The sequence below is a fragment of the Dermacentor andersoni genome, chromosome 11 (assembly GCF_023375885.2).
Source record: "Dermacentor andersoni chromosome 11, qqDerAnde1_hic_scaffold, whole genome shotgun sequence".
NCBI classification, from domain to species: Eukaryota; Metazoa; Arthropoda; class Arachnida; order Ixodida; family Ixodidae; genus Dermacentor; species Dermacentor andersoni.
This window is the reverse complement of record NC_092824.1, coordinates 96,668,835-96,740,923: the sequence shown is the minus strand read 5'-3', so window position 1 is coordinate 96,740,923 and position 72,089 is coordinate 96,668,835.

The window sequence follows — 72,089 nt, the reverse complement described above, 5'->3', positions numbered from 1 at the left end:
TGCTGATCCATCTCCGTTCATAGTTCCTCCCATTGTCGTGTTTGTAGCAGTTGCGCATATTGTTTTTTTTTTGTTTAGTAAGGCTATCTTGCTTAATATCGTGTTATGTTTCTGCGTTTTGCATCGTTCCTGCAGGCTTGGTTTGGCTTCCCACATGAGGGAGAGCCTGCTGTCTATCGCTTCTAGCTGAGCCTCTTGCTGGATCACCTGCGTTGATTTGGAGATGTCTTCCTTTAGCTTTGCTGTTTAATGGTCTATGTGTGCAATAGTTTCTAAGTGCCTCTCTTCCCTTATTTTCCTGAATTACACCAAATCAACTAATTTGAGTTGATTACCCGTCCGTTTGTCACGACCTTCATTTGACTGGATTTCGATTACGGAGTGGTCCATCCTCAGGCTTTCGTTTGTATTTCGCCATCTTATTGATTGTGTATTTTCAGCAAAGGTGAGGTCTGGTGTGGAGTCATCACAGGCGGCTATTGCGTTGCCGTGTGGGCGTTGCTGTGTCCGTGACGAGGGTTAGACGTTCGTGTTGGTAGCCGCGCCATAGATTTATTCCTTTGGTGTTGAAGTACTTGTGCCCCCACGTGGTGTGGGCCGCGTTAAAGTCTCCACCTATTATCACCTTTCGGTCAACTGCTATGTTGAGCGTGCGTTTGAATAGTGTAAAGAATCTGTCTCTTGAACTTTGGACTGCTGTATACGTTCAGAATATATTTGTCTTTTTTGATGGCATCATTTCAATTAGAATGTCTCCTATGTCGGTGATTCGTCTGTCATGTTGTACACCGTGCAGTCTCTTGTGAGTAGGGTAGTAAGGGTGTAGGTTTCACCTATGGCATTGCCTATGGTTTGGTACCCTGATAGTCTGCCGGAATTCATTTCTTGTAGCATTATTACGTCTGGCTTGTCCTTTGTTTTTAGGTATTGATAGAGATTCGCTTTTTGATTTCGGTAGCTTCTGCAATTCCATTGCCACATAGTATATCTACTTTTACTTTGTCTAGCCATGACTATTGTTATTTTTTAAGGCCGTCGGGTCTACTGTCGACGGCTTGAGCAGTAAGGAAGACTTGGGAGCTTCCTGGACTTTTTCCATTTCCTTTGCAAGAGCTACAGCGTCGATTATTTCTTCTAACCTCGTTACTCTTGCGTTTATATTCTCAAGATGTTGCTGTACGGGTTGCAGTTGTGCCACTGTTTTGACCATGGCCGCCTTGATTGATTCTTCCATCTGGCTCATGCGTTCTTCTATATTTTTCTCAAGTCCGGGGTCAAACATTTATAGACGTTTCTTTCTTATACTTGCATTTTAAGTTTTCTTGGGTGTGTTTCCGTTTCCCTCAATAATCTCTGCGGTCTTGCGTTTAAGTTGTATAGTATCGGTGTTTTCTTCCATGTTCATATTGTCGATATCCATTGTGGTTGTGGTACCTGCGCTGTGTTCTCGTTTTTCAACTTGGTGTTTGTGAACGTGTTCTCTTAATCTGTTATTCTCCTCACTCAATACTACAATTTCTTTTATCGTTTCGGTAACTTCTGCAATTCCATTGCCATATGCTAAAGCTTTTTTTTCTTTACCTGGCGATGATTATGTCGTTATTTTTCAGGCCGTTCGGTCGACTGTCGACGGCTTGAGCAGTAAGAAAGATTTGGGAGTTCCCCGGACTGCTTCCATTTCCGTTGCAAATGCTACAACGTTGATTCATTGTTCTAACCTCCTTACACTTGATTTTGTATTCTCATAATGTTGCTGCACGTGTTGCAGCTGTGCGCCTTTTCTGACCATGTCCGCCTTGATTCCTCCATCTGGCTCATGCGTGTTGGTTCAACTTCTTCTAGACGTTCCTTTCTTATGCTTGCAGTCTTAGTTTTCTTGGGTTTGGTTCTGTGGTCCTTAATATTCTCTGCGATCTTGCGTTTAAGTTGTATAGTATCGCTGTTTTGTTCCATGTTGATATTCTTAACATCCATTGTGCTTGTTGTACCTGCGCTCCGTTATTGTTTATCAACTTGGTGTTTGTGAACGTCTTCTTTTAATCTGTTATTCTCCTCACTCAATATTACCATTTGTTGTTTCATTGCTGCAACGACTTGTTTTAGCTGTGCCAGCTGTTCCTCTAATTTATGATTAGCTACGGCCTGCAGGTCCGCACGCTTCTCATTGACGGCGCTTGCCCAGCTCACCGTTGGTGTTGGCGTGGTAACTCCAGAAATCTGGAGTTTCTTGGTTTTGGACCTGGCTGTGCTCGTGGTCGTGGACCTGAATCTGGTGCACCCTTCTTTCGATGGTTTCGAAGGGGTTCTTGCCGATTCCTCAGGATGCTTATCCGATGCGGATCAAGTTGCGTCATATAGTTTTCTTCTTCTTTGTCTCTTTCTTGTTTAATTTTTTCCCAGTGACGTTTCTCCACCGGGAAGGGATCTTGTACTTTGCCTTGCATTCTGGATCTGCTGTAGGGTGATCCATGTAGCATAACTGACACTTAGCCTTTAATTAATATTTTTCATGTTTGTCATCCCGCGTTTTCGCCAAATCTTGTCGGAATTTGGACACAAGACCGCTCTGTTCTAATCGTCCACATTGGTAGCACCATGTCGAGTTTCTTTTATAGTCGACACCTCAACAAGTCCGCAACACTATCTCGCATAGCTTGGGACCTTGCACCCGTCGAACACCGCAATCATGTTTGTTGCGTTGCCATCTTCTTTGCGGTGATTGCATAAGGATTTCTTGGAGATTACTTTTCTCACCATGTCTTGGGCGCTGTCTTCCAGTCGTATGCCTCGGATCAGTTCTTTGGATGTATTGTCTAGGGCCTCTTCGGAAGCGCTGGCTTCATGTTCATGTGCATTCGTCCTGATGCTGTCGATCTTCTTGTACTTGTAGGCCTGTTCTTCTGTGGTAGTTCTGATCACTATTCTGTTCTGTTGATAGTTGATAGATAAGGTGTGTTGCTCTTGAGGCTCTTCTGGTAGGCATGTCGCATTGATTATGCTTTGGGCAAGGTGGGTGCTCGTGTAGTCGGAGACTCGAAAACCGCTTCTTGGTTGTACTATTATCTTGTATTTGCCATTGGGTAGGTACGGCATTCTGGTGGCCTTGTTGATCCATCCTATACGCCATTATATCTTCTTTCCTTCTCTTGTCGACTGGGGGGACATGTGTTGTCACTGTTTCGTTGATGCCTTGGCTTTACGTTTTATAACCTGACGCCAGCCTGTGCTATCCTCGTAGTCTTCCTGCGTAACGTCTTCTCCTTCGACCGATGCTTTCATCTTGCTAGAATTCCTGCCCGAATTCCTGTGTGCTACAAACGCGGGAAGCCACGTTGACAGAGTAGCGGCGATATCGCGGACGGATTCCGTCCACGCGTAATGTGCTCGAAAATCGGCCCTACCAGCGGAAGTTCGTGTCAGGACGATCGCTGTGACTTGCTGTGTTATCTGTGGTATGCCGCCACATATGTGATCTGACTTATGACGAACACCTGGATGATTCTCATGACGAGTTCTTCTTTCATTCCCTCGTACCTGTTGGGGATTCTCTTTACCAATTTCATCGTCTGATAATCTTTGGCTTCGATCTTGCGAATAGCGTCCGAGTATGTGCACTTGGCTTCTATGGTCACTCCGAACACCGTTATCTTCTCGACTTTGGGTACTGGTTTTCCATCTTGGGTCATGAGTTGTATGTCTGTAGGTTTGTGTGTTGTGGTACTGGGGAGGCCTTCCTTTAGCGTTGGTCTGTACAGCAACAGGTCAGATATGTCGACGGAGCATGTTAGACCAGTGGCTTCTAGGTATTTGCCGACTGTTTCAACTGCTTCTTGTTGTCTCTGTTCATTCCCCAAATCAATGCCATCGTTTATCCATAGCGGTATGTCATCTGCCTAGATTGTGTATTGAAGGCCTTCGATTCATTGTAGTTTTCGAGGAAGATCAATCAGAGCCAGGTTAAAGAGGATAGGAGATATACTCGGTCCCTGCGGTGGGCCTGCACTGCCAATACGTACTTTCTCGAACATCATCTCTCCAACCGTGATTTTTGGTTCTCTATCGATTAAGAAGGTTTGTATATAGTTGTACGTCCGCTAGACCGATTTGGTGCAGTATGGCTTGGTGTGCCACATTGTCGTGTGCCTTCTTGAGATCTAGCGCAAGGATGGCTCGAGTTGATCTCCCTGGTTCGCCTATTGGTGTTTCAGTGGCAGCTAGGCGTCTTGTGTGGACAGGCTTCTTCGGAAACCTATCATATTGTTTGGGAGCAACTGATTGTCTTCTATGTTGTTGGTGAATGGCGAGGAAGGCATGCTCTATTATGTTGCCCACGTAGGAAGTTAACGATTTGGGTCTTAGAATCCAGATATTCGGTTGTTTGCCAGGCTTTGGAATTAGGATGACTTGTGCCGTCTTCCATTGCTGAGGTTTCTGCTTGTTTCCAGCACTCGTTGATATATTCTGTTAATTTGCCAGCGGACGCGTCGTCCAAGTGTCTGAGTGTCTTGTATCTAAGGGCGTCTGGTGACGGTGCCGATTTGATTTTGAGGTTGTGCTTGACAGCTGTTTTTTCTGCTTCGCTAAACTCTTCGTCCAGGTCGAAGTTCTGCCCCTTCGTATTCGGAATGAATACCCGGCGATGCCTGTGATATGTATTTGAGCTTGTCGTCTTTCAATATTTCTGGCGCTGTTCTTCTATACGCGTATAGGATCTTGGGAATGTTTCGCCTGTGCACTGTTTTTGTTTCCTCTGGGTTAAGGAGATATTTGAATAACCTCGACGTCTGGCTCGTCCTCATTTGCTGATCTATCTGCTTTCTTATTCTCTTATGTTTCTGCGTTTCCCATCGTTTTTGCAGCCCTGGTTTGGCCTCCCACATGTGTGAGAGCCTCCTGTCTATCGCTTCTAGGTGAGCCTATTGCGGCATCATCTGCGTTGACTTGCAGATATCTTCCTTTAGGTTTGCTGTCCAATGGCCAATGGCTGCAATTGGTTCTAATTTCCTCTCTTCCCTTATTTTCCTGAATTGCACCCAAACCACTTATTTGAGTTGATTACCCGTGCGTTTTTCAGGACCTTCATTGAACTGAATTTCCATTATGGAATGGTTGATCCTTGGACCTTCGTGTGGGTTTAGTCATCTTATTGATTGTACATATTTAGTGAAGGTGAGGTGGGGTGTGGAGACGTCACAGACGCTATTGCGTGGCCGTGTGGGCGTTGCCGGGTCCGTGACGAGGGTTAGACCTTGCTGTTGGGAACCGAGCCATTGATTGTTGCCTTTGTAGTGGACGCACCCACGTTGTGATTTAAGAAGTCGTCGGGTCTAGTGTCGACGGCTTGAGCAGTAAGGAAGACTTGGGAGTTTCCTGGACTGTTTCCGTTTCCTTTGCGAGGGCTACAGCATCGATTCTTTCTTTTAATCTCGTTACTCTTGATGTTATATTCTGAAGATGTTGCTGTACGGGTTGCAGTTGTGCGACTGTTCTGACCATAGCCGCCTGCACTGATTATTCCATCTGTCTCGTGCCTTCTTCTATCTTTTTGTCAAGGCTGGGTTCAATTTCTTCTAGACGTCCCTTTCTTATGCTCGCAGTTTTAGTTTTCTTGAGTTTGGTTCCGTTGTCCATAATAATCTCTGTGGTTTTGCGTTTAAGTTGTGTAGTATCGCTGTTTTGTTCCATGTTCGCATTCTCGCTGTCCACTGTGTTTGTTGTACCTGCGCTCATTTCCGCGTTTTTCATCTGGGTGTTTATGAACTTCTTCTTTTAATCTCCTATTCTCCTCACGCAATATTGCCATTCGTTGTTTCATTGCTACAACGCCTTGTTTTAGCTGCGGCAGTGTTTCCTCTAATTTTTGATTAGCTACAGCCTCCGCCTCCGCGCGCTTCCACTTGACGGCGTTTGCCCAGCTCACCGTTGGTGTTGGCGTGGTGCCTCCAAAAGTGAGGGGTTCCTTGGTCTTGGACCTGGCTCTGCTCCTACACCTGGATCTGCTACGCCTCGAAGGTTTCGAAGGGGTGTCCGGCCGATTCTTCAGGATGCTTGGGCGATGCGACTCATCTTACGTCGTGTACTTTTCTTGTTCTTTCTCTCTTTCTTGTTTAATTCTTTCCCAGCGACGTTTCTTCACCAGGAAGGGTATCTTGTACCTTGCCTTGCATTCTAGATCGACTGTAGGGTGATCCATATAGCATAACTGACACTTAGCCTTGCATTCATGGTTTTCGGGAGGGTCCGCCAACCCGCATCTTTGGCTAATCTTGTCGTCGGTGTTAAGACACACGTCCGGTCTGTGTCCTAATTGTCCACACTGGTAGCACATGTTCATTTTCTTGTATAGTGCACACTTTAACAAGGCTGCCCTGTATATCACGTAGCTTCGGACCTTGTATTCGTCGAACACCGCAATCATATTAGTTGTGTTGCCTAGTTTCTTAGCGGCAACTGATGCAGGGTTTCTTGGAGATATTATTTTCTCACGATGTCTTTTGCGCTATCTTCCAGTCGTATGCCTCGAATCACTCCTTTGTATGTATTGTGCAGGGCGCCTTCGTAAGCGCTGGTTTCATATTCTTGTCGAATTGTCCCGATGCAGACGATCTTGTAGTTGTCGGCGCGTTCTTCTGTGGTAGTATTGGTCACTGTTATGTTCACTTGATAGTGATACATATGGTGTCATGCTGTTGAGCCTCTTCAGGAAGGCTGATCGCATTGATGATGCCTTGTACAAGGTCGGTGCTCGTGTAGTCAGATATTCGAAAAACCCCTCTTGGTCGTACTATTATATTGTATTGCCCGTTGGGCAGGCACGGCATTCTGCTGGCCTTGGTGGTCTGTCGTATAAGGCATTATATCTTCTTGCCTTCTCCTGTCGACTGCGGTGACACATGTTGTCACTCTGGCGTTCATTCCCTGGCTTTACGTTGTATAGCGGGACGACAGCCTGTGCTGTCCTCGTAGTCTTCCTGCGTAACGTCTTCTCCTTCGACCGACGCTTTCATCTTGATACAATTCCTGCCCGAATTCCTGTCTGCTACGCACGCGGGAAGCCACGTTGACAGAGTAGCGGCGAAGTCGCCGACTGTTGCAACCCACGCGTAATGTGGTCGGAAATCATTCCTACCAGCGGAAGTTGGTGTCAGGACGATCGCTGATACTTGCTGCGTAATCTGGTATGCCGCCACACATGTGATCTGACTTATGACGAACACCTGGATGATTCTCATGAGATTTCTTCTTTCATTCCCTCGTACCTGTTGGGCATTCTCTTTATCAATTGCATCGTCTGATAATTCTGGGCTTCCATTTTGCGAATAGCGTCCGAGTTGGTGCACTTGGCTTCTATGGTCACTCCGAACACCGTTATCTTCTCGACTTTGGGTATGGGTTTTCTATCTTGGGTCATGAGTTGTATGTCTTTGTAGGTTTGTGTGTTGTGGTACTTGGGAGGCCTCGCTTTAGCGTTGGTCTGTACAGCAACAGCTCAGATATGTCGACCGAGCAGGTTAGACCGGTGGCTTTTAGGTATTTGCCGACTGTTTCAACTGCTTCTTGTAGTCTCTGTTCAGTCCATAAATCAATGCCATCGTTTATCCATTGCAGTATGTCGTCTGCATAGATCGTGTGTTTAAGGCCTTGGATTCATTGTTGTTTGCTAGGAAGACCAATCAAAGCCAGGTTAAAGAGGATAGGAGATATACTCGGTCCCTGCGGTGTGCCTGCACTGCCAATAGGCACTTTCTCTGACTTGAGATCCCCTACCGGGATTCTTGCTTCCCTGTCCGTTAAGAGGTTTCGGACATAGCTGTACGTCCGCTCCTCCAAGCCGAGGTAGCTGATTTGGTGCAGTATGGTTTGGTGTGCCACATTGTCCAATGCCTTCTTGAGATCTAGCCCGAAGATGGCTCGAGTCGATCTCCCTGGTTCGTCTATTACTTGGTGTTTCTGTTGCAGCATGGCGGCTTGTGTAGGCAGGTTTCTTCGGAATCTTATCATTGTGTTTGGGAGGAACTCATTGTCTTCTATACCGTTGCTGAGTGGTGAGGAAGGCAAGCTCCATTATTTTGCCCACGCAGGAAATTAACGGTATGTGACTTAGATCCCAAATTTGCAGTTATTTGCCAGGCTTTGGAGTTAGGATGTGTTGTGCCGTCTTGCACTGCTGCGGTATCTTTGGTTGTTTCCAGCACTGATCGATATAGTATCTTACTTTGCCAATGGACGCGTCGTTCAGGTTTCTGAGTGTCGTGTTTTAACGGCGTCTGGTTACGGTGCCGATTAGGTCTTGAGTTTGTGCAGGTCTGCTGTTTTTTCTGCATCGATGAACTCTTCGTTGATGTTGGAGTTTTGTTGTCCTTGTATTCGGGATGAATCCAGTGCGATGCCCGTCATATGTACTTGAGTTCGACCTCTTCCAAGAATTCCTGCTGTGTTCCTTTATACGCGCGTAGTATCTTGTGCATGTTTTGCCTTTGCGCCGCTTTTGTTTCCTCTGGACTGAGAAGATATTTGGGTAACCTCCACGTCTTGCTCGTGCTCAGATGCTAATCCATCTCCGTACATAGTTCCTGCCATTGTCGTGCTTGGAGCTGTTGCGCATATTGTTCTATTTGTTTAGTAAGGCTATCTTCTTGCTTAATATCGTGTTATGTTTTAGCGTTTTGCATCGTTTCTAGAGCCATGGTTCCGCCTCCCAAATGTGCGGGAGCCTGCTGTCTATAACATTTAGCTGAGCGTCTTGCGGGATCGCCTGCGTTGATTTGGATATTTGCTCTGTTAAGTAGTCTGTATAATGGTCAATGGCTGTAATGGTTTCTATGCGCCTCTCTTCCTTCCTTTTCCTGAATTTCAGCTATTCAAGTAATTCAGTTGATTACCCGTGCGTTTGTCTGGATCTGCATTGAGCAGGATTTTGATTGTGGAGTGGTGGATCCTAGGTCTTCCTGTGTATTTAGTCAAATTATTGATTTTAAATTCTTCGCGTAGGTGATGTCTGTTGTGGAGTCGTCACAGACGCTATTGCGTTGCCGTATAATTGTTTTGGGTCCGTGACGAGGGTTAGGCCTTCCTTTTGGTAGGCGAGGCATAGATTGTTGTCTTTGGTGTGGACGTACTTGTAACCCCACGTGGTGAGGGCAGCGTTAAAGTCTCCACCTATTATCACCTTCCCGTCACCTGCTATGTCTGGCGTGCGTTTGAATAGTGTTTAGAATCTGTGCTTCTTGAACTTCGCACTGCTGTATACGTTTAGAATATATTTGTCTTCTTTGATGGTATAATTTCAATAAATATGTTGTCTATGTGTGTGACTTTCGTATAATGCTGTACAAGCGTACGGTCTCTTCTGACTAGGGTGGTAAGTGCCTAGGTTTCTGTTGCGGCATTACCTATGGTTTGGTACCCTGATATTCTGCCGTGCCATTCGTTTTTTGTAAAATTATTACGGCGGTCTTCTCCTTCGTTTATAGGTATTGATAATGATTCGCCTTTTTATTTCAGTATCTTCTGCAATTCCATTGCCATATGGTATATCTTCTTTTTCTTTGCCTGGCCATGAGTATGTTGTGTTTTTGGAGGCAAGCGGGTCTAGTATCGACGGCTTGAGCAGCGAGGAAGACTTGGAAGTTGCCCGAACTGTTTCCATTTCCTTTGCAAGGGCTTGAGTGTCGATTCTGTGTTCAAACCTCGTTACTGTTGCTTTTATATTCTCAAGATAGTGCTGTAGGGGATGTAGTTTTCGTACGATTGGGCTGAGCATGGCCGCCTTGATTTATTCTTCCATCTGGCTGATGTTTGCTTCTATTTTTTCTCAAGTCTGGGTTCAAATTTTGCTAGACGTTCCTTTCTTATGCTTGCAGTTTCTTTTTTCTTGGGTTTGGTTCCGTTGCCCTCAATATTCCTTTCGGACTTGCATTTAAAATGTGGAGTATCGGTCTTTTCTTACATGTTCATATTCCCTCTATCCAATGCAATTGTTGTACTGTGCTCTGTTATGGTTTTTCAACTTGGTGTTTGTGAACTTGTTTTAATCGGTCAGTTTCGTCGCTCAATACTAACATTTGTGGTTTCATTTCTGCAACGACTTGTCTTAGCTGTGCCAGCTGTTCCTCTAATTCCTGATTAGCTACAGCCTCCGCCTCCGCGAGCTTCCCCTTAACGGCGCTTGCCCAGCTCATCGTTGATGTTGGCGTCGTGCCTTCGGAAATCTGGGGTTCCTTAGTCTTGGACCTGGCTTTGCTCCTGAACCTGCAACTGCTACGTCCTTCTTTCTAAGGTTTCGAAGGAAGTTCTGGACGATTCTTCAGAATGCCTAGGCAATGCGGGTCATCTTTCGTCGTGTAGTTTTCTTTGTCTGTTTAATTCTTTCCCAGCGGCGTTTCTTCACCAGGAAGGGGATGTTGTACCTCACCTTGCATTGTTGATCTGCTGTAGGGTGATCCATACATCATAACTGACCCTTTCCTTACCATTCATGGTTTTCGGGAGTGTCCGCCAACCCGCATATTCAGCAAATATTTTCTTCGGAATTGGGACACACGTCCGTTCTGTGTTCTAATCGTCCATATTGGTAGCACATGTCGAGTTTCGTGTATAGTGCACACCTCAACAAAACCGTACCGGACCTCACGTAGCTTGGGACCTTGTATGCGTCGAACATAACAATCATGTTTGTGGCGTTTTCCATTGTCTTGGCGGTGATTGCTGCATGATTTCTTGGAGTTATTTTCTCACGATATCTTGTTCGCTGTCTTCCAGTCGTACGCCTCGGATCACCCCTTTGTATGTATTGTCCTTGGCCGCTTCGTAAGCACCGGCTTCATTATCCTGTGTATTCCACCTGATGCAGTGGATCTTGTTCTTGTGCGCGTATTCTCTTGTGGGAGTGCGGGTCATTATTATGTTCTGTGTATAGTTGATACATATCGTGTCTTACCCTTGAGCTTATTCAGGAAGGCTGGCCGCATTGACGATGGTTTGAGAATATGTGGGTGCTTGTGTAATCGGAGACTCGAAAACACCCTCTTGTGTTGACGATAATCTTGTATTGCTGCTTCGGTAGGCACGGCATTCTGCTTGCCTTGGTGATCTTTCGTACACACCGTTATATCTCCTTCTTGCCTTCTCCCGTAGACAGGGGTTCCACGTGTTGTAGCTGTGGCGTTGATTCTTTGGTTTTACGTCGTGTCACCGGACGTCAGCCTGTTATTTTCTTGTGGGGTTCCTGCGCAACGTATTTTCCTTCGTCCGATACTTCCATATTGCCAAAATTTCTTCCAGCTACGCGCGCGGGAAGCGATGCCGACGGTGATTCGGCGAAGCCGCCGACGGCTGCCGTGCAGGCGTAACGTCGTCAGAAATCGGTCCTCCCACCTGAATTAGCCTACAGGACGATCGCGGTGACTTGCTGCATTGATCCGTAGTGGTTTTTCAGATGAATGTGGTGCCGACGTGTGGTGCGTCCGCTCACCGTTGTCTTCTTCCCTCCCAATAACTGAAGGCAAGTAGACATTCAATACCACAGTATCGACAATGCGCAGTAGTGCACGATTCGGCCTCAGGTTGCGTATGACCATAACGACTAGAGGTCTTGTCAGTGACGGAAACGTGATGAGCTACGTTATGTATTAGTTTTAGGCTTACAGCACCTTGGGAAGACCTAGCAGATAGGCTTCTCACCTTACGTTTGTGTTAAGGACATCGGCCTGTCCTGAATGCAAATGTAACCAAGTCCTTTTATCGTGTCAAGCAACGCCCGTGCGCGAAATGCGCTCTTGATCGATACATTGATCCTAGTGGCAAATGGACTCGGAATTCTCGCCCACCACATCTAGCAACTGCGAAGAAAGGACGTTGCCTACGGTCTGCGACACATCGCACTTCCGTTGCAGCAAAGGTACTGCGACAGACAATTTATCGACAAATGCTGTAATTATGAGTAACAACGGGGATTCCGGCTCATGGACTGTTTACTTGGTGTCAATCTCTCTGGGATGTAAGACATTTGTGCTCACTTTATTAACAAGTATTTGGAGCCTCATAGTTTTGCAGATTGGCCTCCTTATTCCGAAGAAAGTTCCAGTGAGGGCATTGCAGTGCTCTGCTATTTTGGGATTCAACCGTTCCTGGTCCGTGGTTGGGCTTCAATCGTCAGTGGCCCCTGCCACCGCCATTCTGTTGGCTGGCAACTCTCAGGTAATCACCTCAATGACCGTGTTTACTTTTCAATAAGGTGTCTCCGAATTTTTGGTAATCGACTCAACATTGAATTTTGCATGTTTGAATGTCAGCTGCAGATTTCCGACAGCTTGGAACCATGAAATGACCGGCCACTGTGGGCGGACCACAAAAGCTATCTGAAAACATCGTCACCGTGCAGAGCAGTGTACGTATGCGGGACAATCACTAGTTATCAGCGCCGTGTTTGTCTCCCCCTCTTTCTGGTCCTGAGGTCTAGCGCTGTTTGAATTTTATTGTTACAATGCAACACCAAATCGCCCAATCCGCTGCCCTTCTACAATCACTATTGCTGAAGTTCAGTTTTATCCAGTGTGGATAAGTTAGGGTGGTCGCTCTGTTTTTACTAAGCTTCTTTCCGGGATGTATCCAGATGTAGTTCCAGGAGCGTGGAATCGTATGAAGTATTCGAAAGTTATCGTATGGTCCAGCCTTGGCGTGTCGCAATGGACTCATGACGAGAGCAATGGAGTTGCTACACACTTTCTTTGGTGCTGCTTGACAGGTAAACGATATCAGTTAATTTAATTTCCATGGACTAAGTTTCTCTTGACGTTGAATATATGCAGATTCGGTCTGAAGTATACCATTGCCAGGACGGTTGTACTATGACCATCGCAAGACCCAGTCGTGCAGTGCTTTGATTCACTCGTGAAGAGGGCGGTAACCACCATATTGCCTCGTTCCTTCGGCTAAGGTGAGCATCGTTACTTATTGTTCTCTGCTTTCACTAAGCTGTTGTTTTCTTTTAAACCTGTAGATCACCTACCTAGAGCTTGTGTTTGTCTGCATGGTTTCATCGAGATCACGGAAATTAAGATTGGTGGAGTTAAAAAGTGTTCTGGTGATAAACATCTGCTGTTGGAGCCCACGCCCCTGCAACTGCTGCTCAGGTGAAAAACTTCGAATGCTTTCATTCCGTTTTAAGAAGCTACTCCCACCTTTATATACAAGCAGATTAGGTCTAAAATATACCCTTTTCTCGAGCTTTTCACAGTGGCCATTGAACAGTGCAGTCGTACAGTAATTCTCTCTTGATGATGAATTGCTATTTCCACCGTTGTTGCTTGCTGGTTATTCTATAATCAATATCTTTGGTTGCTCATTTTGCTTTTACAAAGCTGTTTCGTTATATTTGCAGATCAACTACCACAGGTTTGCTTTTATGTTGGTGTTTTCATTGTGGCCGTGCAATGTGCGAGTCGTAGACTATAAAAGAGCTTTGGTGATGATAAAGCGGTAATCGCAGAGATTGACTTGCTATTGCTGGTAAAGTGAACAATATGAGTTACCTTATTTCCTTTTAATAAAGTAGGCATGCCTTTTCATGTCTGCAGGATCGGCCTGGGCTCTTTCATTCTCTGAACGGTACTAACAAGATCATTTCACCATCCAGTGGAGGCATTTAGTATGAGGTTTCTCGAGATAACAGCTGTTGCCACCGGAATGCCTTGTTGCTGCTTCTCAGGTGAGCATTTCTTAGAATTATATTGCTTTTACTAAGCTGTCATTTGTTTGTATTTCGAAATCTGCTACCAGGAAATTGTATTGATGGCACTATCGTGATCACGGAATATAGCAATCGTGGTGTGTTGAACGTCTCTTTTGATGAAAGCGTGGATGTGGCACTAATTTGACTTGCAGTTGCACTAAGCTCAGGCGAAAAACTTGAGTTGTTCTTTTTCTTTTTACAGAAGTGGGCATGGCCTTCTACATCTGCAAGTTTGATCGGCACTTTACCCTTCTCTGAGGGATTCCAGGATGATTATTTCACGGTCGAGTGGCAGCATTTAGTATCAGGTTTCTCGACGAAAGTGCCGTTGCCGCCATACTGACTTGTTCCTGCTTCCAAGGTGAGCCTTCGTTTAAAAAAAATATTTTGCGTTTACTAAACTGTCCTTTGTGTTTATTTGCAGATGCGCTACGTCATGTTTGTGTCATGGTTCCATCTTGATCAAGCAATACGCCATTCGTGGAGTGCAGAAGAGCTCTGCTGATGAAGACGTGGTATTGGCACCACACGTACTTGCAGCTCTAGGTCAGGTGAGCAAATGACTGTACTCACAATAATTGTATTTTAGCAAGCTTATGGTGCCCTTGGCCTTTGAGAGTATTCTGCGTGGAGTTGAATTCCTTGTGGAACGCGCTAGTAATGGCCGAAGCTCGTTTGTTAGCACTGAATGGACAAGTGCTCAGCTGTCGCACCGTTGCGGTTTTCAGGAGACTCAATACACGACATCCGTGTGTGGTAGGTGCGTGTGTGGGGAACGCGTACATTGGTTTGCTGCTTAGTTATGGATGTGTTTTTCTCTGCCTATTTCGGCACACCACTAAATATGCGATCCCAAACTTTTCAGTGGCAACTGGAGGTGATTGGGCTACTTCAAGGTGCAGTTTGACTGACCAAGGCCGACAAAGAAATGGCTTCAAGCTTCCAGCTTCGAGCATCATAGCATCCCATCTCAGAGTGAGTGTACGAGGCCAATAGCCTCGTGGTGAGGGTGGCATGTGTCCAAGGAACCGCTTGAATACCGATTGGTAATTTTTATTTCCTGAAGCTTCATATGGCCAATAACTGAAAGCAGCTAGACATTCCATACCACAGTATGGACAGTGCACAGTAGTGCACAATTTGGCCCACAGGTTCCTTAGACCATATCCACTAGAGGTCTTGTCAGTGACGGAAACGTGAGGAGCGACGTTGCGTATTAGTTGTAGGTTTAGCGCACCGTGGGCAGAACTAGCAGATAAGGTTTGCACCTTACGTTTGCGTTACGGACATTGACCTGTTCCGAATGCGATTGCAACCACCAAGTCCATTTATCGTGTCAAGGAATGCCCGTGCGCGAAAAGTGCTCTTGATCGATAAATTGATCCTAGTGGCAAATGCATTCGGATTTCTCGCCCACCACAACTAGCAACAGCGAAGAAAGGACGTTGCCTACGGTCAGCGACACATCGCCCTTCCGTTGCAGCAAAGGTACAGCGACTGACCATTTATCGACAAATGCTGTAATTATGAGTAACAACGGCGATTTCGGCTCATGGACGGTTTACTTGGTGTCAGTCTCTCTGGGATGTAAGACATTTGTGCTCACTTTATTAACAAGTATTTGGAGCCTCATAGTTTTGCAGATTGGCCTCCTTATTGCGAAGAAAGTTCCAGTAAGGGCATTGCAGTGCTCTGCTATTTTGGGATTCAACCGTTCGTGGTCCGTGGTTGTGCTTCAATCGTCAGTGACCCCTGCCACTGCCATTCTGTTGGGTGGCAGTTCTCAGGTAATCTCCTCAATCACCGTGTTTACTTTTCAATAAGTTGTCTGCTTTGCCAATTTTTGGCAATCGACTCAACTTTGAATTTTGCATGTTTGAATGTCAGCTGCAGATTTCCCGACAGCTTGGAACCATAAAATGACCGCCCACTGTGGGCGGACGTGAAAAACTATCTGAAAGCTTCGTCACCGTGCAGAGCAGAGTACGTATGCGGGACAATCACTAGTGTTGAAGTTCAGTTATATGCAGAGTGCATAAGTTAGGCTGGTCACTGTATTTTTACTAAGCTTCTTTCCGGGATGTATCCAGATGTACTTCCAGGAGCATGGAATCGTATGAAGTATTCGAAAGTTATCGTATGGTCCAGCCTTGGAGTGTCGCAATGGACTCATGACGAAAGCAATGGAGTTGCTACACACTTTCTTTGGTGGTGCGTGACAGGTAAACAATATCAGGTAATTTAATTTCCATGGACTAAGTTTCTCTTGACCTTGAATATATGCAGATTCGGTCTGAAGTATACCATTGCCAGGACGGTTGCACTATGACCATCGCAAGACCCAGCCGTGCAGTGCTTTGATTCACTCGTGAAGAGGGCGGTAACCACCATATTGCTTCGTTACTTCGGCTAAGGTGAGCATCGTTACTTATTGTTCTCTGCTTTCACTAACCTGTTGTTTTCTTTTAAACCTGTAGACCACCTATCTAGAGCTTGTGTTTGTCTGGATGGTTTCATCGAGGTCATGGAAATTAACATTGGTGGAGTTAAGAAGTGTTCTGGTGATGGACATCTGCTGTTGGAGCTCACGCCCCTGCAACTGCTGCTCAGGTGAAAAAGTACGAATTCTTTCATTCCGTTTTAAGAAGGCACTCCCACCTTTATATACAAGCAGATTCGGTCTAAAATATACCCTTTTCTCGAGCTTTCCACAGTGGCCTTTGAACAGTGCAGTCGTACTGTCACTCTCGTGACGATGAATTGCTATTTCCACCGTTGTTCCTTGCTGGTTATTCTATGATGAATATCTTTGGTTGCTCATTTTCCTTTTAGAAAGCTTATTGCTATATTTGTAGATCAATTACCGCAGGTTTGTTCTTGTGTTGGTGTTTTCATTGTGGCCGTGCAATATACGAGTCGTAGACTGTAAAAGAGCTTTGGTGATGATAAAGCGGTAATCGCATACATTGACTTGCTATTGCTGGTAAAGTGAACAATATGAGTTACCTTATTTCCTTTTAATAAAGTAGGCATGCCTTTTCATGTCTGCAGGATCGGCCTGGGCTCTTTCGTTCTCTGAACGGTACTAACAAGATCATTTCACCATCCAGTGGAGGCATTTAGTATGAGGTTTCTCGATATAACAGCTGATGCCACCGGAATGCCTTGTTGCTGCTTCTCAGGTGAGCATTTCTTAAAATTATATTGCTTTTACTAGGCTGTCATTTGTTTGTATTTCGAAATCTGCTACCAGGAAATTGTGTTGATGGCACTATCGTGATCAGGGAATATAGCAATCGTGGTGTGTTGAACGTCTCTTTTGATGAAAGCGTGGATGTGGCACTAATTTGACTTGCAGTTGCACTAAGCTCAGGCGAAAAACTTGAGTTGTTCTTTTTCTTTTTACAGAAGTGGGCATGGCCTTCTATATCTGCAAGTTTGATCGGCACTTTACCCTTCTCTGAGGGATTCCAGGAAGAGTATTTCACGGTCGAGTGGCAGCATTTAGTATCAGGTTTCTCGAGGAAAGTGCCGTTGCCGCCATACTGACTTGTTCCTGCTTCTCAGGTGAGCCTTCGTTTAAAAAAATATTTTGCGTTTACTAAACTGTCCTTTGTGTTTTTTTGCAGACGCGCTACATCATGTTTGTGTCATGGTTCCATCTTGATCAAGCAATACGTCATTCGTGGAGTGCAGAAGAGCTCTGCTGATGAAGACGTGGCATTGGCACCACACGTACTTGCAGCTCTAGCTCAGGTGAGCAAATGACTGTACTCACAATAATTGTATTTTAGCAAGCTTATGCTGCCCTTGGCCTTTGAGAATATTCTGTGTGGAGTTGAATTTCTTGTGGAACGCGCTAGTATTGGCCGCAGCTCGTTTGTTAGCACTGAATGGACAAGTTCTCAGCTGGGGCAGCGTTGCGGTGTTCAGGAGACTCAATGCACGACATCCGTATGTGGTAGGTGCGTGTGCGGGGAACGCGTACATTGGTTTGCTGCTTTGTTATGTATGTGTTTTTCTCTGCCTAATTCGGCACACCACTGAATCTGTGGTCCCCAACCTTTCAGTGGCAACTGGAGGTGATTGGGCTACTTCAAGGTGCAGTTTGACTGACCAATGCCGACAAAGAAATGGCTTCAAGCTTCCAGCTTCGAGCATCATAGCATCCCATCTCAGAGTGAGTGTACGAGGCCAATAGCCTCGTGGTGAGGGTGGCATGTGTCCAAGGAACCGCTTGAATACAGATTGGTAATTTTTATTTCCTGAAGCTTCATATGGCCAATAACTGAAAGCAGCTAGACATTCCATACCACAGTATGGACAGTGCACAGTAGTGCACAATTTGGCCCACAGGTTCCTTAGACCATATCCACTAGAGGTCTTGTCAGTGACGGAAACGTGAGGAGCGACGTTGCGTATTAGTTGTAGGTTTAGCGCACCGTGGGCAGAACTAGCAGATAAGGTTTGCACCTTACGTTTGCGTTACGGACATTGACCTGTTCCGAATGCAATTGCAACCACCAAGTCCATTTATCGTGTCAAGGAATGCCCGTGCGCGAAAAGTGCTCTTGATCGATAAATTGATCCTAGTGGCAAATGCATTCGGATTTCTCGCCCACCACAACTAGCAACAGCGAAGAAAGGACGTTGCCTACGGTCTGCGACACATCGCCCTTCCGTTGCAGCAAAGGTACAGCGACTGACCATTTATCGACAAATGCTGTAATTATGAGCAACAACGGCGATTTCGGCTCATGGACGGTTTACTTGGTGTGAGTCTCTCTGGGATGTAAGACATTTGTGCTCACTTTATTAACAAGTATTTGGAGCCTCATAGTTTTGCAGATTGGCCTCCTTATTGCGAAGAAAGTTCCAGTAAGGGCATTGCAGTGCTCTGCTATTTTGGGATTCAACCGTTCGTGGTCCGTGGTTGTGCTTCAATCGTCAGTGACCCCTGCCACTGCCATTCTGTTGGGTGGCAGTTCTCAGGTAATCTCCTCAATCACCGTGTTTACTTTTCAATAAGTTGTCTGCTTTCCCAATTTGTGGCAATCGACTCAACTTTGAATTTTGCATGTTTGAATGTCAGCTGCAGATTTCCCGATAGCTTGGAACCATAAAATGACCGGCCACTGTGGGCGGACGTGAAAAACTATCTGAAAGCTTCGTCACCGTGCAGAGCAGAGTACGTATGCGGGACAATCACTAGTGTTGAAGTTCAGTTATATGCAGAGTGCATAAGTTAGGCTGGTCACTGTATTTTTACTAAGCTTCTTTCCGGGATGTATCCAGATGTACTTCCAGGAGCATGGAATCGTATGAAGTATTCGAAAGTTATCGTATGGTCCAGCCTTGGCGTGTCGCAATGGACTCATGACGAAAGCAATGGAGTTGCTACACACTTTCTTTGGTGGTGCGTGACAGGTAAACAATATCAGGTAATTTAATTTCCATGGACTAAGTTTCTCTTGACCTTGAATATACGCAGATTCGGTCTGAAGTATACCATTGCCAGGACGGTTGCACTATGACCATCGCAAGACCCAGTCGTGCAGTGCTTTGATTCACTCGTGAAGACGGCGGTAACCACCATATTGCCTCGTTACTTCGGCTAAGGTGAGCATCGTTACTTATTGTTCTCTGCTTTCACTAAGCTGTTGTTTTCTTTTAAACCTGTAGACCACCTATCTAGAGCTTGTGTTTGTCTGGATGGTTTCATCGAGGTCATGGAAATTAACATTGGTGGAGTTAAGAAGTGGTCTGGTGATGGACATCTGCTGTTGGAGCTCACGCCCCTGCAACTGCTGCTCAGGTGAAAAAGTACGAATTCTTTCATTCCGTTTTAAGAAGGCACTCCCACCTTTATATACAAGCAGATTCGGTCTAAAATATACCCTTTTCTCGAGCTTTCCACAGTGGCCATTGAACAGTGCAGTCGTACTGTCACTCTCGTGACGATGAATTGCTATTTCCACCGTTGTTCCTTGCTGGTTATTCTATGATGAATATCTTTGGTTGCTCATTTTCCGTTTAGAAAGCTGTTTCGCTATATTTGTAGATCAATTACCGCAGGTTTGTTCTTGTGTTGGTGTTTTCATTGTGGCCGTGCAATATACGAGTCGTAGACTGTAAAAGAGCTTTGGTGATGATAAAGCGGTAATCGCATACATTGACTTGCTATTGCTGGTAAAGTGAACAATATAAGTTACCTTATTTCCTTTTAATAAAGTAGGCATGCCTTTTCATGTCTGCAGGGTCGGCCTGGGCTCTTTCGTTCTCTGAACGGTACTAACAAGATCATTTCACCATCCAGTGGAGGCATTTAGTATGAGGTTTCTCGAGATAACAGCTGTTGCCACCGGAATGCCTTGTTGCTGCTTCTCAGGTGAGCATTTCTTAAAATTATTTTGCTTTTACTAAGGTGTCATTTGTTTATATTTCAAAATGTGCTACCAGGAAATTGTGTTGATGGCACTATCGTGATCAGGGAATATAGCAATCGTGGTGTGTTGACCGTCTCTTTTGATGAAGGCGTGGATGTGGCACTAATTTGACTTGCAGTTGCACTAAGCTCAGGCGAAAAACTATAGTTGTTCTTTCTCTTTTTTTCAGAAGTGGGCATGGCCTTCTACATCTGCAAGTTTGATCGGCACTTTACCCTTCTCTGAGGGATTCCAGGAAGATTATTTCACGGTCGAGTGGCAGCATTTAGTATCAGGTTTCTCGAGGAAACTGCCGTTGCCGCCATACTGACTTGTTCCTGCTTCTCAGGTGAGCCTTCGTTTAAAAAAATATTTTGCGTTTACTAAACTGTCCGTTGTGTTTATTTGCAGATGCGCTACGTCATGTTTGTGTCATGGTTCCATCTTGATCAAGCAATACGCCATTCGTGGAGTGCAGAAGAGCTCTGCTGATGAAGACGTGGTATTGGCACCACACGTACTTGCAGCTCTAGCTGAGGTGAGCAAATGACTGTACTCACAATAAGTGTATTTTAGCAAGCTTATGGTGCCCTTGGCCTTTGAGAATATTCTGCGTGGAGTTGAATTTCTTGTGGACCGCGCAAGTATTGGCCGCAGCTCGTTTGTTAGCACTGAATAGACAAGTTCTCAGCTGGGGCAGCGTTGCGGTGTTCAGGAGACTCAATGCACGACATCCGTATGTGGTAGGTGCGTGTGCGGGGAACGCGTACATTGCTTTGCTGCTTTGTTATCGATGTGTTTTTCTCTGCCTAATTCGGCACACCACTAAATCTGTGGTCCCCAACCTTTCAGTGGCAACTGGAGGTGATTGGGCTACTTCAAGGTGCAGTTTGACTGACCAATGCCGACAAAGAAATGGCTTCAAGCTTCCAGCTTCGAGCATCATAGCATCCCATCTCAGAGTGAGTGTACGAGGCCAATAGCCTCGTGGTGAGGGTGGCATGTGTCCAAGGAACCGCTTGAATACAGATTGGTAATTTTTATTTCCTGAAGCTTCATATGGCCAATAACTGAAAGCAGCTAGACATTCCATACCACAGTATGGACAGTGCACAGTAGTGCACAATTTGGCCCACAGGTTCCTTAGACCATATCCACTAGAGGTCTTGTCAGTGACGGAAACGTGAGGAGCGACGTTGCGTATTAGTTGTAGGTTTAGCGCACCGTGGGCAGAACTAGCAGATAAGGTTTGCACCTTACGTTTGCGTTACGGACATTGACCTGTTCCGAATGCAATTGCAACCACCAAGTCCATTTATCGTGTCAAGGAATGCCCGTGCGCGAAAAGTGCTCTTGATCGATAAATTGATCCTAGTGGCGAATGCATTCGGATTTCTCGCCCACCACAACTAGCAACAGCGAAGAAAGGACGTTGCCTACGGTCTGCGACACATCGCCCTTCCGTTGCAGCAAAGGTACAGCGACTGACCATTTATCGACAAATGCTGTAATTATGAGTAACAACGGCGATTTCGGCTCATGGACGGTTTACTTGGTGTCAGTCTCTCTGGGATGTAAGACATTTGTGCTCACTTTATTAACAAGTATTTGGAGCCTCAGAGTTTTGCAGATTGGCCTCCTTATTGCGAAGAAAGTTCCAGTAAGGGCATTGCAGTGCTCTGCTATTTTGGGATTCAACCGTTCGTGGTCCGTGGTTGTGCTTCAATCGTCAGTGACCCCTGCCACTGCCATTCTGTTGGGTGGCAGTTCTCAGGTAATCTCCTCAATCACCGTGTTTACTTTTCAATAAGTTGTCTGCTTTCCCAATTTTTGGCAATGGACTCAACTTTGAATTTTGCATGTTTGAATGTCAGCTGCAGATTTCCCGACAGCTTGGAACCATAAAATGACCGGCCACTGTGGGCGGACGTGAAAAACTATCTGAAAGCTTCGTCACCGTGCAGAGCAGAGTACGTATGCGGGACAATCACTAGTGTTGAAGTTCAGTTATATGCAGAGTGCATAAGTTAGGCTGGTCACTGTATTTTTACTAAGCTTCTTTCCGGGATGTATCCAGATGTACTTCCAGGAGCATAGAATCGTATGAAGTATTCGAAAGTTATCGTATGGTCCAGCCTTGGCGTGTCGCAATGGACTCATGACGAAAGCAATGGAGTTGCTACACACTTTCTTTGGTGGTGCGTGACAGGTAAACAATATCAGGTAATTTAATTTCCATGGACTAAGTTTCTCTTGACCTTGAATATATGCAGATTCGGTCTGAAGTATACCATTGCCAGGACGGTTGCACTATGACCATCGCAAGACCCAGTCGTGCAGTGCATTCATTCACTCGTGAAGACGGCGGTAACCACCATATTGCCTCGTTACTTCGGCTAAGGTGAGCATCGTTACTTATTGTTCTCTGCTTTCACTAAGCTGTTGTTTTCTTTTAAACGTGTAGACCACCTATCTAGAGCTTGTGTTTGTCTGGATGGTTTCATCGAGGTCATGGAAATTAACATGGGTGGAGTTAAGAAGTGTTCTGGTGATGGACATCTGCTGTTGGAGCTCACGCCCCTGCAACTGCTGCTCAGGTGAAAAAGTACGAATTCTTTCATTCCGTTTTAAGAAGGCACTCCCACCTTTATATACAAGCAGATTCGGTCTAAAATATACCCTTTTCTCGAGCTTTCCACAGTGGCCTTTGAACAGTGCAGTCGTACTGTCACTCTCGTGACGATGAATTGCTATTTCCACCGTTGTTCCTTGCTGGTTATTCTATGATGAATATCTTTGGTTGCTCATTTTCCTTTTAGAAAGCTTATTGCTATATTTGTAGATCAATTACCGCAGGTTTGTTCTTGTGTTGGTGTTTTCATTGTGGCCGTGCAATATACGAGTCGTAGACTGTAAAAGAGCTTTGGTGATGATAAAGCGGTAATAGCATACATTGACTTGCTATTGCTGGTAAAGTGAACAATATTAGTTACCTTATTTCCTTTTAATAAAGTAGGCATGCCTTTTCATGTCTGCAGGATCGGCCTGGGCTCTTTCGTTCTCTGAACGGTACTAACAAGATCATTTCACCATCCAGTGGAGGCATTTAGTATGAGGTTTCTCGAGATAACAGCTGTTGCCACCGGAATGCCTTGTTGCTGCTTCTCAGGTGAGCATTTCTTAAAATTATATTGCTTTTACTAAGCTGTCATTTGTTTGTATTTCGAAATCTGCTACCAGGAAATTGTGTTGATGGCACTATCGTGATCAGGGAATATAGCAATCGTGGTGTGTTGAACGTCTCTTTTGATGAAAGCGTGGATGTGGCACTAATTTGACTTGCAGTTGCACTAAGCTCAGGCGAAAAACTTGAGTTGTTCTTTTTCTTTTTACAGAAGTGGGCATGGCCTTCTATATCTGCAAGTTTGATCGGCACTTTACCCTTCTCTGAGGGATTCCAGGAAGATTATTTCACGGTCGAGTGGCAGCATTTAGCATCAGGTTTCTCGAGGAAAGTGCCGTTGCCGCCATACTGACTTGTTCCTGCTTCTCAGGTGAGCCTTCGTTTAAAAAAATATTTTGCGTTTACTAAACTGTCCTTTGTGTTTTTTTGCAGACGCGCTACATCATGTTTGTGTCATGGTTCCATCTTGATCAAGCAATACGTCATTCGTGGAGTGCAGAAGAGCTCTGCTGATGAAGACGTGGCATTGGCACCACACGTACTTGCAGCTCTAGCTCAGGTGAGCAAATGACTGTACTCACAATAATTGTATTTTAGCAAGCTTATGCTGCCCTTGGCCTTTGAGAATATTCTGTGTGGAGTTGAATTTCTTGTGGAACGCGCTAGTATTGGCCGCAGCTCGTTTGTTAGCACTGAATGGACAAGTTCTCAGCTGGGGCAGCGTTGCGGTGTTCAGGAGACTCAATGCACGACATCCGTATGTGGTAGGTGCGTGTGCGGGGAACGCGTACATTGCTTTGCTGCTTTGTTATCGATGTGTTTTTCTCTGCCTAATTCGGCACACCACTAAATCTGTGGTCCCCAACCTTTCAGTGGCAACTGGAGGTGATTGGGCTACTTCAAGGTGCAGTTTGACTGACCAATGCCGACAAAGAAATGGCTTCAAGCTTCCAGCTTCGAGCATCATAGCATCCCATCTCAGAGTGAGTGTACGAGGCCAATAGCCTCGTGGTGAGGGTGGCATGTGTCCAAGGAACCGCTTGAATACAGATTGGTAATTTTTATTTCCTGAAGCTTCATATGGCCAATAACTGAAAGCAGCTAGACATTCCATACCACAGTATGGACAGTGCACAGTAGTGCACAATTTGGCCCACAGGTTCCTTAGACCATATCCACTAGAGGTCTTGTCAGTGACGGAAACGTGAGGAGCGACGTTGCGTGTTAGTTGTAGGTTTAGCGCACCGTGGGCAGAACTAGCAGATAAGGTTTGCACCTTACGTTTGCGTTACGGACATTGACCTGTTCCGAATGCAATTGCAACCACCAAGTCCATTTATCGTGTCAACGAATGCCCGTGCGCGAAAAGTGCTCTTGATCGATAAATTGATCCTAGTGGCAAATGCATTCGGATTTCTCGCCCACCACAACTAGCAACAGCGAAGAAAGGACGTTGCCTACGGTCTGCGACACATCGCCCTTCCGTTGCAGCAAAGGTACAGCGACTGACCATTTATCGACAAATGCTGTAATTATGAGTAACAACGGCGATTTCGGCTCATGGACGGTTTACTTGGTGGCAGTCTCTCTGGGACGTAAGACATTTGTGCTCACTTTATTAACAAGTATTTGGAGCCTCATAGTTTTGCAGATTGGCCTCCTTATTGCGAAGAAAGTTCCAGTAAGGGCATTGCAGTGCTCTGCTATTTTGGGATTCAACCGTTCGTGGTCCGTGGTTGTGCTTCAATCGTCAGTGACCCCTGCCACTGCAATTCTGTTGGGTGGCGGTTCTCAGGTAATCTCCTCAATCACCGTGTTTACTTTTCAATAAGTTGTCTGCTTTGCCAATTTTTGGCAATCGACTCAACTTTGAATTTTGCATGTTTGAATGTCAGCTGCAGATTTCCCGACAGCTTGGAACCATAAAATGACCGGCCACTGTGGGCGGACGTGAAAAACTATCTGAAAGCTTCGTCACCGTGCAGAGCAGAGTACGTATGCGGGACAATCACTAGTGTTGAAGTTCAGTTATATGCAGAGTGCATAAGTTAGGCTGGTCACTGTATTTTTACTAAGCTTCTTTCCGGGATGTATCCAGATGTACTTCCAGGAGCATGGAATCGTATGAAGTATTCGAAAGTTATCGTATGGTCCAGCCTTGGCGTGTCGCAATGGACTCATGACGAGAGCAATGGAGTTGCTACACACTTTCTTTGGTGGTGCGTGACAGGTAAACAATATCAGGTAATTTAATTTCCATGGACTAAGTTTCTCTTGACCTTGAATATACGCAGATTCGGTCTGAAGTATACCATTGCCAGGACGGTTGCACTATGACCATCGCAAGACCCAGTCGTGCAGTGCATTGATTCACTCGTGAAGACGGCGGTAACCACCATATTGCCTCGTTACTTCGGCTAAGGTGAGCATCGTTACTTATTGTTCTCTGCTTTCACTAAGCTGTTGTTTTCTTTTAAACGTGTAGACCACCTATCTAGAGCTTGTGTTTGTCTGGATGGTTTCATCGAGGTCATGGAAATTAACATTGGTGGAGTTAAGAAGTGTTCTGGTGATGGACATCTGCTGTTGGAGCTCACGCCCCTGCAACTGCTGCTCAGGTGAAAAAGTACGAATTCTTTCATTCCGTTTTACGAAGGCACTCCCACCTTTATATACAAGCAGATTCGGTCTAAAATATACCCTTTTCTCGAGCTTTCCACAGTGGCCTTTGAACAGTGCAGTCGTACTGTCACTCTCGTGACGATGAATTGCTATTTCCACCGTTGTTCCTTGCTGGTTATTCTATGATGAATATCTTTGGTTGCTCATTTTCCTTTTAGAAAGCTTATTGCTATATTTGTAGATCAATTACCGCAGGTTTGTTCTTGTGTTGGTGTTTTCATTGTGGCCGTGCAATATACGAGTCGTAGACTGTAAAAGAGCTTTGGTGATGATAAAGCGGTAATCGCATACATTGACTTGCTATTGCTGGTAAAGTGAACAATATTAGTTACCTTATTTCCTTTTAATAAAGTAGGCATGCCTTTTCATGTCTGCAGGATCGGCCTGGGCTCTTTCGTTCTCTGAACGGTACTAACAAGATCATTTCACCATCCAGTGGAGGCATTTAGTATGAGGTTTCTCGAGATAACAGCTGTTGCCACCGGAATGCCTTGTTGCTGCTTCTCAGGTGAGCATTTCTTAAAATTATATTGCTTTTACTAAGCTGTCATTTGTTTATATTTCAAAATGTGCTACCAGGAAATTGTGTTGATGGCACTATCGTGATCAGGGAATATAGCAATCGTGGTGTGTTGAACGTCTCTTTTGATGAAGGCGTGGATGTGGCACTAATTTGACTTGCAGTTGCACTAAGCTCAGGCGAAAAACTATAGTTGTTCTTTCTCTTTTTTCAGAAGTGGGCATGGCCTTCTACATCTGCAAGTTTGATCGGCACTTTACCCTTCTCTGAGGGATTCCAGGAAGATTATTTCACGGTCGAGTGGCAGCATTTAGTATCAGGTTTCTCGAGGAAACTGCCGTTGCCGCCATACTGACTTGTTCCTGCTTCTCAGGTGAGCCTTCGTTTAAAAAAATATTTTGCGTTTACTAAACTGTCCTTTGTGTTTATTTGCAGATGCGCTACGTCATGTTTGTGTCATGGTTCCATCTTGATCAAGCAATACGCCATTCGTGGAGTGCAGAAGAGCTCTGCTGATGAAGACGTGGTATTGGCACCACACGTACTTGCAGGTCTAGCTGAGGTGAGCAAATGACTGTACTCACAATAAGTGTATTTTAGCAAGCTTATGGTGCCCTTGGCCTTTGAGAATATTCTGCGTGGAGTTGAATTTCTTGTGGACCGCGCAAGTATTGGCCGCAGCTCGTTTGTTAGCACTGAATAGACAAGTTCTCAGCTGGGGCAGCGTTGCGGTGTTCAGGAGACTCAATGCACGACATCCGTATGTGGTAGGTGCGTGTGCGGGGAACGCGTACATTGCTTTGCTGCTTTGTTATCGATGTGTTTTTCTCTGCCTAATTCGGCACACCACTAAATCTGCGGTCCCCAACCTTTCAGTGGCAACTGGAGGTGATTGGGCTACTTCAAGGTGCAGTTTTACTGACCAATGCCGACAAAGAAATGGCTTCAAGCTTCCAGCTTCGAGCATCATAGCATCCCATCTCAGAGTGAGTGTACGAGGCCAATAGCCTCGTGGTGAGGGTGGCATGTGTCCAAGGAACCGCTTGAATACAGATTGGTAATTTTTATTTCCTGAAGCTTCATATGGCCAATAACTGAAAGCAGCTAGACATTCCATACCACAGTATGGACAGTGCACAGTAGTGCACAATTTGGCCCACAGGTTCCTTAGACCATATCCACTAGAGGTCTTGTCAGTGACGGAAACGTGAGGAGCGACGTTGCGTGTTAGTTGTAGGTTTAGCGCACCGTGGGCAGAACTAGCAGATAAGGTTTGCACCTTACGTTTGCGTTACGGACATTGACCTGTTCCGAATGCAATTGCAACCACCAAGTCCATTTATCGTGTCAAGGAATGCCCGTGCGCGAAAAGTGCTCTTGATCGATAAATTGATCCTAGTGGCAAATGCATTCGGATTTCTCGCCCACCACAACTAGCAACAGCGAAGAAAGGACGTTGCCTACGGTCTGCGACACATCGCCCTTCCGTTGCAGCAAAGGTACAGCGACTGACCATTTATCGACAAATGCTGTAATTATGAGTAACAACGGCGATTTCGGCTCATGGACGGTTTACTTGGTGGCAGTCTCTCTGGGACGTAAGACATTTGTGCTCACTTTATTAACAAGTATTTGGAGCCTCATAGTTTTGCAGATTGGCCTCCTTATTGCGAAGAAAGTTCCAGTAAGGGCATTGCAGTGCTCTGCTATTTTGGGATTCAACCGTTCGTGGTCCGTGGTTGTGCTTCAATCGTCAGTGACCCCTGCCACTGCAATTCTGTTGGGTGGCAGTTCTCAGGTAATCTCCTCAATCACCGTGTTTACTTTTCAATAAGTTGTCTGCTTTGCCAATTTTTGGCAATCGACTCAACTTTGAATTTTGCATGTTTGAATGTCAGCTGCAGATTTCCCGACAGCTTGGAACCATAAAATGACCGGCCACTGTGGGCGGACGTGAAAAACTATCTGAAAGCTTCGTCACCGTGCAGAGCAGAGTACGTATGCGGGACAATCACTAGTGTTGAAGTTCAGTTATATGCAGAGTGCATAAGTTAGGCTGGTCACTGTATTTTTACTAAGCTTCTTTCCGGGATGTATCCAGATGTACTTCCAGGAGCATGGAATCGTATGAAGTATTCGAAAGTTATCGTATGGTCCAGCCTTGGCGTGTCGCAATGGACTCATGACGAGAGCAATGGAGTTGCTACACACTTTCTTTGGTGGTGCGTGACAGGTAAACAATATCAGGTAATTTAATTTCCATGGACTAAGTTTCTCTTGACCTTGAATATACGCAGATTCGGTCTGAAGTATACCATTGCCAGGACGGTTGCACTATGACCATCGCAAGACCCAGTCGTGCAGTGCATTGATTCACTCGTGAAGACGGCGGTAACCACCATATTGCCTCGTTACTTCGGCTAAGGTGAGCATCGTTACTTATTGTTCTCTGCTTTCACTAAGCTGTTGTTTTCTTTTAAACGTGTAGACCACCTATCTAGAGCTTGTGTTTGTCTGGATGGTTTCATCGAGGTCATGGAAATTAACATTGGTGGAGTTAAGAAGTGTTCTGGTGATGGACATCTGCTGTTGGAGCTCACGCCCCTGCAACTGCTGCTCAGGTGAAAAAGTACGAATTCTTTCATTCCGTTTTACGAAGGCACTCCCACCTTTATATACAAGCAGATTCGGTCTAAAATATACCCTTTTCTCGAGCTTTCCACAGTGGCCTTTGAACAGTGCAGTCGTACTGTCACTCTCGTGACGATGAATTGCTATTTCCACCGTTGTTCCTTGCTGGTTATTCTATGATGAATATCTTTGGTTGCTCATTTTCCTTTTAGAAAGCTTATTGCTATATTTGTAGATCAATTACCGCAGGTTTGTTCTTGTGTTGGTGTTTTCATTGTGGCCGTGCAATATACGAGTCGTAGACTGTAAAAGAGCTTTGGTGATGATAAAGCGGTAATCGCATACATTGACTTGCTATTGCTGGTAAAGTGAACAATATTAGTTACCTTATTTCCTTTTAATAAAGTAGGCATGCCTTTTCATGTCTGCAGGATCGGCCTGGGCTCTTTCGTTCTCTGAACGGTACTAACAAGATCATTTCACCATCCAGTGGAGGCATTTAGTATGAGGTTTCTCGAGATAACAGCTGTTGCCACCGGAATGCCTTGTTGCTGCTTCTCAGGTGAGCATTTCTTAAAATTATATTGCTTTTACTAAGCTGTCATTTGTTTATATTTCAAAATGTGCTACCAGGAAATTGTGTTGATGGCACTATCGTGATCAGGGAATATAGCAATCGTGGTGTGTTGAACGTCTCTTTTGATGAAGGCGTGGATGTGGCACTAATTTGACTTGCAGTTGCACTAAGCTCAGGCGAAAAACTATAGTTGTTCTTTCTCTTTTTTCAGAAGTGGGCATGGCCTTCTACATCTGCAAGTTTGATCGGCACTTTACCCTTCTCTGAGGGATTCCAGGAAGATTATTTCACGGTCGAGTGGCAGCATTTAGTATCAGGTTTCTCGAGGAAACTGCCGTTGCCGCCATACTGACTTGTTCCTGCTTCTCAGGTGAGCCTTCGTTTAAAAAAATATTTTGCGTTTACTAAACTGTCCTTTGTGTTTATTTGCAGATGCGCTACGTCATGTTTGTGTCATGGTTCCATCTTGATCAAGCAATACGCCATTCGTGGAGTGCAGAAGAGCTCTGCTGATGAAGACGTGGTATTGGCACCACACGTACTTGCAGGTCTAGCTGAGGTGAGCAAATGACTGTACTCACAATAAGTGTATTTTAGCAAGCTTATGGTGCCCTTGGCCTTTGAGAATATTCTGCGTGGAGTTGAATTTCTTGTGGACCGCGCAAGTATTGGCCGCAGCTCGTTTGTTAGCACTGAATAGACAAGTTCTCAGCTGGGGCAGCGTTGCGGTGTTCAGGTGACTCAATGCACGACATCCGTATGTGGTAGGTGCGTGTGCGGGGAACGCGTACATTGCTTTGCTGCTTTGTTATCGATGTGTTTTTCTCTGCCTAATTCGGCACACCACTAAATCTGCGGTCCCCAACCTTTCAGTGGCAACTGGAGGTGATTGGGCTACTTCAAGGTGCAGTTTTACTGACCAATGCCGACAAAGAAATGGCTTCAAGCTTCCAGCTTCGAGCATCATAGCATCCCATCTCAGAGTGAGTGTACGAGGCCAATAGCCTCGTGGTGAGGGTGGCATGTGTCCAAGGAACCGCTTGAATACAGATTGGTAATTTTTATTTCCTGAAGCTTCATATGGCCAATAACTGAAAGCAGCTAGACATTCCATACCACAGTATGGACAGTGCACAGTAGTGCACAATTTGGCCCACAGGTTCCTTAGACCATATCCACTAGAGGTCTTGTCAGTGACGGAAACGTGAGGAGCGACGTTGCGTATTAGTTGTAGGTTTAGCGCACCGTGGGCAGAACTAGCAGATAAGGTTTGCACCTTACGTTTGCGTTACGGACATTGACCTGTTCCGAATGCAATTGCAACCACCAAGTCCATTTATCGTGTCAAGGAATGCCCGTGCGCGAAAAGTGCTCTTGATCGATAAATTGATCCTAGTGGCAAATGCATTCGGATTTCTCGCCCACCACAACTAGCAACAGCGAAGAAAGGACGTTGCCTACGGTCTGCGACACATCGCCCTTCCGTTGCAGCAAAGGTACAGCGACTGACCATCTATCGACAAATGCTGTAATTATGAGTAACAACGGCGATTTCGGCTCATGGACGGTTTACTTGGTGTCAGTCTCTCTGGGATGTAAGACATTTGTGCTCACTTTATTAACAAGTATTTGGAGCCTCATAGTTTTGCAGATTGGCCTCCTTATTGCGAAGAAAGTTCCAGTAAGGGCATTGCAGTGCTCTGCTATTTTGGGATTCAACCGTTCGTGGTCCGTGGTTGTGCTTCAATCGTCAGTGACCCCTGCCACTGCCATTCTGTTGGGTGGCAGTTCTCAGGTAATCTCCTCAATCACCGTGTTTACTTTTCAATAAGTTGTCTGCTTTCCCAATTTTTGGCAATCGACTCAACTTTGAATTTTGCATGTTTGAATGTCAGCTGCAGATTTCCCGATAGCTTGGAACCATAAAATGACCGGCCACTGTGGGCGGATGTGAAAAACTATCTGAAAGCTTCGTCACCGTGCAGAGCAGAGTACGTATGCGGGACAATCACTAGTGTTGAAGTTCAGTTATATGCAGAGTGCATAAGTTAGGCTGGTCACTGTATTTTTACTAAGCTTCTTTCCGGGATGTATCCAGATGTACTTCCAGGAGCATGGAATCGTATGAAGTATTCGAAAGTTATCGTATGGTCCAGCCTTGGCGTGTCGCAATGGACTCATGACGAAAGCAATGGAGTTGCTACACACTTTCTTTGGTGGTGCGTGACAGGTAAACAATATCAGGTAATTTAATTTCCATGGACTAAGTTTCTCTTGACCTTGAATATATGCAGATTCGGTCTGAAGTATACCATTGCCAGGACGGTTGCACTATGACCATCGCAAGACCCAGTCGTGCAGTGCATTGATTCACTCGTGAAGACGGCGGTAACCACCATATTGCCTCGTTACTTCGGCTAAGGTGAGCATCGTTACTTATTGTTCTCTGCTTTCACTAAGCTGTTGTTTTCTTTTAAACCTGTAGACCACCTATCTAGAGCTTGTGTTTGTCTGGATGGTTTCATCGAGGTCATGGAAATTAACATTGGTGGAGTTAAGAAGTGTTCTGGTGATGGACATCTGCTGTTGGAGCTCACGCCCCTGCAACTGCTGCTCAGGTGAAAAAGTACGAATTCTTTCATTCCGTTTTAAGAAGGCACTCCCACCTTTATATACAAGCAGATTCGGTCTAAAATATACCCTTTTCTCGAGCTTTCCACAGTGGCCTTTGAACAGTGCAGTCGTACTGTCACTCTCGTGACGATGAATTGCTATTTCCACCGTTGTTCCTTGCTGGTTATTCTATGATGAATATCTTTGGTTGCTCATTTTCCTTTTAGAAAGCTTATTGCTATATTTGTAGATCAATTACCGCAGGTTTGTTCTTGTGTTGGTGTTTTCATTGTGGCCGTGCAATATACGAGTCGTAGACTGTAAAAGAGCTTTGGTGATGATAAAGCGGTAATCGCATACATTGACTTGCTATTGCTGGTAAAGTGAACAATATTAGTTACCTTATTTCCTTTTAATAAAGTAGGCATGCCTTTTCATGTCTGCAGGATCGGCCTGGGCTCTTTCGTTCTCTGAACGGTACTAACAAGATCATTTCACCATCCAGTGGAGGCATTTAGTATGAGGTTTCTCGAGATAACAGCTGTTGCCACCGGAATGCCTTGTTGCTGCTTCTCAGGTGAGCATTTCTTAAAATTATATTGCTTTTACTAAGCTGTCATTTGTTTGTATTTCGAAATCTGCTACCAGGAAATTGTGTTGATGGCACTATCGTGATCAGGGAATATAGCAATCGTGGTGTGTTGAACGTCTCTTTTGATGAAAGCGTGGATGTGGCACTAATTCGACTTGCAGTTGCACTAAGCTCAGGCGAAAAACTTGAGTTGTTCTTTTTCTTTTTACAGAAGTGGGCATGGCCTTCTATATCTGCAAGTTTGATCGGCACTTTACCCTTCTCTGAGGGATTCCAGGAAGATTATTTCACGGTCGAGTGGCAGCATTTAGTATCAGGTTTCTCGAGGAAAGTGCCGTTGCCGCCATCCTGACTTGTTCCTGCTTCTCAGGTGAGCCTTCGTTTAAAAAAATATTTTGCGTTTACTAAACTGTCCTTTGTGTTTATTTGCAGATGCGCTACATCATGTTTGTGTCATGGTTCCATCTTGATCAAGCAATACGTCATTCGTGGAGTGCAGAAGAGCTCTGCTGATGAAGACGTGGCATTGGCACCACACGTACTTGCAGCTCTAGCTCAGGTGAGCAAATGACTGTACTCACAATAATTGTATTTTAGCAAGCTTATGCTGCCCTTGGCCTTTGAGAATATTCTGTGTGGAGTTGAATTTCTTGTGGAACGCGCTAGTATTGGCCGCAGCTCGTTTGTTAGCACTGAATGGACAAGTTCTCAGCTGGGGCAGCGTTGCGGTGTTCAGGAGACTCAATGCACGACATCCGTATGTGGTAGGTGCGTGTGCGGGGAACGCGTACATTGCTTTGCTGCTTTGTTATCGATGTGTTTTTCTCTGCCTAATTCGGCACACCACTAAATCTGTGGTCCCCAACCTTTCAGTGGCAACTGGAGGTGATTGGGCTACTTCAAGGTGCAGTTTGACTGACCAATGCCGACAAAGAAATGGCTTCAAGCTTCCAGCTTCGAGCATCATAGCATCCCATCTCAGAGTGAGTGTACGAGGCCAATAGCCTCGTGGTGAGGGTGGCATGTGTCCAAGGAACCGCTTGAATACAGATTGGTAATTTTTATTTCCTGAAGCTTCATATGGCCAATAACTGAAAGCAGCTAGACATTCCATACCACAGTATGGACAGTGCACAGTAGTGCACAATTTGGCCCACAGGTTCCTTAGACCATATCCACTAGAGGTCTTGTCAGTGACGGAAACGTGAGGAGCGACGTTGCGTATTAGTTGTAGGTTTAGCGCACCGTGGGCAGAACTAGCAGATAAGGTTTGCACCTTACGTTTGCGTTACGGACATTGACCTGTTCCGAATGCAATTGCAACCACCAAGTCCATTTATCGTGTCAAGGAATGCCCGTGCGCGAAAAGTGCTCTTGATCGATAAATTGATCCTAGTGGCAAATGCATTCGGATTTCTCGCCCACCACAACTAGCAACAGCGAAGAAAGGACGTTGCCTACGGTCTGCGACACATCGCCCTTCCGTTGCAGCAAAGGTACAGCGACTGACCATTTATCGACAAATGCTGTAATTATGAGTAACAACGGCGATTTCGGCTCATGGACGGTTTACTTGGTGTCAGTCTCTCTGGGATGTAAGACATTTGTGCTCACTTTATTAACAAGTATTTGGAGCCTCATAGTTTTGCAGATTGGCCTCCTTATTGCGAAGAAAGTTCCAGTAAGGGCATTGCAGTGCTCTGCTATTTTGGGATTCAACCGTTCGTGGTCCGTGGTTGTGCTTCAATCGTCAGTGACCCCTGCCACTGCCATTCTGTTGGGTGGCAGTTCTCAGGTAATCTCCTCAATCACCGTGCTTACTTTTCAATAAGTTGTCTGCTTTCCCAATTTTTGGCAATCGACTCAACTTTGAATTTTGCATGTTTGAATGTCAGCTGCAGATTTCCCGATAGCTTGGAACCATAAAATGACCGGCCACTGTGGGCGGACGTGAAAAACTATCTGAAAGCTTCGTCACCGTGCAGAGCAGAGTACGTATGCGGGACAATCACTAGTGTTGAAGTTCAGTTATATGCAGAGTGCATACGTTAGGCTGGTCACTGTATTTTTACTAAGCTTCTTTCCGGGATGTATCCAGATGTACTTCCAGGAGCATGGAATCGTATGAAGTATTCGAAAGTTATCGTATGGTCCAGCCTTGGCGTGTCGCAATGGACTCATGACGAAAGCAATGGAGTTGCTACACACTTTCTTTGGTGGTGCGTGACAGGTAAACAATATCAGGTAATTTAATTTCCATGGACTAAGTTTCTCTTGACCTTGAATATATGCAGATTCGGTCTGAAGTATACCATTGCCAGGACGGTTGCACTATGACCATCGCAAGACCCAGTCGTGATGTGCTTTGATTCACTCGTGAAGACGGCGGTAACCACCATATTGGCTCGTTACTTCGGCTAAGGTGAGCATCGTTACTTATTGTTCTCTGCTTTGACTAAGCTGTTGTTTTCTTTTAAACCTGTAGACCACCTATCTAGAGCTTGTGTTTGTCTGGATGGTTTCATCGAGGTCATGGAAATTAACATTGGTGGAGTTAAGAAGTGTTCTGGTGATGGACATCTGCTGTTGGAGCTCACGCCCCTGCAACTGCTGCTCAGGTGAAAAAGTACGAATTCTTTCATTCTGTTTTAAGAAGGCACTCCCACCTTTATATACAAGCAGATTCGGTCTAAAATATACCCTTTTCTCGAGCTTTCCACAGTGGCCTTTGAACAGTGCAGTCGTACTGTCACTCTCGTGACGATGAATTGCTATTTCCACCGTTGTTCCTTGCTGGTTATTCTATGATGAATATCTTTGGTTGCTCATTTTCCTTTTAGAAAGCTCATTGCTATATTTGTAGATCAATTACCGCAGGTTTGTTCTTGTGTTAGGGTTTTCATTGTGGCCGTGCAATATACGAGTCGTAGACTGTAAAAGAGCTTTGGTGATGATAAAGCGGTAATCGCATACATTGACTTGCTATTGCTGGTAAAGTGAACAATATTAGTTACCTTATTTCCTTTTAATAAAGTAGGCATGCCTTTTCATGTCTGCAGGATCGGCCTGGGCTCTTTCGTTCTCTGAACGGTACTAACAAGATCATTTCACCATCCAGTGGAGGCATTTAGTATGAGGTTTCTCGAGATAACAGCTGTTGCCACCGGAATGCCTTGTTGCTGCTTCTCAGGTGAGCATTTCTTAAAATTATATTGCTTTTACTAAGCTGTCATTTGTTTGTATTTCGAAATCTGCTACCAGGAAATTGTGTTGATGGCACTATCGTGATCAGGGAATATAGCAATCGTGGTGTGTTGAACGTCTCTTTTGATGAAAGCGTGGATGTGGCACTAATTCGACTTGCAGTTGCACTAAGCTCAGGCGAAAAACTTGAGTTGTTCTTTTTCTTTTTACAGAAGTGGGCATGGCCTTCTATATCTGAAAGTTTGATCGGCACTTTACCCTTCTCTGAGGGATTCCAGGAAGATTATTTCACGGTCGAGTGGCAGCATTTAGTATCAGGTTTCTCGAGGAAAGTGCCGTTGCCGCCATACTGACTTGTTCCTGCTTCTCAGGTGAGCCTTCGTTTAAAAAAATATTTTGCGTTTACTAAACTGTCCTTTGTGTTTATTTGCAGATGCGCTACATCATGTTTGTGTCATGGTTCCATCTTGATCAAGCAATACGTCATTCGTGGAGTGCAGAAGAGCTCTGCTGATGAAGACGTGGCATTGGCACCACACGTACTTGCAGCTCTAGCTCAGGTGAGCAAATGACTGTACTCACAATAATTGTATTTTAGCAAGCTTATGCTGCCCTTGGCCTTTGAGAATATTCTGTGTGGAGTTGAATTTCTTGTGGAACGCGCTAGTATTGGCCGCAGCTCGTTTGTTAGCACTGAATAGACAAGTTCTCAGCTGGGGCAGCGTTGCGGTGTTCAGGAGACTCAATGCACGACATCCGTATGTGGTAGGTGCGTGTGCGGGGAACGCGTACATTGCTTTGCTGCTTTGTTATCGATGTGTTTTTCTCTGCCTAATTCGGCACACCACTAAATCTGTGGTCCCCAACCTTTCAGTGGCAACTGGAGGTGATTGGGCTACTTCAAGGTGCAGTTTGACTGACCAATGCCGACAAAGAAATGGCTTCAAGCTTCCAGCTTCGAGCATCATAGCATCCCATCTCAGAGTGAGTGTACGAGGCCAATAGCCTCGTGGTGAGGGTGGCATGTGTCCAAGGAACCGCTTGAATACAGATTGGTAATTTTTATTTCCTGAAGCTTCATATGGCCAATAACTGAAAGCAGCTAGACATTCCATACCACAGTATGGACAGTGCACAGTAGTGCACAATTTGGCCCACAGGTTCCTTAGACCATATCCACTAGAGGTCTTGTCAGTGACGGAAACGTGAGGAGCGACGTTGCGTATTAGTTGTAGGTTTAGCGCACCGTGGGCAGAACTGGCAGATAAGGTTTGCACCTTACGTTTGCGTTACGGACATTGACCTGTTCCGAATGCAATTGCAACCACCAAGTCCATTTATCGTGTCAAGGAATGCCCGTGCGCGAAAAGTGCTCTTGATCGATAAATTGATCCTAGTGGCAAATGCATTCGGATTTCTCGCCCACCACAACTAGCAACAGCGAAGAAAGGACGTTGCCTACGGTCTGCGACACATCGCCCTTCCGTTGCAGCAAAGGTACAGCGACTGACCATCTATCGACAAATGCTGTAATTATGAGTAACAACGGCGATTTCGGCTCATGGACGGTTTACTTGGTGTCAGTCTCTCTGGGATGTAAGACATTTGTGCTCACTTTATTAACAAGTATTTGGAGCCTCATAGTTTTGCAGATTGGCCTCCTTATTGCGAAGAAAGTTCCAGTAAGGGCATTGCAGTGCTCTGCTATTTTGGGATTCAACCGTTCGTGGTCCGTGGTTGTGCTTCAATCGTCAGTGACCCCTGCCACTGCCATTCTGTTGGGTGGCAGTTCTCAGGTAATCTCCTCAATCACCGTGTTTACTTTTCAATAAGTTGTCTGCTTTGCCAATTTTTGGCAATCGACTCAACTTTGAATTTTGCATGTTTGAATGTCAGCTGCAGATTTCCCGATAGCTTGGAACCATAAAATGACCGGCCACTGTGGGCGGACGTGAAAAACTATCTGAAAGCTTCGTCACCGTGCAGAGCAGAGTACGTATGCGGGACAATCACTAGTGTTGAAGTTCAGTTATATGCAGAGTGCATACGTTAGGCTGGTCACTGTATTTTTACTAAGCTTCTTTCCGGGATGTATCCAGATGTACTTCCAGGAGCATAGAATCGTATGAAGTATTCGAAAGTTATCGTATGGTCCAGCCTTGGCGTGTCGCAATGGACTCATGACGAAAGCAATGGAGTTGCTACACACTTTCTTTGGTGGTGCGTGACAGGTAAACAATATCAGGTAATTTAATTTCCATGGACTAAGTTTCTCTTGACCTTGAATATATGCAGATTCGGTCTGAAGTATACCATTGCCAGGACGGTTGCACTATGACCATCGCAAGACCCAGTCGTGCAGTGCATTGATTCACTCGTGAAGACGGCGGTAACCACCATATTGCCTCGTTACTTCGGCTAAGGTGAGCATCGTTACTTATTGTTCTCTGCTTTCACTAAGCTGTTGTTTTCTTTTAAACCTGTAGACCACCTATCTAGAGCTTGTGTTTGTCTGGATGGTTTCATCGAGGTCATGGAAATTAACATTGGTGGAGTTAAGAAGTGTTCTGGTGATGGACATCTGCTGTTGGAGCTCACGCCCCTGCAACTGCTGCTCAGGTGAAAAAGTACGAATTCTTTCATTCCGTTTTAAGAAGGCACTCCCACCTTTATATACAAGCAGATTCGGTCTAAAATATACCCTTTTCTCGAGCTTTCCACAGTGGCCTTTGAACAGTGCAGTCGTACTGTCACTCTCGTGACGATGAATTGCTATTTCCACCGTTGTTCCTTGCTGGTTATTCTATGATGAATATCTTTGGTTGCTCATTTTCCTTTTAGAAAGCTTATTGCTATATTTGTAGATCAATTACCGCAGGTTTGTTCTTGTGTTGGTGTTTTCATTGTGGCCGTGCAATATACGAGTCGTAGACTGTAAAAGAGCTTTGGTGATGATAAAGCGGTAATCGCATACATTGACTTGCTATTGCTGGTAAAGTGAACAATATGAGTTACCTTATTTCCTTTTAATAAAGTAGGCATGCCTTTTCATGTCTGCAGGATCGGCCTGGGCTCTTTCGTTCTCTGAACGGTACTAACAAGATCATTTCACCATCCAGTGGAGGCATTTAGTATGAGGTTTCTCGAGATAACAGCTGTTGCCACCGGAATGCCTTGTTGCTGCTTCTCAGGTGAGCATTTCTTAAAATTATATTGCTTTTACTAAGCTGTCATTTGTTTGTATCTCGAAATCTGCTACCAGGAAATTGTGTTGATGGCACTATCGTGATCAGGGAATATAGCATTCGTGGTGTGTTGAACGTCTCTTTTGATGAAAGCGTGGATGTGGCACTAATTTGACATGCAGTTGCACTAAGCTCAGGCGAAAAACTTGAGTTGTTCTTTTTCTTTTTACAGAAGTGGGCATGGCCTTCTATATCTGCAAGTTTGATCGGCACTTTACCCTTCTCTGAGGGATTCCAGGAAGATTATTTCACGGTCGAGTGGCAGCATTTAGTATCAGGTTTCTCGAGGAAAGTGCCGTTGCCGCCATACTGACTTGTTCCTGCTTCTCAGGTGAGCCTTCGTTTAAAAAAATATTTTGCGTTTACTAAACTGTCCTTTGTGTTTATTTGCAGATGCGCTACATCATGTTTGTGTCACGGTTCCATCTTGATCAAGCAATACGTCATTCGTGGAGTGCAGAAGAGCTCTGCTGATGAAGACGTGGCATTGGCACCACACGTACTTGCAGCTCTAGCTCAGGTGAGCAAATGACTGTACTCACAATAATTGTATTTTAGCAAGCTTATGCTGCCCTTGGCCTTTGAGAATATTCTGTGTGGAGTTGAATTTCTTGTGGAACGCGCTAGTATTGGCCGCAGCTCGTTTGTTAGCACTGAATGGACAAGTTCTCAGCTGGGGCAGCGTTGCGGTGTTCAGGAGACTCAATGCACGACATCCGTATGTGGTAGGTGCGTGTGCGGGGAACGCGTACATTGCTTTGCTGCTTTGTTATCGATGTGTTTTTCTCTGCCTAATTCGGCACACCACTAAATCTGTGGTCCCCAACCTTTCAGTGGCAACTGGAGGTGATTGGGCTACTTCAAGGTGCAGTTTGACTGACCAATGCCGACAAAGAAATGGCTTCAAGCTTCCAGCTTCGAGCATCATAGCATCCCATCTCAGAGTGAGTGTACGAGGCCAATAGCCTCGTGGTGAGGGTGGCATGTGTCCAAGGAACCGCTTGAATACAGATTGGTAATTTTTATTTCCTGAAGCTTCATATGGCCAATAACTGAAAGCAGCTAGACATTCCATACCACAGTATGGACAGTGCACAGTAGTGCACAATTTGGCCCACAGGTTCCTTAGACCATATCCACTAGAGGTCTTGTCAGTGGCGGAAACGTGAGGAGCGACGTTGCGTATTAGTTGTAGGTTTAGCGCACCGTGGGCAGAACTAGCAGATAAGGTTTGCACCTTACGTTTGCGTTACGGACATTGACCTGTTCCGAATGCAATTGCAACCACCAAGTCCATTTATCGTGTCAAGGAATGCCCGTGCGCGAAAAGTGCTCTTGATCGATAAATTGATCCTAGTGGCAAATGCATTCGGATTTCTCGCCAACCACAACTAGCAACAGCGAAGAAAGGACGTTGCCTACGGTCTGCGACACATCGCCCTTCCGTTGCAGCAAAGGTACAGCGACTGACCATCTATCGACAAATGCTGTAATTATGAGTAACAACGGCGATTTCGGCTCATGGACGGTTTACTTGGTGTCAGTCTCTCTGGGATGTAAGACATTTGTGCTCACTTTATTAACAAGTATTTGGAGCCTCATAGTTTTGCAGATTGGCCTCCTTATTGCGAAGAAAGTTCCAGTAAGGGCATTGCAGTGCTCTGCCATTTTGGGATTCAACCGTTCGTGGTCCGTGGTTGTGCTTCAATCGTCAGTGACCCCTGCCACTGCCATTCTGTTGGGTGGCAGTTCTCAGGTAATCTCCTCAATCACCGTGTTTACTTTTCAATAAGTTGTCTGCTTTCCAAATTTTTGGCAATCGACTCAACTTTGAATTTTGCATGTTTGAATGTCAGCTGCAGATTTCCCGACAGCTTGGAACCATAAAATGACCGGCCACTGTGGGCGGACGTGAAAAACTATCTGAAAGCTTCGTCACCGTGCAAAGCAGAGTACGTATGCGGGACAATCACTAGTGTTGAAGTTCAGTTATATGCAGAGTGCATAAGTTAGGCTGGTCACTGTATTTTTACTAAGCTTCTTTCCGGGATGTATCCAGATGTACTTCCAGGAGCATAGAATCGTATGAAGTATTCGAAAGTTATCGTATGGTCCAGCCTTGGCGTGTCGCAATGGACTCATGACGAAAGCAATGGAGTTGCTACACACTTTCTTTGGTGGTGCGTGAAGTAAACAATATCAGGTAATTTAATTTCCATGGACTAAGTTTCTCTTGACCTTGAATATATGCAGATTCGGTCTGAAGTATACCATTGCCAGGACGGTTGCACTATGACCATCGCAAGACCCAGTCGTGCAGTGCTTTGATTCACTCGTGAAGACGGCGGTAACCACCATATTGCCTCGTTACTTCGGCTAAGGTGAGCATCGTTACTTATTGTTCTCTGCTTTCACTAAGCTGTTGTTTTCTTTTAAACGTGTAGACCACCTATCTAGAGCTTGTGTTTGTCTGGATGGTTTCATCGAGGTCATGGAAATTAACATTGGTGGAGTTAAGAAGTGTTCTGGTGATGGACATCTGCTGTTGGAGCTCACGCCCCTGCAACTGCTGCTCAGGTGAAAAAGTACGAATTCTTTCATTCCGTTTTAAGAAGGCACTCCCACCTTTATATACAAGCAGATTCGGTCTAAAATATACCCTTTTCTCGAGCTTTCCACAGTGGCCTTTGAACAGTGCAGTCGTACTGTCACTCTCGTGACGATGAATTGCTATTTCCACCGTTGTTCCTTGCTGGTTATTCTATGATGAATATCTTTGGTTGCTCATTTTCCTTTTAGAAAGCTTATTGCTGTATTTGCAGATCAATTACCGCAGTTTTGTTCTTGATTTGGTGTTTTGATTGTGGCCGTGCAATATACGAGTCGTAGACTGTAAAAGAGCTTTGGTGATGATAAAGCGGTAATCGAATACATTGACTAGCTATTGCTGGTAAAGTGAACAATATGAGTTACCTTATTTCCTTTTAATAAAGTAGGCATGCCTTTTCATGTCTGCAGGATCGGCCTGGGCTCTTTCGTTCTCTGAACGGTACTAACAAGATCATTTCACCATCCAGTGGAGGCATTTAGTATGAGGTTTCTCGAGATAACAGCTGTTGCCACCGGAATGCCTTGTTGCTGCTTCTCAGGTGAGCATTTCTTAAAATTATTTTGGTTTTACTAAGCTGTTATTTGTTTGTATTTCGAAATCTGCTACCAGGAAATTGTGTTGATGGCACTATCGTGATCAGGGAATATAGCAATCGTGGTGTGTTGAACGTCTCTTTTGATGAAGGCGTGGATGTGGCACTAATTTGACTTGCAGTTGCACTAAGCTCAGGCGAAAAACTATAGTTGTTCTTTCTCTTTTTTCAGAAGTGGGCATGGCCTTCTACATCTGCAAGTTTGATCGGCACTTTACCCTTCTCTGAGGGATTCCAGGAAGATTATTTCACGGTCGAGTGGCAGCATTTAGTATCAGGTTTCTCGAGGAAACTGCCGTTGCCGCCATACTGACTTGTTCCTGCTTCTCAGGTGAGCCTTCGTTTAAAAAAATATTTTGCGTTTACTAAACTGTCCTTTGTGTTTATTTGCAGATGCGCTACGTCATGTTTGTGTCATGGTTCCATCTTGATCAAGGAATACGCCATTCGTGGAGTGCAGAAGAGCTCTGCTGATGAAGACGTGGTATTGGCACCACACGTACTTGCAGCTCTAGCTCAGGTGAGCAAATGACTGTACTCACAATAAGTGTATTTTAGCAAGCTTATGGTGCCCTTGGCCTTTGAGAATATTCTGCGTGGAGTTGAATTTCTTGTGGACCGCGCAAGTATTGGCCGCAGCTCGTTTGTTAGCACTGAATAGACAAGTTCTCAGCTGGGGCAGCGTTGCGGTGTTCAGGAGACTCAATGCACGACATCCGTATGTGGTAGGTGCGTGTGCGGGGAACGCGTACATTGCTTTGCTGCTTTGTTATCGATGTGTTTTTCTCTGCCTAATTCGGCACACCACTAAATCTGTGGTCCCCAACCTTTCAGTGGCAACTGGAGGTGATTGGGCTACTTCAAGGTGCAGTTTGACTGACCAATGCCGACAAAGAAATGGCTTCAAGCTTCCAGCTTCGAGCATCATAGCATCCCATCTCAGAGTGAGTGTACGAGGCCAATAGCCTCGTGGTGAGGGTGGCATGTGTCCAAGGAACCGCTTGAATACAGATTGGTAATTTTTATTTCCTGAAGCTTCATATGGCCAATAACTGAAAGCAGCTAGACATTCCATACCACAGTATGGACAGTGCACAGTAGTGCACAATTTGGCCCACAGGTTCCTTAGACCATATCCACTAGAGGTCTTGTCAGTGACGGAAACGTGAGGAGCGACGTTGCGTATTAGTTGTAGGTTTAGCGCACCGTGGGCAGAACTAGCAGATAAGGTTTGCACCTTACGTTTGCGTTACGGACATTGACCTGTTCCGAATGCAATTGCAACCACCAAGTCCATTTATCGTGTCAAGGAATGCCCGTGCGCGAAAAGTGCTCTTGATCGATAAATTGATCCTAGTGGCAAATGCATTCGGATTTCTCGCCCACCACAACTAGCAACAGCGAAGAAAGGACGTTGCCTACGGTCTGCGACACATCGCCCTTCCGTTGCAGCAAAGGTACAGCGACTGACCATCTATCGACAAATGCTGTAATTATGAGTAACAACGGCGATTTCGGCTCATGGACGGTTTACTTGGTGTCAGTCTCTCTGGGATGTAAGACATTTGTGCTCACTTTATTAACAAGTATTTGGAGCCTCATAGTTTTGCAGATTGGCCTCCTTATTGCGAAGAAAGTTCCAGTAAGGGCATTGCAGTGCTCTGCTATTTTGGGATTCAACCGTTCGTGGTCCGTGGTTGTGCTTCAATCGTCAGTGACCCCTGCCACTGCCATTCTGTTGGGTGGCAGTTCTCAGGTAATCTCCTCAATCACCGTGTTTACTTTTCAATAAGTTGTCTGCTTTGCCAATTTTTGGCAATCGACTCAACTTTGAATTTTGCATGTTTGAATGTCAGCTGCAGATTTCCCGACAGCTTGGAACCATAAAATGACCGGCCACTGTGGGCGGACGTGAAAAACTATCTGAAAGCTTCGTCACCGTGCAGAGCAGAGTACGTATGCGGGACAATCACTAGTGTTGAAGTTCAGTTATATGCAGAGTGCATAAGTTACGCTGGTCCCTGTATTTTTACTAAGCTTCTTTCCGGGATGTATCCAGATGTACTTCCAGGAGCATAGAATCGTATGAAGTATTCGAAAGTTATCGTATGGTCCAGCCTTGGCGTGTCGCAATGGACTCATGACGAAAGCAATGGAGTTGCTACACACTTTCTTTGGTGGTGCGTGACAGGTAAACAATATCAGGTAATTTAATTTCCATGGACTAAGTTTCTCTTGACCTTGAATATATGCAGATTCGGTCTGAAGTATACCATTGCCAGGACGGTTGCACTATGACCATCGCAAGACCCAGTCGTGCAGTGCATTGATTCACTCCTGAAGACGGCGGTAACCACCATATTCCCTCGTTACTTCGGCTAAGGTGAGCATCGTTACTTATTGTTCTCTGCTTTCACTAAGCTGTTGTTTTCTTTTAAACCTGTAGACCACCTATCTAGAGCTTGTGTTTGTCTGGATGGTTTCATCGAGGTCATGGAAATTAACATTGATGGAGTTAAGAAGTGTTCTGGTGATGGACATCTGCTGTTGGAGCTCACGCCCCTGCAACTGCTGCTCAGGTGAAAAAGTACGAATTCTTTCATTCCGTTTTAAGAAGGCACTCCCACCTTTATATACAAGCAGATTCGGTCTAAAATATACCCTTTTCTCGAGCTTTCCACAGTGGCCTTTGAACAGTGCAGTCGTACTGTCACTCTCGTGACGATGAATTGCTATTTCCACCGTTGTTCCTTGCTGGTTATTCTATGATGAATATCTTTGGTTGCTCATTTTCCTTTTAGAAAGCTTATTGCTATATTTGTAGGTCAATTACCGCAGGTTTGTTCTTGTGTTGGTGTTTTCATTGTGGCCGTGCAATATACGAGTCGTAGACTGTAAAAGAGCTTTGGTGATGATAAAGCGGTAATCGCATACATTGACTTGCTATTGCTGGTAAAGTGAACAATATGAGTTACCTTATTTCCTTTTAATAAAGTAGGCAAGCCTTTTCATGTCTGCAGGATCGGCCTGGGCTCTTTCGTTCTCTGAACGGTACTAACAAGATCATTTCACCATCCAGTGGAGGCATTTAGTATGAGGTTTCTCGAGATAACAGCTGTTGCCACCGGAATGCCTTGTTGCTGCTTCTCAGGTGAGCATTTCTTAAAATTATATTGCTTTTACTAAGCTGTCATTTGTTTCTATCTCGAAATCTGCTACCAGGAAATTGTGTTGATGGCACTATCGTGATCAGGGAATATAGCAATCGTGGTGTGTTGAACGTCTCTTTTGATGAAAGCGTGGATGTGGCACTAATTTGACTTGCAGTTGCACTAAGCTCAGGCGAAAAACTTGAGTTGTTCTTTTTCTTTTTACAGAAGTGGGCATGGCCTTCTATATCTGCAAGTTTGATCGGCACTTTACCCTTCTCTGAGGGATTCCAGGAAGATTATTTCACGGTCGAGTGGCAGCATTTAGTATCAGGTTTCTCGAGGAAAGTGCCGTTGCCGCCATACTGACTCGTTCCTGCTTCTCAGGTGAGCCTTCGTTTAAAAAAATATTTTGCGTTTACTAAACTGTCCTTTGTGTTTATTTGCAGATGCGCTACGTCATGTTTGTGTCATGGTTCCATCTTGATCAAGGAATACGCCATTCGTGGAGTGCAGAAGAGCTCTGCTGATGAAGACGTGGTATTGGCACCACACGTACTTGCAGCTCTAGCTCAGGTGAGCAAATGACTGTACTCACAATAAGTGTATTTTAGCAAGCTTATGGTGCCCTTGGCCTTTGAGAATATTCTGCGTGGAGTTGAATTTCTTGTGGACCGCGCAAGTATTGGCCGCAGCTCGTTTGTTAGCACTGAATAGAGAAGTTCTCAGCTGGGGCAGCGTTGCGGTGTTCAGGAGACTCAATGCACGACATCCGTATGTGGTAGGTGCGTGTGCGGGTAACGCGTACATTGCTTTGCTGCTTTGTTATCGATGTGTTTTTCTCTGCCTAATTCGGCACACCACTAAATCTGTGGTCCCCAACCTTTCAGTGGCAACTGGAGGTGATTGGGCTACTTCAAGGTGCAGTTTGACTGACCAATGCCGACAAAGAAATGGCTTCAAGCTTCCAGCTTCGAGCATCATAGCATCCCATCTCAGAGTGAGTGTACGAGGCCAATAGCCTCGTGGTGAGGGTGGCATGTGTCCAAGGAACCGCTTGAATACAGATTGGTAATTTTTATTTCCTGAAGCTTCATATGGCCAATAACTGAAAGCAGCTAGACATTCCATACCACAGTATGGACAGTGCACAGTAGTGCACAATTTGGCCCACAGGTTCCTTAGACCATATCCACTAGAGGTCTTGTCAGTGACGGAAACGTGAGGAGCGACGTTGCGTATTAGTTGTAGGTTTAGCGCACCGTGGGCAGAACTAGCAGATAAGGTTTGCACCTTACGTTTGCGTTACGGACATTGACCTGTTCCGAATGCAATTGCAACCACCAAGTCCATTTATCGTGTCAAGGAATGCCCGTGCGCGAAAAGTGCTCTTGATCGATAAATTGATCCTAGTGGCAAATGCATTCGGATTTCTCGCCCACCACAACTAGCAACAGCGAAGAAAGGACGTTGCCTACGGTCTGCGACACATCGCCCTTCCGTTGCAGCAAAGGTACAGCGACTGACCATCTATCGACAAATGCTGTAATTATGAGTAACAACGGCGATTTCGGCTCATGGACGGTTTACTTGGTGTCAGTCTCTCTGGGATGTAAGACATTTGTGCTCACTTTATTAACAAGTATTTGGAGCCTCATAGTTTTGCAGATTGGCCTCCTTATTGCGAAGAAAGTTCCAGTAAGGGCATTGCAGTGCTCTGCTATTTTGGGATTCAACCGTTCGTGGTCCGTGGTTGTGCTTCAATCGTCAGTGACCCCTGCCACTGCCATTCTGTTGGGTGGCAGTTCTCAGGTAGTCTCCTCAATCACCGTGTTTACTTTTCAATAAGTTGTCTGCTTTGCCAATTTTTGGCAATCGACTCAACTTTGAATTTTGCATGTTTGAATGTCAGCTGCAGATTTCCCGACAGCTTGGAACCATAAAATGACCGGCCACTGTGGGCGGACGTGAAAAACTATCTGAAAGCTTCGTCACCGTGCAGAGCAGAGTACGTATGCGGGACAATCACTAGTGTTGAAGTTCAGTTATATGCAGAGTGCATAAGTTAGGCTGGTCACTGTATTTTTACTAAGCTTCTTTCCGGGATGTATCCAGATGTACTTCCAGGAGCATAGAATCGTATGAAGTATTCGAAAGTTATCGTATGGTCCAGCCTTGGCGTGTCGCAATGGACTCATGACGAAAGCAATGGAGTTGCTACACACTTTCTTTGGTGGTGCGTGACAGGTAAACAATATCTGGTAATTTAATTTCCATTGACTAAGTTTCTCTTGACCTTGAATATATGCAGATTCGGTCTGAAGTATACCATTGCCAGGACGGTTGCACTATGACCATCGCAAGACCCAGTCGTGCAGTGCATTGATTCACTCGTGAAGACGGCGGTAACCACCATATTGCCTCGTTACTTCGGCTAAGGTGAGCATCGTTACTTATTGTTCTCTGCTTTCACTAAGCTGTTGTTTTCTTTTAAACCTGTAGACCACCTATCTAGAGCTTGTGTTTGTCTGGATGGTTTCATCGAGGTCATGGAAATTAACATTGGTGGAGTTAAGAAGTGTTCTGGTGATGGACATCTGCTGTTGGAGCTCACGCCCCTGCCACTGCTGCTCAGGTGAAAAAGTACGAATTCTTTCATTCCGTTTTAAGAAGGCACTCCCACCTTTATATACAAGCAGATTCGGTCTAAAATATACCCTTTTCTCGAGCTTTCCACAGTGGCCTTTGAACAGTGCAGTCGTAGAGTAATTCTCTCTTGATGATGAATTGCTATTTCCACCGTTGTTCCTTGCTGGTTATTCTATGATGAATATCTTTGGTTGCTGATTTTCCTTTTAGAAAGCTTATTGCTATATTTGTAGATCAATTACCGCAGGTTTGTTCTTGTGTTGGTGTTTTGATTGTGGCCGTGCAATATACGAGTCGTAGACTGTAAAAGAGCTTTGGTGATGATAAAGCGGTAATCGAATACATTGACTTGCTATTGCTGGTAAAGTGAACAATATGAGTTACCTTATTTCCTTTTAATAAAGTAGGCATGCCTTTTCATGTCTGCAGGATCGGCCTGGGCTCTTTCGTTCTCTGAACGGTACTAACAAGATCATTTCACCATCCAGTGGAGGCATTTAGTATGAGGTTTCTCGAGATAACAGCTGTTGCCACCGGAATGCCTTGTTGCTGCTTCTCAGGTGAGCATTTCTTAAAATTATATTGCTTTTACTAAGCTGTCATTTGTTTGTATCTCGAAATCTGCTACCAGGAAATTGTGTTGATGGCACTATCGTGATCAGGGAATATAGCAATCGTGGTGTGTTGAACGTCTCTTTTGATGAAAGCGTGGATGTGGCACTAATTTGACTTGCAGTTGCACTAAGCTCAGGCGAAAAACTTGAGTTGTTCTTTTTCTTTTTACAGAAGTGGGCATGGCCTTCTATATCTGCAAGTTTGATCGGCACTTTACCCTTCTCTGAGGGATTCCAGGAAGATTATTTCACGGTCGAGTGGCAGCATTTAGTATCAGGTTTCTCGAGGAAAGTGCCGTTGCCGCCATACTGACTTGTTCCTGCTTCTCAGGTGAGCCTTCGTCTAAAAAAATATTTTGCGTTTACTAAACTGTCCTTTGTGTTTATTTGCAGATGCGCTACATCATGTTTGTGTCATGGTTCCATCTTGATCAAGCAATACGTCATTCGTGGAGTGCAGAAGAGCTCTGCTGATGAAGACGTGGCATTGGCACCACACATACTTGCAGCTCTAGCTCAGGTGAGCAAATGACTGTACTCACAATAATTGTATTTTAGCAAGCTTATGCTGCCCTTGGCCTTTGAGAATATTCTGTGTGGAGTTGAATTTCTTGTGGAACGCGCTAGTATTGGCCGCAGCTCGTTTGTTAGCACTGAATGGACAAGTTCTCAGCTGGGGCAGCGTTGCGGTGTTCAGGAGACTCAATGCACGACATCCGTATGTGGTAGGTGCGTGTGCGGGGAACGCGTACATTGCTTTGCTGCTTTGTTATCGATGTGTTTTTCTCTGCCTAATTCGGCACACCACTAAATCTGTGGTCCCCAACCTTTCAGTGGCAACTGGAGGTGATTGGGCTACTTCAAGGTGCAGTTTGACTGACCAATGCCGACAAAGAAATGGCTTCAAGCTTCCAGCTTCGAGCATCATAGCATCCCATCTCAGAGTGAGTGTACGAGGCCAATAGCCTCGTGGTGAGGGTGGCATGTGTCCAAGGAACCGCTTGAATACAGATTGGTAATTTTTATTTCCTGAAGCTTCATATGGCCAATAACTGAAAGCAGCTAGACATTCCATACCACAGTATGGACAGTGCACAGTAGTGCACAATTTGGCCCACAGGTTCCTTAGACCATATCCACTAGAGGTCTTGTCAGTGACGGAAACGTGAGGAGCGACGTTGCGTATTAGTTGTAGGTTTAGCGCACCGTAGGCAGAACTAGCAGATAAGGTTTGCACCTTACGTTTGCGTTACGGACATTGACCTGTTCCGAATGCAATTGCAACCACCAAGTCCATTTATCGTGTCAAGGAATGCCCGTGCGCGAAAAGTGCTCTTGATCGATAAATTGATCCTAGTGGCAAATGCATTCGGATTTCTCGCCCACCACAACTAGCAACAGCGAAGAAAGGACGTTGCCTACGGTCTGCGACACATCGCCCTTCCGTTGCAGCAAAGGTACAGCGACTGACCATCTATCGACAAATGCTGTAATTATGAGTAACAACGGCGATTTCGGCTCATGGACGGTTTACTTGGTGTCAGTCTCTCTGGGATGTAAGACATTTGTGCTCACTTTATTAACAAGTATTTGGAGCCTCATAGTTTTGCAGATTGGCCTCCTTATTGCGAAGAAAGTTCCAGTAAGGGCATTGCAGTGCTCTGCTATTTTGGGATTCAACCGTTCGTGGTCCGTGGTTGTGCTTCAATCGTCAGTGACCCCTGCCACTGCCATTCTGTTGGGTGGCAGTTCTCAGGTAATCTCCTCAATCACCGTGTTTACTTTTCAATAAGTTGTCTGCTTTGCCAATTTTTGGCAATCGACTCAACTTTGAATTTTGCATGTTTGAATGTCAGCTGCAGATTTCCCGACAGCTTGGAACCATAAAATGACCGGCCACTGTGGGCGGACGTGAAAAACTATCTGAAAGCTTCGTCACCGTGCAGAGCAGAGTACGTATGCGGGACAATCACTAGTGTTGAAGTTCAGTTATATGCAGAGTGCATAAGTTAGGCTGGTCACTGTATTTTTACTAAGCTTCTTTCCGGGATGTATCCAGATGTACTTCCAGGAGCATAGAATCGTATGAAGTATTCGAAAGTTATCGTATGGTCCAGCCTTGGCGTGTCGCAATGGACTCATGACGAAAGCAATGGAGTTGCTACACACTTTATTTGGTGGTGCGTGACAGGTAAACAATATCAGGTAATTTAATTTCCATGGACTAAGTTTCTCTTGACCTTGAATATATGCAGATTCGGTCTGAAGTATACCATTGCCAGGACGGTTGCACTATGACCATCGCAAGACCCAGTCGTGCAGTGCATTGATTCACTCGTGAAGACGGCGGTAACCACCATATTGCCTCGTTACTTCGGCTAAGGTGAGCATCGTTACTTATTGTTCTCTGCTTTCACTAAGCTGTTGTTTTCTTTTAAACGTGTAGACCACCTATCTAGAGCTTGTGTTTGTCTGGATGGTTTCATCGAGGTCATGGAAATTAACATTGGTGGAGTTAAGAAGTGTTCTGGTGATGGACATCTGCTGTTGGAGCTCACGCCCCTGCAACTGCTGCTCAGGTGAAAAAGTACGAATTCTTTCATTCCGTTTTAAGAAGGCACTCCCACCTTTATATACAAGCAGATTCGGTCTAAAATATACCCTTTTCTCGAGCTTTCCACAGTGGCCTTTGAACAGTGCAGTCGTACTGTCACTCTCGTGACGATGAATTGCTATTTCCACCGTTGTTCCTTGCTGGTTATACTATGATGAATATCTTTGGTTGCTCATTTTCCTTTTAGAAAGCTTATTGCTATATTTGTAGATCAATTACCGCAGGTTTGTTCTTGTGTTGGTGTTTTCATTGTGGCCGTGCAATATACGAGTCGTAGACTGTAAAAGAGCTTTGGTGATGATAAAGCGGTAATCGCATACATTGACTTGCTATTGCTGGTAAAGTGAACAATATGAGTTACCTTATTTCCTTTTAATAAAGTAGGCATGCCTTTTCATGTCTGCAGGATCGGCCTGGGCTCTTTCGTTCTCTGAACGGTACTAACAAGATCATTTCACCATCCAGTGGAGGCATTTAGTATGAGGTTTCTCGAGATAACAGCTGTTGCCACCGGAATGCCTTGTTGCTGCTTCTCAGGTGAGCATTTCTTAAAACTATATTGCTTTTACTAAGCTGTCATTTGTTTGTATCTCGAAATCTGCTACCAGGAAATTGTGTTGATGGCACTATCGTGATCAGGGAATATAGCAATCGTGGTGTGTTGAACGTCTCTTTTGATGAAAGCGTGGATGTGGCACTAATTTGACTTGCAGTTGCACTAAGCTCAGGCGAAAAACTTGAGTTGTTCTTTTTCTTTTTACAGAAGTGGGCATGGCCTTCTATATCTGAAAGTTTGATCGGCACTTTACCCTTCTCTGAGGGATTCCAGGAAGATTATTTCACGGTCGAGTGGCAGCATTTAGTATCAGGTTTCTCGAGGAAAGTGCCGTTGCCGCCATACTGACTTGTTCCTGCTTCTCAGGTGAGCCTTCGTCTAAAAAAATATTTTGCGTTTACTAAACTGTCCTTTGTGTTTATTTGCAGATGCGCTACATCATGTTTGTGTCATGGTTCCATCTTGATCAAGCAATACGTCATTCGTGGAGTGCAGAAGAGCTCTGCTGATGAAGACGTGGCATTGGCACCACACATACTTGCAGCTCTAGCTCAGGTGAGCAAATGACTGTACTCACAATAAGTGTATTTTAGCAAGCTTATGCTGCCCTTGGCCTTTGAGAATATTCTGTGTGGAGTTGAATTTCTTGTGGAACGCGCTAGTATTGGCCGCAGCTCGTTTGTTAGCACTGAATGGACAAGTTCTCAGCTGGGGCAGCGTTGCGGTGTTCAGGAGACTCAATGCACGACATCCGTATGTGGTAGGTGCGTGTGCGGGGAACGCGTACATTGCTTTGCTGCTTTGTTATCGATGTGTTTTTCTCTGCCTAATTCGGCACACCACTAAATCTGTGGTCCCCAACCTTTCAGTGGCAACTGGAGGTGATTGGGCTACTTCAAGGTGCAGTTTGACTGACCAATGCCGACAAAGAAATGGCTTCAAGCTTCCAGCTTCGAGCATCATAGCATCCCATCTCAGAGTGAGTGTACGAGGCCAATAGCCTCGTGGTGAGGGTGGCATGTGTCCAAGGAACCGCTTGAATACAGATTGGTAATTTTTATTTCCTGAAGCTTCATATGGCCAATAACTGAAAGCAGCTAGACATTCCATACCACAGTATGGACAGTGCACAGTAGTGCACAATTTGGCCCACAGGTTCCTTAGACCATATCCACTAGAGGTCTTGTCAGTGACGGAAACGTGAGGAGCGACGTTGCGTATTAGTTGTAGGTTTAGCGCACCGTGGGCAGAACTAGCAGATAAGGTTTGCACCTTACGTTTGCGTTACGGACATTGACCTGTTCCGAATGCAATTGCAACCACCAAGTCCATTTATCGTGTCAAGGAATGCCCGTGCGCGAAAAGTGCTCTTGATCGATAAATTGATCCTAGTGGCAAATGCATTCGGATTTCTCGCCCACCACAACTAGCAACAGCGAAGAAAGGACGTTGCCTACGGTCTGCGACACATCGCCCTTCCGTTGCAGCAAAGGTACAGCGACTGACCATCTATCGACAAATGCTGTAATTATGAGTAACAACGGCGATTTCGGCTCATGGACGGTTTACTTGGTGTCAGTCTCTCTGGGATGTAAGACATTTGTGCTCACTTTATTAACAAGTATTTGGAGCCTCATAGTTTTGCAGATTGGCCTCCTTATTGCGAAGAAAGTTCCAGTAAGGGCATTGCAGTGCTCTGCTATTTTGGGATTCAACCGTTCGTGGTCCGTGGTTGTGCTTCAATCGTCAGTGACCCCTGCCACTGCCATTCTGTTGGGTGGCAGTTCTCAGGTAATCTCCTCAATCACCGTGTTTACTTTTCAATAAGTTGTCTGCTTTCCCAATTTTTGGCAATCGACTCAACTTTGAATTTTGCATGTTTGAATGTCAGCTGCAGATTTCCCGATAGCTTGGAACCATAAAATGACCGGCCACTGTGGGCGGACGTGAAAAACTATCTGAAAGCTTCGTCACCGTGCAGAGCAGCAGAGTATGTATGCGGGACAATCACTAGTGTTGAAGTTCAGTTATATGCAGAGTGCATAAGTTAGGCTGGTCACTGTATTTTTACTAAGCTTCTTTCCGGGATGTATCCAGATGTAGTTCCAGGAGCATAGAATCGTATGAAGTATTCGAAAGTTATCGTATGGTCCAGCCTTGGCGTGTCGCAATGGACTCATGACGAAAGCAATGGAGTTGCTACACACTTTATTTGGTGGTGCGTGACAGGTAAACAATATCAGGTAATTTAATTTCCATGGACTAAGTTTCTCTTGACCTTGAATATATGCAGATTCGGTCTGAAGTATACCATTGCCAGGACGGTTGCACTATGACCATCGCAAGACCCAGTCGTGCAGTGCTTTGATTCACTCGTGAAGACGGCGGTAACCACCATATTGCCTCGTTACTTCGGCTAAGGTGAGCATCGTTACTTATTGTTCTCTGCTTTCACTAAGCTGTTGTTTTCTTTTAAACGTGTAGACCACCTATCTAGAGCTTGTGTTTGTCTGGATGGTTTCATCGAGGTCATGGAAATTAACATTGGTGGAGTTAAGAAGTGTTCTGGTGATGGACATCTGCTGTTGGAGCTCACGCCCCTGCAACTGCTGCTCAGGTGAAAAAGTACGAATTCTTTCATTCCGTTTTAAGAAGGCACTCCCACCTTTATATACAAGCAGATTCGGTCTAAAATATACGCTTTTCTCGAGCTTTCCACAGTGGCCTTTGAACAGTGCAGTCGTACTGTCACTCTCGTGACGATGAATTGCTATTTCCACCGTTGTTCCTTGCTGGTTATTCTATGATGAATATCTTTGGTTGCTCATTTTCCTTTTAGAAAGCTTATTGCTGTATTTGCAGATCAATTACCGCAGGTTTGTTCTTGATTTGGTGTTTTGATTGTGGCCGTGCAATATACGAGTCGTAGACTGTAAAAGAGCTTTGGTGATGATAAAGCGGTAATCGAATACATTGACTAGCTATTGCTGGTAAAGTGAACAATATGAGTTACCTTATTTCCTTTTAATAAAGTAGGCATGCCTTTTCATGTCTGCAGGATCGGCCTGGGCTCTTTCGTTCTCTGAACGGTACTAACAAGATCATTTCACCATCCAGTGGAGGCATTTAGTATGAGGTTTCTCGAGATAACAGCTGTTGCCACCGGAATGCCTTGTTGCTGCTTCTCAGGTGAGCATTTCTTAAAATTATATTGCTTTTACTAAGCTGTCATTTGTTTGTATCTCGAAATCTGCTACCAGGAAATTGTGTTGATGGCACTATCGTGATCAGGGAATATAGCAATCGTGGTGTGTTGAACGTCTCTTTTGATGAAGGCGTGGATGTGGCACTAATTTGACTTGCAGTTGCACTAAGCTCAGGCGAAAAACTATAGTTGTTCTTTCTCTTTTTTCAGAAGTGGGCATGGCCTTCTACATCTGCAAGTTTGATCGGCACTTTACCCTTCTCTGAGGGATTCCAGGAAGATTATTTCACGGTCGAGTGGCAGCATTTAGTATCAGGTTTCTCGAGGAAACTGCCGTTGCCGCCATACTGACTCGTTCCTGCTTCTCAGGTGAGCCTTCGTTTAAAAAAATATTTTGCGTTTACTAAACTGTCCTTTGTGTTTATTTGCAGATGCGCTACGTCATGTTTGTGTCATGGTTCCATCTTGATCAAGGAATACGCCATTCGTGGAGTGCAGAAGAGCTCTGCTGATGAAGACGTGGTATTGGCACCACACGTACTTGCAGCTCTAGCTCAGGTGAGCAAATGGCTGTACTCACAATAAGTGTATTTTAGCAAGCTTATGGTGCCCTTGGCCTTTGAGAATATTCTGCGTGGAGTTGAATTTCTTGTGGACCGCGCAAGTATTGGCCGCAGCTCGTTTGTTAGCTCTGAATAGACAAGTTCTCAGCTGGGGCAGCGTTGCGGTGTTCAGGAGACTCAATGCACGACATCCGTATGTGGTAGGTGCGTGTGCGGGTAACGCGTACATTGCTTTGCTGCTTTGTTATCGATGTGTTTTTCTCTGCCTAATTCGGCACACCACTAAATCTGTGGTCCCCAACCTTTCAGTGGCAACTGGAGGTGATTGGGCTACTTCAAGGTGCAGTTTGACTGACCAATGCCGACAAAGAAATGGCTTCAAGCTTCCAGCTTCGAGCATCATAGCATCCCATCTCAGAGTGAGTGTACGAGGCCAATAGCCTCGTGGTGAGGGTGGCATGTGTCCAAGGAACCGCTTGAATACAGATTGGTAATTTTTATTTCCTGAAGCTTCATATGGCCAATAACTGAAAGCAGCTAGACATTCCATACCACAGTATGGACAGTGCACAGTAGTGCACAATTTGGCCCACAGGTTCCTTAGACCATATCCACTAGAGGTCTTGTCAGTGACGGAAACGTGAGGAGCGACGTTGCGTATTAGTTGTAGGTTTAGCGCACCGTGGGCAGAACTAGCAGATAAGGTTTGCACCTTACGTTTGCGTTACGGACATTGACCTGTTCCGAATGCAATTGCAACCACCAAGTCCATTTATCGTGTCAAGGAATGCCCGTGCGCGAAAAGTGCTCTTGATCGATAAATTGATCCTAGTGGCAAATGCATTCGGATTTCTCGCCCACCACAACTAGCAACAGCGAAGAAAGGACGTTGCCTACGGTCTGCGACACATCGCCCTTCCGTTGCAGCAAAGGTACAGCGACTGACCATCTATCGACAAATGCTGTAATTATGAGTAACAACGGCGATTTCGGCTCATGGACGGTTTACTTGGTGTCAGTCTCTCTGGGATGTAAGACATTTGTGCTCACTTTATTAACAAGTATTTGGAGCCTCATAGTTTTGCAGATTGGCCTCCTTATTGCGAAGAAAGTTCCAGTAAGGGCATTGCAGTGCTCTGCTATTTTGGGATTCAACCGTTCGTGGTCCGTGGTTGTGCTTCAATCGTCAGTGACCCCTGCCACTGCTATTCTGTTGGGTGGCAGTTCTCAGGTAATCTCCTCAATCACCGTGTTTACTTTTCAATAAGTTGTCTGCTTTGCCAATTTTTGGCAATCGACTCAACTTTGAATTTTGCATGTTTGAATGTCAGCTGCAGATTTCCCGACAGCTTGGAACCATAAAATGACCGGCCACTGTGGGCGGACGTGAAAAACTATCTGAAAGCTTCGTCACCGTGCAGAGCAGAGTACGTATGCGGGACAATCACTAGTGTTGAAGTTCAGTTATATGCAGAGTGCATAAGTTAGGCTGGTCACTGTATTTTTACTAATCTTCTTTCCGGGATGTATCCAGATGTACTTCCAGGAGCATAGAATCGTATGAAGTATTCGAAAGTTATCGTATGGTCCAGCCTTGGCGTGTCGCAATGGACTCATGACGAAAGCAATGGAGTTGCTACACACTTTCTTTGGTGGTGCGTGACAGGTAAACAATATCAGGTAATTTAATTTCCATGGACTAAGTTTCTCTTGACCTTGAATATATGCAGATTCGGTCTGAAGTATACCATTGCCAGGACGGTTGCACTATGACCATCGCAAGACCCAGTCGTGCAGTGCATTGATTCACTCGTGAAGACGGCGGTAACCACCATATTGCCTCGTTACTTCGGCTAAGGTGAGCATCGTTACTTATTGTTCTCTGCTTTCACTAAGCTGTTGTTTTCTTTTAAACGTGTAGACCACCTATCTAGAGCTTGTGTTTGTCTGGATGGTTTCATCGAGGTCATGGAAATTAACATTGGTGGAGTTAAGAAGTGTTCTGGTGATGGACATCTGCTGTTGGAGCTCACGCCCCTGCAACTGCTGCTCAGGTGAAAAAGTACGAATTCTTTCATTCCGTTTTAAGAAGGCACTCCCACCTTTATATACAAGCAGATTCGGTCTAAAATATAGCCTTTTCTCGAGCTTTCCACAGTGGCCTTTGAACAGTGCAGTCGTACTGTCACTCTCGTGACGATGAATTGCTATTTCCACCGTTGTTCCTTGCTGGTTATTCTGTGATGAATATCTTTGGTTGCTCATTTTCCTTTTAGAAAGCTTATTGCTATATTTGTAGATCAATTACCGCAGGTTTGTTCTTGTGTTGGTGTTTTCATTGTGGCCGTGCAATATACGAGTCGTAGACTGTAAAAGAGCTTTGGTGATGATAAAGCGGTAATCGCATACATTGACTTGCTATTGCTGGTAAAGTGAACAATATGAGTTACCTTATTTCCTTTTAATAAAGTAGGCATGCCTTTTCATGTCTGCAGGATCGGCCTGGGCTCTTTCGTTCTCTGAACGGTACTAACAAGATCATTTCACCATCCAGTGGAGGCATTTAGTATGAGGTTTCTCGAGATAACAGCTGTTGCCACCGGAATGCCTTGTTGCTGCTTCTCAGGTGAGCATTTCTTAAAATTATATTGCTTTTACTAAGCTGTCATTTGTTTGTATCTCGAAATCTGCTACCAGGAAATTGTGTTGATGGCACTATCGTGATCAGGGAATATAGCAATCGTGGTGTGTTGAACGTCTCTTTTGATGAAAGCGTGGATGTGGCACTAATTTGACTTGCAGTTGCACTAAGCCCAGGCGAAAAACTTGAGTTGTTCTTTTTCTTTTTACAGAAGTGGGCATGGCCTTCTATATCTGCAAGTTTGATCGGCACTTTACCCTTCTCTGAGGGATTCCAGGAAGATTATTTCACGGTCGAGTGGCAGCATTTAGTATCAGGTTTCTCGAGGAAAGTGCCGTTGCCGCCATACTGACTTGTTCCTGCTTCTCAGGTGAGCCTTCGTTTAAAAAAATATTTTGCGTTTACTAAACTGTCCTTTGTTTATTTGCAGATGCGCTACATCATGTTTGTGTCACGGTTCCATCTTGATCAAGCAATACGTCATTCGTGGAGTGCAGAAGAGCTCTGCTGATGAAGACGTGGCATTGGCACCACATGTACTTGCAGCTCTAGCTCAGGTGAGCAAATGACTGTACTCACAATAATTGTATTTTAGCAAGCTTATGCTGCCCTTGGCCTTTGAGAATATTCTGTGTGGAGTTGAATTTCTTGTGGAACGCGCTAGTATTGGCCGCAGCTCGTTTGTTAGCACTGAATGGACAAGTTCTCAGCTGGGGCAGCGTTGCGGTGTTCAGGAGACTCAATGCACGACATCCGTATGTGGTAGGTGCGTGTGCGGGGAACGCGTACATTGCTTTGCTGCTTTGTTATCGATGTGTTTTTCTCTGCCTAATTCGGCACACCACTAAATCTGTGGTCCCCAACCTTTCAGTGGCAACTGGAGGTGATTGGGCTACTTCAAGGTGCAGTTTGACTGACCAATGCCGACAAAGAAATGGCTTCAAGCTTCCAGCTTCGAGCATCATAGCATCCCATCTCAGAGTGAGTGTACGAGGCCAATAGCCTCGTGGTGAGGGTGGCATGTGTCCAAGGAACCGCTTGAATACAGATTGGTAATTTTTATTTCCTGAAGCTTCATATGGCCAATAACTGAAAGCAGCTAGACATTCCATACCACAGTATGGACAGTGCACAGTAGTGCACAATTTGGCCCACAGGTTCCTTAGACCATATCCACTAGAGGTCTTGTCAGTGACGGAAACGTGAGGAGCGACGTTGCGTATTAGTTGTAGGTTTAGCGCACCGTGGGCAGAACTAGCAGATAAGGTTTGCACCTTACGTTTGCGTTACGGACATTGACCTGTTCCGAATGCAATTGCAACCACCAAGTCCATTTATCGTGTCAAGGAATGCCCGTGCGCGAAAAGTGCTCTTGATCGATAAATTGATCCTAGTGGCAAATGCATTCGGATTTCTCGCCCACCACAACTAGCAACAGCGAAGAAAGGACGTTGCCTACGGTCTGCGACACATCGCCCTTCCGTTGCAGCAAAGGTACAGCGACTGACCATCTATCGACAAATGCTGTAATTATGAGTAACAACGGCGATTTCGGCTCATGGACGGTTTACTTGGTGTCAGTCTCTCTGGGATGTAAGACATTTGTGCTCACTTTATTAACAAGTATTTGGAGCCTCATAGTTTTGCAGATTGGCCTCCTTATTGCGAAGAAAGTTCCAGTAAGGGCATTGCAGTGCTCTGCTATTTTGGGATTCAACCGTTCGTGGTCCGTGGTTGTGCTTCAATCGTCAGTGACCCCTGCCACTGCCATTCTGTTGGGTGGCAGTTCTCAGGTAATCTCCTCAGTCACCGTGTTTACTTTTCAATAAGTTGTCTGCTTTGCCAATTTTTGGCAATCGACTCAACTTTGAATTTTGCATGTTTGAATGTCAGCTGCAGATTTCCCGACAGCTTGGAACCATAAAATGACCGGCCACTGTGGGCGGACGTGAAAAACTATCTGAAAGCTTCGTCACCGTGCAGAGCAGAGTACGTATGCGGGACAATCACTAGTGTTGAAGTTCAGTTATATGCAGAGTGCATAAGTTAGGCTGGTCACTGTATTTTTACTAAGCTTCTTTCCGGGATGTATCCAGATGTACTTCCAGGAGCATAGAATCGTATGAAGTATTCGAAAGTTATCGTATGGTCCAGCCTTGGCGTGTCGCAATGGACTCATGACGAAAGCAATGGAGTTGCTACACACTTTCTTTGGTGGTGCGTGACAGGTAAACAATATCAGGTAATTTAATTTCCATGGACTAAGTTTCTCTTGACCTTGAATATATGCAGATTCGGTCTGAAGTATACCATTGCCAGGACGGTTGCACTATGACCATCGCAAGACCCAGTCGTGCAGTGCTTTGATTCACTCGTGAAGACGGCGGTAACCACCATATTGCCTCGTTACTTCGGCTAAGGTGAGCATCGTTACTTATTGTTCTCTGCTTTCACTAAGCTGTTGTTTTCTTTTAAACGTGTAGACCACCTATCTAGAGCTTGTGTTTGTCTGGATGGTTTCATCGAGGTCATGGAAATTAACATTGGTGGAGTTAAGAAGTGTTCTGGTGATGGACATCTGCTGTTGGAGCTCACGCCCCTGCAACTGCTGCTCAGGTGAAAAAGTACGAATTCTTTCATTCCGTTTTAAGAAGGCACTCCCACCTTTATATACAAGCAGATTCGGTCTAAAATATACGCTTTTCTCGAGCTTTCCACAGTGGCCTTTGAACAGTGCAGTCGTACTGTCACTCTCGCGACGATGAATTGCTATTTCCACCGTTGTTCCTTGCTGGTTATTCTATGATGAATATCTTTGGTTGCTCATTTTCCTTTTAGAAAGCTTATTGCTGTATTTGCAGATCAATTACCGCAGGTTTGTTCTTGATTTGGTGTTTTGATTGTGGCCGTGCAATATACGAGTCGTAGACTGTAAAAGAGCTTTGGTGATGATAAAGCGGTAATCGAATACATTGACTAGCTATTGCTGGTAAAGTGAACAATATGAGTTACCTTATTTCCTTTTAATAAAGTAGGCATGCCTTTTCATGTCTGCAGGATCGGCCTGGGCTCTTTCGTTCTCTGAACGGTACTAACAAGATCATTTCACCATCCAGTGGAGGCATTTAGTATGAGGTTTCTCGAGATAACAGCTGTTGCCACCGGAATGCCTTGTTGCTGCTTCTCAGGTGAGCATTTCTTAAAATTATATTGCTTTTACTAAGCTGTCATTTGTTTGTATCTCGAAATCTGCTACCAGGAAATTGTGTTGATGGCACTATCGTGATCAGGGAATATAGCAATCGTGGTGTGTTGAACGTCTCTTTTGATGAAGGCGTGGATGTGGCACTAATTTGACTTGCAGTTGCACTAAGCTCAGGCGAAAAACTATAGTTGTTCTTTCTCTTTTTTCAGAAGTGGGCATGGCCTTCTACATCTGCAAGTTTGATCGGCACTTTACCCTTCTCTGAGGGATTCCAGGAAGATTATTTCACGGTCGAGTGGCAGCATTTAGTATCAGGTTTCTCGAGGAAACTGCCGTTGCCGCCATACTGACTCGTTCCTGCTTCTCAGGTGAGCCTTCGTTTAAAAAAATATTTTGCGTTTACTAAACTGTCCTTTGTGTTTATTTGCAGATGCGCTACGTCATGTTTGTGTCATGGTTCCATCTTGATCAAGGAATACGCCATTCGTGGAGTGCAGAAGAGCTCTGCTGATGAAGACGTGGTATTGGCACCACACGTACTTGCAGCTCTAGCTCAGGTGAGCAAATGGCTGTACTCACAATAAGTGTATTTTAGCAAGCTTATGGTGCCCTTGGCCTTTGAGAATATTCTGCGTGGAGTTGAATTTCTTGTGGACCGCGCAAGTATTGGCCGCAGCTCGTTTGTTAGCTCTGAATAGACAAGTTCTCAGCTGGGGCAGCGTTGCGGTGTTCAGGAGACTCAATGCACGACATCCGTATGTGGTAGGTGCGTGTGCGGGTAACGCGTACATTGCTTTGCTGCTTTGTTATCGATGTGTTTTTCTCTGCCTAATTCGGCACACCACTAAATCTGTGGTCCCCAACCTTTCAGTGGCAACTGGAGGTGATTGGGCTACTTCAAGGTGCAGTTTGACTGACCAATGCCGACAAAGAAATGGCTTCAAGCTTCCAGCTTCGAGCATCATAGCATCCCATCTCAGAGTGAGTGTACGAGGCCAATAGCCTCGTGGTGAGGGTGGCATGTGTCCAAGGAACCGCTTGAATACAGATTGGTAATTTTTATTTCCTGAAGCTTCATATGGCCAATAACTGAAAGCAGCTAGACATTCCATACCACAGTATGGACAGTGCACAGTAGTGCACAATTTGGCCCACAGGTTCCTTAGACCATATCCACTAGAGGTCTTGTCAGTGACGGAAACGTGAGGAGCGACGTTGCGTATTAGTTGTAGGTTTAGCGCACCGTGGGCAGAACTAGCAGATAAGGTTTGCACCTTACGTTTGCGTTACGGACATTGACCTGTTCCGAATGCAATTGCAACCACCAAGTCCATTTATCGTGTCAAGGAATGCCCGTGCGCGAAAAGTGCTCTTGATCGATAAATTGATCCTAGTGGCAAATGCATTCGGATTTCTCGCCCACCACAACTAGCAACAGCGAAGAAAGGACGTTGCCTACGGTCTGCGACACATCGCCCTTCCGTTGCAGCAAAGGTACAGCGACTGACCATCTATCGACAAATGCTGTAATTATGAGTAACAACGGCGATTTCGGCTCATGGACGGTTTACTTGGTGTCAGTCTCTCTGGGATGTAAGACATTTGTGCTCACTTTATTAACAAGTATTTGGAGCCTCATAGTTTTGCAGATTGGCCTCCTTATTGCGAAGAAAGTTCCAGTAAGGGCATTGCAGTGCTCTGCTATTTTGGGATTCAACCGTTCGTGGTCCGTGGTTGTGCTTCAATCGTCAGTGACCCCTGCCACTGCTATTCTGTTGGGTGGCAGTTCTCAGGTAATCTCCTCAATCACCGTGTTTACTTTTCAATAAGTTGTCTGCTTTGCCAATTTTTGGCAATCGACTCAACTTTGAATTTTGCATGTTTGAATGTCAGCTGCAGATTTCCCGACAGCTTGGAACCATAAAATGACCGGCCACTGTGGGCGGACGTGAAAAACTATCTGAAAGCTTCGTCACCGTGCAGAGCAGAGTACGTATGCGGGACAATCACTAGTGTTGAAGTTCAGTTATATGCAGAGTGCATAAGTTAGGCTGGTCACTGTATTTTTACTAATCTTCTTTCCGGGATGTATCCAGATGTACTTCCAGGAGCATAGAATCGTATGAAGTATTCGAAAGTTATCGTATGGTCCAGCCTTGGCGTGTCGCAATGGACTCATGACGAAAGCAATGGAGTTGCTACACACTTTCTTTGGTGGTGCGTGACAGGTAAACAATATCAGGTAATTTAATTTCCATGGACTAAGTTTCTCTTGACCTTGAATATATGCAGATTCGGTCTGAAGTATACCATTGCCAGGACGGTTGCACTATGACCATCGCAAGACCCAGTCGTGCAGTGCATTGATTCACTCGTGAAGACGGCGGTAACCACCATATTGCCTCGTTACTTCGGCTAAGGTGAGCATCGTTACTTATTGTTCTCTGCTTTCACTAAGCTGTTGTTTTCTTTTAAACGTGTAGACCACCTATCTAGAGCTTGTGTTTGTCTGGATGGTTTCATCGAGGTCATGGAAATTAACATTGGTGGAGTTAAGAAGTGTTCTGGTGATGGACATCTGCTGTTGGAGCTCACGCCCCTGCAACTGCTGCTCAGGTGAAAAAGTACGAATTCTTTCATTCCGTTTTAAGAAGGCACTCCCACCTTTATATACAAGCAGATTCGGTCTAAAATATAGCCTTTTCTCGAGCTTTCCACAGTGGCCTTTGAACAGTGCAGTCGTACTGTCACTCTCGTGACGATGAATTGCTATTTCCACCGTTGTTCCTTGCTGGTTATTCTGTGATGAATATCTTTGGTTGCTCATTTTCCTTTTAGAAAGCTTATTGCTATATTTGTAGATCAATTACCGCAGGTTTGTTCTTGTGTTGGTGTTTTCATTGTGGCCGTGCAATATACGAGTCGTAGACTGTAAAAGAGCTTTGGTGATGATAAAGCGGTAATCGCATACATTGACTTGCTATTGCTGGTAAAGTGAACAATATGAGTTACCTTATTTCCTTTTAATAAAGTAGGCATGCCTTTTCATGTCTGCAGGATCGGCCTGGGCTCTTTCGTTCTCTGAACGGTACTAACAAGATCATTTCACCATCCAGTGGAGGCATTTAGTATGAGGTTTCTCGAGATAACAGCTGTTGCCACCGGAATGCCTTGTTGCTGCTTCTCAGGTGAGCATTTCTTAAAATTATATTGCTTTTACTAAGCTGTCATTTGTTTGTATCTCGAAATCTGCTACCAGGAAATTGTGTTGATGGCACTATCGTGATCAGGGAATATAGCAATCGTGGTGTGTTGAACGTCTCTTTTGATGAAAGCGTGGATGTGGCACTAATTTGACTTGCAGTTGCACTAAGCCCAGGCGAAAAACTTGAGTTGTTCTTTTTCTTTTTACAGAAGTGGGCATGGCCTTCTATATCTGCAAGTTTGATCGGCACTTTACCCTTCTCTGAGGGATTCCAGGAAGATTATTTCACGGTCGAGTGGCAGCATTTAGTATCAGGTTTCTCGAGGAAAGTGCCGTTGCCGCCATACTGACTTGTTCCTGCTTCTCAGGTGAGCCTTCGTTTAAAAAAATATTTTGCGTTTACTAAACTGTCCTTTGTTTATTTGCAGATGCGCTACATCATGTTTGTGTCACGGTTCCATCTTGATCAAGCAATACGTCATTCGTGGAGTGCAGAAGAGCTCTGCTGATGAAGACGTGGCATTGGCACCACATGTACTTGCAGCTCTAGCTCAGGTGAGCAAATGACTGTACTCACAATAATTGTATTTTAGCAAGCTTATGCTGCCCTTGGCCTTTGAGAATATTCTGTGTGGAGTTGAATTTCTTGTGGAACGCGCTAGTATTGGCCGCAGCTCGTTTGTTAGCACTGAATGGACAAGTTCTCAGCTGGGGCAGCGTTGCGGTGTTCAGGAGACTCAATGCACGACATCCGTATGTGGTAGGTGCGTGTGCGGGGAACGCGTACATTGCTTTGCTGCTTTGTTATCGATGTGTTTTTCTCTGCCTAATTCGGCACACCACTAAATCTGTGGTCCCCAACCTTTCAGTGGCAACTGGAGGTGATTGGGCTACTTCAAGGTGCAGTTTGACTGACCAATGCCGACAAAGAAATGGCTTCAAGCTTCCAGCTTCGAGCATCATAGCATCCCATCTCAGAGTGAGTGTACGAGGCCAATAGCCTCGTGGTGAGGGTGGCATGTGTCCAAGGAACCGCTTGAATACAGATTGGTAATTTTTATTTCCTGAAGCTTCATATGGCCAATAACTGAAAGCAGCTAGACATTCCATACCACAGTATGGACAGTGCACAGTAGTGCACAATTTGGCCCACAGGTTCCTTAGACCATATCCACTAGAGGTCTTGTCAGTGACGGAAACGTGAGGAGCGACGTTGCGTATTAGTTGTAGGTTTAGCGCACCGTGGGCAGAACTAGCAGATAAGGTTTGCACCTTACGTTTGCGTTACGGACATTGACCTGTTCCGAATGCAATTGCAACCACCAAGTCCATTTATCGTGTCAAGGAATGCCCGTGCGCGAAAAGTGCTCTTGATCGATAAATTGATCCTAGTGGCAAATGCATTCGGATTTCTCGCCCACCACAACTAGCAACAGCGAAGAAAGGACGTTGCCTACGGTCTGCGACACATCGCCCTTCCGTTGCAGCAAAGGTACAGCGACTGACCATCTATCGACAAATGCTGTAATTATGAGTAACAACGGCGATTTCGGCTCATGGACGGTTTACTTGGTGTCAGTCTCTCTGGGATGTAAGACATTTGTGCTCACTTTATTAACAAGTATTTGGAGCCTCATAGTTTTGCAGATTGGCCTCCTTATTGCGAAGAAAGTTCCAGTAAGGGCATTGCAGTGCTCTGCTATTTTGGGATTCAACCGTTCGTGGTCCGTGGTTGTGCTTCAATCGTCAGTGACCCCTGCCACTGCCATTCTGTTGGGTGGCAGTTCTCAGGTAATCTCCTCAATCACCGTGTTTACTTTTCAATAAGTTGTCTGCTTTGCCAATTTTTGGCAATCGACTCAACTTTGAATTTTGCATGTTTGAATGTCAGCTGCAGATTTCCCGACAGCTTGGAACCATAAAATGACCGGCCACTGTGGGCGGACGTGAAAAACTATCTGAAAGCTTCGTCACCGTGCAGAGCAGAGTACGTATGCGGGACAATCACTAGTGTTGAAGTTCAGTTATATGCAGAGTGCATAAGTTAGGCTGGTCACTGTATTTTTACTAAGCTTCTTTCCGGGATGTATCCAGATGTACTTCCAGGAGCATAGAATCGTATGAAGTATTCGAAAGTTATCGTATGGTCCAGCCTTGGCGTGTCGCAATGGACTCATGACGAAAGCAATGGAGTTGCTACACACTTTCTTTGGTGGTGCGTGACAGGTAAACAATATCAGGTAATTTAATTTCCATGGACTAAGTTTCTCTTGACCTTGAATATATGCAGATTCGGTCTGAAGTATACCATTGCCAGGACGGTTGCACTATGACCATCGCAAGACCCAGTCGTGCAGTGCATTGATTCACTCGTGAAGACGGCGGTAACCACCATATTGCCTCGTTACTTCGGCTAAGGTGAGCATCGTTACTTATTGTTCTCTGCTTTCACTAAGCTGTTGTTTTCTTTTAAACCTGTAGACCACCTATCTAGAGCTTGTGTTTGTCTGGATGGTTTCATCGAGGTCATGGAAATTAACATTGGTGGAGTTAAGAAGTGTTCTGGTGATGGACATCTGCTGTTGGAGCTCACGCCCCTGCAACTGCTGCTCAGGTGAAAAAGTACGAATTCTTTCATTCCGTTTTAAGAAGGCACTCCCACCTTTATATACAAGCAGATTCGGTCTAAAATATACCCTTTTCTCGAGCTTTCCACAGTGGCCTTTGAACAGTGCAGTCGTACTGTCACTCTCGTGACGATGAATTGCTATTTCCACCGTTGTTCCTTGCTGGTTATTCTATGATGAATATCTTTGGTTGCTCATTTTCCTTTTAGAAAGCTTATTGCTATATTTGTAGATCAATTACCGCAGGTTTGTTCTTGTGTTGGTGTTTTCATTGTGGCCGTGCAATATACGAGTCGTAGACTGTAAAAGAGCTTTGGTGATGATAAAGCGGTAATCGCATACATTGACTTGCTATTGCTGGTAAAGTGAACAATATGAGTTACCTTATTTCCTTTTAATAAAGTAGGCATGCCTTTTCATGTCTGCAGGATCGGCCTGGGCTCTTTCGTTCTCTGAACGGTACTAACAAGATCATTTCACCATCCAGTGGAGGCATTTAGTATGAGGTTTCTCGAGATAACAGCTGTTGCCACCGGAATGCCTTGTTGCTGCTTCTCAGGTGAGCATTTCTTAAAATTATATTGCTTTTACTAAGCTGTCATTTGTTTGTATCTCGAAATCTGCTACCAGGAAATTGTGTTGATGGCACTATCGTGATCAGGGAATATAGCAATCGTGGTGTGTTGACCGTCTCTTTTGATGAAGGCGTGGATGTGGCACTAATTTGACTTGCAGTTGCACTAAGGTCAGGCGAAAAACTAAGTTGTTCTTTCTCTTTTTTCAGAAGTGGGCATGGCCTTCTACATCTGCAAGTTTGATCGGCACTTTACCCTTCTCTGAGGGATTCCAGGAAGATTATTTCACGGTCGAGTGGCAGCATTTAGTATCACGTTTCTCGAGGAAAGTGCCGTTGCCGCCATACTGACTTGTTCCTGCTTCTCAGGTGAGCCTTCGTTTAAAAAAAATATTTTGCGTTTACTAAACTGTCCTTTGTGTTTATTTGCAGATGCGCTACGTCATGTTTGTGTCATGGTTCCATCTTGATCAAGCAATACGCCATTCGTGGAGTGCAGAAGAGCTCTGCTGATGAAGACGTGGTATTGGCACCACACGTACTTGCAGCTCTAGCTGAGGTGAGCAAATGACTGTACTCACAATAAGTGTATTTTAGCAAGCTTATGGTGCCCTTGGCCTTTGAGAATATTCTGCGTGGAGTTGAATTTCTTGTGGACCGCGCAAGTATTGGCCGCAGCTCGTTTGTTAGCACTGAATAGACAAGTTCTCAGCTGGGGCAGCGTTGCGGTGTTCAGGAGACTCAATGCAAGACATCCGTATGTGGTAGGTGCGTGTGCGGGGAACGCGTACATTGCTTTGCTGCTTTGTTATCGATGTGTTTTTCTCTGCCTAATTCGGCACACCACTAAATCTGTGGTCCCCAACCTTTCAGTGGCAACTGGAGGTGATTGGGCTACTTCAAGATGCAGTTTGACTGACCAATGCCGACAAAGAAATGGCTTCAAGCTTCCAGCTTCGAGCATCATAGCATCCCATCTCAGAGTGAGTGTACGAGGCCAATAGCCTCGTGGTGAGGGTGGCATGGGTCCAAGGAACCGCTTGAATACAGATTGGTAATTTTTATTTCCTGAAGCTTCATATGGCCAATAACTGAAAGCAGCTAGACATTCCATACCACAGTATGGACAGTGCACAGTAGTGCACAATTTGGCCCACAGGTTCCTTAGACCATATCCACTAGAGGTCTTGTCAGTGACGGAAACGTGAGGAGCGACGTTGCGTATTAGTTGTAGGTTTAGCGCACCGTGGGCAGAACTAGCAGATAAGGTTTGCACCTTACGTTTGCGTTACGGACATTGACCTGTTCCGAATGCAATTGCAACCACCAAGTCCATTTATCGTGTCAAGGAATGCCCGTGCGCGAAAAGTGCTCTTGATCGATAAATTGATCCTAGTGGCAAATGCATTCGGATTTCTCGCCCACCACAACTAGCAACAGCGAAGAAAGGACGTTGCCTACGGTCTGCGACACATCGCCCTTCCGTTGCAGCAAAGGTACAGCGACTGACCATTTATCGACAAATGCTGTAATTATGAGTAACAACGGCGATTTCGGCTCATGGACGGTTTACTTGGTGTCAGTCTCTCTGGGATGTAAGACATTTGTGCTCACTTTATTAACAAGTATTTGGAGCCTCATAGTTTTGCAGATTGGCCTACTTATTGCGAAGAAAGTTCCAGTAAGGGCATTGCAGTGCTCTGCTATTTTGGGATTCAACCGTTCGTGGTCCGTGGTTGTGCTTCAATCGTCAGTGACCCCTGCCACTGCCATTCTGTTGGGTGGCAGTTCTCAGGTAATCTCCTCAATCACCGTGTTTACTTTTCAATAAGGTGTGTGCTTTCCGAATTTTTGGCAATCGACTCAACCTTGAATTTTGCATGTTTGAATGTCAGCTGCAGACTTCCCGACAGCTTGGAACCATAAAATGACCGGCCACTGTGGGCGGACGTGAAAAACTATCTGAAAGCTTCGTCACCGTGCAGAGCAGAGTACGTATGCGGGACAATCACTAGTGTTGAAGTTCAGTTATATGCAGAGTGCATAAGTTAGGCTGGTCACTGTATTTTTACTAAGCTTCTTTCCGGGATGTATCCAGATGTACTTCCAGGAGCATAGAATCGTATGAAGTATTCGAAAGTTATCGTATGGTCCAGCCTTGGCGTGTCGCAATGGACTCATGACGAAAGCAATGGAGTTGCTACACACTTTCTTTGGTGGTGCGTGACAGGTAAACAATATCAGGTAATTTAATTTCCATGGACTAAGTTTCTCTTGACCTTGAATATATGCAGATTCGGTCTGAAGTATACCATTGCCAGGACGGTTGCACTATGACCATCGCAAGACCCAGTCGTGCAGTGCATTGATTCACTCGTGAAGACGGCGGTAACCACCATATTGCCTCGTTACTTCGGCTAAGGTGAGCATCGTTACTTATTGTTCTCTGCTTTCACTAAGCTGTTGTTTTCTTTTAAACGTGTAGACCACCTATCTAGAGCTTGTGTTTGTCTGGATGGTTTCATCGAGGTCATGGAAATTAACATTGGTGGAGTTAAGAAGTGTTCTGGTGATGGACATCTGCTGTTGGAGCTCACGCCCCTGCAACTGCTGCTCAGGTGAAAAAGTACGAATTCTTTCATTCCGTTTTAAGAAGGCACTCCCACCTTTATATACAAGCAGATTCGGTCTAAAATATACCCTTTTCTCGAGCTTTCCACAGTGGCCTTTGAACAGTGAAGTCGTACTGTCACTCTCGTGACGATGAATTGCTATTTCCACCGTTGTTCCTTGCTGGTTATTCTATGATGAATATCTTTGGTTGCTGATTTTCCTTTTAGAAAGCTTATTGCTATATTTGTAGATCAATTACCGCAGGTTTGTTCTTGTGTTGGTGTTTTCATTGTGGCCGTGCAATATACGAGTCGTAGACTGTAAAAGAGCTTTGGTGATGATAAAGCGGTAATCGCATACATTGACTTGCTATTGCTGGTAAAGTGAACAATATGAGTTACCTTATTTCCTTTTAATAAAGTAGGCATGCCTTTTCATGTCTGCAGGATCGGCCTGGGCTCTTTCGTTCTCTGAACGGTACTAACAAGATCATTTCACCATCCAGTGGAGGCATTTAGTATGAGGTTTCTCGAGATAACAGCTGTTGCCACCGGAATGCCTTGTTGCTGCTTCTCAGGTGAGCATTTCTTAAAATTATATTGCTTTTACTAAGCTGTCATTTGTTTGTATCTCGAAATCTGCTACCAGGAAATTGTGTTGATGGCACTATCGTGATCAGGGAATATAGCAATCGTGGTGTGTTGAACGTCTCTTTTGATGAAAGCGTGGATGTGGCACTAATTTGACTTGCAGTTGCACTAAGCTCAGGCGAAAAACTTGAGTTGTTCTTTTTCTTTTTACAGAAGTGGGCATGGCCTTCTATATCTGCAAGTTTGATCGGCACTTTACCCTTCTCTTAGGGATTCCAGGAAGATTATTTCACGGTCGAGTGGCAGCATTTAGAATCAGGTTTCTCGAGGAAACTGCCGTTGCCGCCATACTGACTTGTTCCTGCTTCTCAGGTGAGCCTTCGTTTAAAAAAATATTTTGCGTTTACTAAACTGTCCTTTGTGTTTATTTGCAGATGCGCTACGTCATGTTTGTGTCATGGTTCCATCTTGATCAAGCAATACGCCATTCGTGGAGTGCAGAAGAGCTCTGCTGATGAAGACGTGGTATTGGCACCACACGTACTTGCAGCTCTAGCTGAGGTGAGCAAATGACTGTACTCACAATAAGTGTATTTTAGCAAGCTTATGGTGCCCTTGGCCTTTGAGAATATTCTGCGTGGAGTTGAATTTCTTGTGGACCGCGCAAGTATTGGCC